The 72,089-nt window shown below is 42.3% G+C and overlaps 1 protein-coding gene across 3 annotated transcripts; it reads right to left on the bottom strand.

Moving 5' to 3' along the window:
• Window positions 1-14,697: 14,697 nt before the first annotated feature.
• MAPK6 (mitogen-activated protein kinase 6) lies at window positions 14,698-66,396 on the bottom strand. 3 transcript variants are annotated; one of them, XM_030577685.1, is made up of 6 exons: window positions 66,262-66,396; window positions 27,083-28,277; window positions 25,510-25,654; window positions 19,426-19,590; window positions 17,824-18,025; window positions 14,698-17,077 (listed from the first exon to the last, which is right to left on the bottom strand). In XM_030577685.1, exons 2-6 carry the CDS (start codon window positions 27,635-27,637, stop codon window positions 15,979-15,981), a joined length of 2,166 nt encoding a protein of 721 aa, XP_030433545.1. In that variant the 5' UTR covers window positions 27,638-28,277; window positions 66,262-66,396; the 3' UTR covers window positions 14,698-15,978. The 3 variants fall into 3 exon arrangements, with proteins under 3 accessions (XP_030433545.1, XP_030433544.1, XP_030433543.1); XM_030577684.1 differs by lacking the exon at window positions 66,262-66,396 and adding an exon at window positions 65,481-65,656; XM_030577683.1 differs by lacking the exon at window positions 66,262-66,396 and adding an exon at window positions 39,054-39,208.
• Between the last annotated feature and the right edge of the window lie 5,693 nt (window positions 66,397-72,089).

Genomic DNA, 72,089 nt, shown 5'->3' with positions numbered 1-72,089 from the left:
CCCATTCGTATGATATAATCAGGGAATATTCTGTATATGGACACTGAATATTCCTTTTTAATCTGTAATTAGAGAGGACAAGGAGATCATGAGTGAATTTGCACTATGCTGTAGTTAATGAAGCAAAACTATGCATTATATTAGCATATTGCACTATATTACAGTTATTAAAGAAAAATGCACAGCATATCACCACCAAAATATGAAGCCCTGTCCTGAGACATGTGCTAACCTTGGAATAGCCAAGAGTGCATTGCAACATACAGCAAGGCAACATGCTCAATCATACTGGTCTGATCTGTGTGAGACGATACAAATGTCCTTTGAGAATGGAGAACTAAGAGGGATGTAGGATGGAATCAAGAAAGCAATAGGCCTTCAGCCAAGAAGACTGCCCCACTCAAATCTCTTAATGGAGATACCCTCACTGACTGAATCAAACAGATGGAACACTGGGTGGAACACAATCATGAACTCTATTAGTGTGACACCACTGTTTCTGACAGCTGATGCAGAGCCCCAAACTATCAAAGAGCTTGATACAGAACCATGTATATGTGAGCTTGAAAAGGCAATCACCTGCCTAGCACAGGAAAAGGCTACAGGAAAAGACAGAATTTCAGCTGAAGTACTGAAACAAGGAGAACAGGTGGTCCCTTAAACATATTCACAGTGTCTTCCTTGCCTGCTGGAGGGAAAGCAGGATACCACAAGACATGAAGGATGCCAACGTCATAATGTTGTATAAAAACAAAGGAGATTGGAGTAATTGCAATAACTACAGAGGAACCTCTCTCCTTGTGTTGCTGGCAAGGCATTCACATGGGTCATTCTCCAAAGACTGCAAGTTCTTGATGAACATGTAGATCCAGAGAGTCAATGCAACTTCCTTGCTGATAGATCAAATATTGACACACTTTGGTCTTCGCACTAAGGCAACTACAGGAAAAGTATCAGGCTTCATCCTTTGGCCCTGTCCTTGTGCCTACACTATCTGTGGCAAGGACTGTTGCTCACGAATTGGATTTTTTAGCCACAGATGCCAACTTTCCAAAGTGCCGGGGTGTGCTTGACACCTGGCTCTGCCCCAGATGCCGCCCCCACTCCACCCCTTCTCCCAAGGCCCCACGCCGCCTCTTCCCACCCAGTTCCACCTCCTTCCCTGAGTGCCCCAGATCCTTTCACCCCCCGTTCCTCCAGAGGCTCCAGCATGCCGCAAAACAGCTGATTGTGGCAGGCAGGAGGCGTGGCTCTGCGGGGCCCACTGCGGGCGGAAGGCACTGGAGGTGGAGCTCATCGGGGGCTGCTGGTGGGTGCTAAGCACCCACCATTTTTTCCCCATGGATGCTCCAGGGTTGGTGCCCATGTTTTTAGCTACTTGAGATACTGCAGCAAGACTTACAGTAACTGAGCTGCTTTAGTGCTTCCTGTCACACTGTCTGGAGTGACTCAAGTCCATGCATGCCAACCTCAGGGCAGCCTGTCAAAAGGCAGGGCAGAAACCCTAAACTGGGTGTATGTTCTACAGTTAGGTTTCACCAACCCAGTAACAAAGTGTGAACTCCTAAAGCATTATAACAGCCTTATCATGGAGTCACAGACAGTCCCCTTGCAAGGCAAGCTGGACTATGTGATAGAGGGTCACTTTACACCAAAAATCCTAACAATATTCAGGTTACTTCCAGTTCCAGAGGACCAGTCACTTACCCCAAGTTAATTGCACTCATAATCTCACACCAAATACAATGCCTGTTGCCAATCCTGTAATAAACTAACTAAAGATTTAACAACTAAGGAAAAAATGGGAGTTCTTTATAAGATCAAAACAGGACACATACATACACAAATGAGTTACAGTCTTGGATTTAAAAAGGTAATATAGCTTCTAAAATAAGCAGCTGTATATGTCCTTTAGGGCTGGCAGCATAGAATCATGGAATATCAGGGTTGGAAGGGACCTCAGAAGATCATCTAGTCCAACCCCCTGCTCAAAGCAGGACCAATCCCCAGACAGACTTTTACCCCAGATCCCTACATGGCCACCCCTCAAGGACTGACCTCACAACCCTGGGTTTAGCAAGCCAATGCTCAAACCACTGAGCTATCCCTCCCCCCTCATGGGGATCTCTTGCTTATGTATAGGAATCTTTGCCCTTCAGAGTCCAGAGCGCAGTAAAGATCCAGTTTCTCCTTGTCAGGGATTTTTATCCCCTCTCCCACAGAATCCAAGCTGATGGGACAAGGGCTCAACACCTCTTCATGGGTGAGGGGAGCAATTGACAAAGTCTTTATTCCGCAATGGCCCATTTGGATTCAAGCCTCCTTCCTGATGAGCAGGAAATAACACCTATTGGGGTAAACTAATGTTTCTCACTTGGTAATGCTTCTCCCTGACTCTGGGCAATTTACAGTCTTAAATATTTTTATAGTTACGTAGCAAACATTTAAACCTTACCTTATAACATGGGGCTATAGATATTGTAAGCAGGATTAATACATGCAGCATCCTACAAGTGTTCCATAAAGTTTAAACACTAAACACATTGTTATAACTGTAATGTCTATTCTGATAATGCTAACACACAGGTGAGCAAGACCAGTTTCCAGCTATGCATTTGTAAGTGTTCAGCGAGGCATAGGGACCTTGGCATGAGCTGGCACCTTGTCTACCATTGTCTTTTAAGACACAGTTGCCATTCCTGTAGTTAAAGAGCGGAGTAAAAAGAAATATTTATTCCCCACTCATGGAATATTTTGCTTCTATCTTTTTCTGAATTTTATTGTGAAACTTTCTGCTAACAGACCGTAGATTGCAAGTGAAATTTGACTGTACTGCTTATACAATTAAATTTAGTGGTTACAATTTGCATTGCTGGAAAGCTAGCTGTTATTACACAAGATAAAATAATATCCATTTGTTTTTGGACATCAGAGCTTTCAGAATTATAGGAACATGAGTCTGATTCTTAGCCGAAGAAAAGTTTATTTTCCTGTTGCACACAACGGAACATATTATGCTGCTTTTGTATCTTGCACTTTGATGAGAATAAAAAGCTTTATTATTTATGGATTTGGTTTGTCTCTGGTATGTTGAGATGGCTACAGTAGTTGGAATGCAGATTTAGAATCCAAAATGTTTTAAGATTCTGAGAATAATGATTCACCAGTCAATGATGATTCAGCTAATGTAACATCTCAGAATAGCATCACACCCAGGAGTCAGGAGACGTATATTGAATTTATCTCTGCTTGAAGCCTTTTCAATCTGGTTTCCATGGGTGAAAATAAAGATTTTGCTAAATGTGTATTGTAAAAGTCTTACCTTATCCTTATTCATCTGCTATACAGCCCCCAAACCAGAAATCTGCCTCCAGCACCAGAACTGACTCTCACTTCTCACGAAGAGGCCTAGATATCACAATAACTGGTGGAGAAAAGATTAGGTTAGACTGGCAATTGTGAAGTCAAAAAACATCTGAGAGTGAGTACTCTGACAGTTCTCAAATAGGCCTTTCATGATGAAAAGGAGCTTTTCCACTGGCTCAGGGGACTCAACTCCTCTGGAGTAAATGCAAGATGGTTACAGAATACCATGTGCTGGCATCAGACATTTAAAGAGAGCCAGTTATTGGGGGAAATGTTGCTTGCGTTTTATTTTGTTTTACACTTGAAATCAGCTATAGATCACAGCTCTGGCAGCAGGTTTAGATCAGCTCCCCAGGGCACCAGAGCTGTGATAAAGATCCTAGTTTTGCTAGTTGACAGTGGGTTTTAGATCATATAAGTTAAATAAACATAATGCCAGACTGAGATATAATGGTTTATGACCTTCATCATATCAAAAGGGAAGGGAACAGGCAAGTGCTAATATAGGGAGAGAGAGCACATGTGTGTAAATAGGAATAATAAACTATAAAACTTTGAAAAAGACAACACTCCAAAGTGCATTTCTGGGGGAGGCAGTGGTGCTGCCTAAGGGCTTTTTTGGTGGCCCAATAAATATTCAAGGCTGCTTCCCGCATCTTACCATCACAAAAGGCTGTATTTCCAGGTCCTCCTGTTCCCAAGCCACCTGCTTTCACACACTATTCAATTGCCTCTTTGTAATGAGGTTTCCAAGAGCCCCTTTTCAGGGCAGTTGTTCTAATCTCTCTGTTTCTCATCTTTTATTAATTATTCCACCACATGCAATGCACTGTCTCACTTCTGACTGGTAGGATGGATATAGCATCTGCTGGCTGCACCAACAAAATTTTGAACAACTAATTGGAATCCCTAAAGCTAATCCACTTTACTACAAGTCCACACGCATACCACTAACCTGATCACTATTCTTGCTGACCCTCTTCCAGCAAAGTATCTAACCATACGCTTAACATCAAGGATATGAGCAGTACCGGTGAAGCCATTCAGACTTCATTTGGTCAATGGGATTACTTGTGTGTTTAAGTATTTTGCTGGATCGGGGCTTGAGCACCAATAAAAATCCACTTTGTTGCTTAATCAAGCCAAGGGGAATTATGTTGGCAGCAGATTTACTGCCAAAATTAAAGACATGTAGCATTAGGGTTGCCAGCCCTCCCGGATTGGCCAGGAGTCTCTCAGAATTGATCTCATGGTAGCTACTGAAACCAATCCAGGAGATTTTAATATGCAAAAAGTCCAATTGTTGGCACATCAGCTCTAAGACAGGATCCCTACCTGCCCTGGTTCCACGTGGCTCCCGGAAGCGGCTGGCATGGCCCTGTGGCCCCGCCTGGCCACCCCTGAGCTAGGAGCTGGACATGTCAGTTGCTTCTGGGAGCTGCCTGAGGTAAGTGCCACCCAGATGGAGCCCACACCTCTCACCTGCTCCCACACCCACCCACCCTGTCCCAGCCCTGAGCTCCCTCCCACACCCAAACTCCCTTCCAGAGCACACACCTTGTCCTGCACCCCAACCCCGAGCCCCCTCCTTCACCCTAAACCCCTCATCCCCAGCCCCATCTTAGACCCCACACCCCCAGCCAGAGCCCACACCCCGTCCTGCACTCCAACCCCCTAGCACAGCCCTGAGTCCCCTCCCATCCCCAAACTCCCTCTCAGAGCCTGCACTCCCCTGCATCCCAACCCCTTGCCCCAGGATTAGCTCAGAGCCCCCTCCCACACTCCAAACCCCTCAGCCATTCCCCCCAGCCAAGAGCCCGCACTCTCTCCTGCACCCCAACCTCCTGCCCCAGCCCAGTGAGGGTGGGGGAGAGCAAGCAACGGAGGGAGGGGGGATGGAGTGAGTGAGGGCAGGGCCTTGGAGAAGGAGTGGGGCAGGGGCGTGGCCTCACGGCAGGGGTGTTTGGGTTTGAGCTATTAGATAAGAGACAACCCTATATAGAGTATACAGACACATTATGTAGTGGCCATGTTTTCAATAATGAAGCTGCAAAGTATGAGCCTACTAGGTCACCAGTAAGTTTACAGCACCTAAACTTAGTCTTCTGGTTTGTTTTTAATATTGTTGGTTTCTGTCAGTACAGGATGACACCTTTAATCTTTTCTCCTATAGGGCCCTAAGCCACATGTTCTGAGATTTCGTATCTTGTCTTTGTAGAAAAATATTTTACACGTTAGGTTATCCAATTAACAAGGTCATTACAAATAAATGAAAAACTCTGCCAATGATACTCAAAGATCATTCTCTTGAACCCACGCCCAGCCAAGAGCTGTGGAAGATGATGCAACATTACATTTGGAACTTTGTACCTTTAAAGGAGGATTTGTACATTGTATCTGGGCTTGCAGGCATATGAGAAATGCAAACAAAGACACAGCAGCAGGAGCGTCTCTGAACAGTGGATCCATAACTAATGCAATAGCATATGGCTAGAGATGCACTCTTGCATATTTGCATACAGCAAATTAAAGTTGACTGCACTATAAGTTTAAGGATTTCAGGGGACTGTAAGTTTCAGTGACCACAGGTAGGTGCTTCCGGTTGGGATGAACTGGTACAATAGCGTGAAGCATGGAGACGGAGGAACATATGTTTGATGCACATGGACCAGAGTCATCACAAATTCAAGTTCGGTGACAACACTGTCCCAAGACTGCCGCTGCTTCCTGCTACTTTCTAGGCAGCTTGCTGTTGACTCAGGCAACTGCCCCTTTGTTTGCTTGTGTAACTGGACTCTTATTCTGATATGTCTGCTTTGTGTACAGCCTGTTTCTAATCTCTCATGATTGAATCATAGCAATGAGGCAGCTGACTGCTTAGTTGCTACGCTATGGGATAGCTGATGCGCAGGGGGCTACTCATGTTAGCGTACCTAGTGTGGTATTGCTTGCTATGTTAGGGCATAGTATGTATAATGGATGACCAAATGGGATCCAGACCCTTGACTTTAGCAATGCATGAAACATCTACAAAAATCAAAACCAAGTGCTGAAGTAATGCTCCATTCAGATGTGAGGGGAGGAGTTCAAAATTCTGTTGGGGCTATTTTGCTTCAGTCTGTTTAGCTACAAAGCAAACAGAACACCAGTGCATTGACTTACTGCAGAAAAGCTATTTTTACAACAAGAAGAGAGAGGTGTATTTGTTAAAAGACAGCAAAACAAGAAAGTCTGTGGAAAGAAGCTAGACTCCAGCATTTGCCTGCACCTATGACTCTGCATCACTTCAGGCAATCACACACTAAACACTTTCTCAGTTCAGTTTTGCTCTTCCATCACTATTGTCTCATAGAGCAGCTTGGACACATTCCATGATGGAAGAACAGTTTTTGTTTTTCTTGGTCTCACTAGTTCAAACTCAGACCGGCTGCTACAACAGGGTTAGCTAATTCACTGCAGAATGTCATCTGGAGATTGTGGGCAGGGAGGGCATCCAATGATGAGAACTCCTTCAGTGATTCCTCTGGGGACTCCTCTTCCTCTCCACTCATTTTAGACGTCCCTATAGAATTCATCCTTGGTTCCTCTGCTCCACCTCCTGTTTCTTGGGTGACCTGATCCAGGTACACAATTCAGTTACGCCCATGCCAACATCCAGATTTACTTCTCGCCTCCTCACCTGCCCCCTAGGTTCAGGAGTGCATTTCTGCCATCTTTCCAACTTCTCACCCTGGATGGCTGCTGCCAACAGACTAAAACTACTCTCCCTCTCTTTCTTCCTAAAGCCTCCTCCTGCCCCTTAGATCACCAGTGGTAATGCCACCATATACCTCATTCCTCAGACTCAAAACCAGCATATCATTTTTGACTCTCCTCACACTGGAAATGTTGCTAAATCGTGCAAACTCCATACTGAGCATAAGCGGAAGGGAAGGGGAGTCTCTCCTGTTTACAGGCAATCTGGCTGACCCACCCCCTCGCATCCACAATTGTGACCAATAAAGACAACCAGCCCAGCTCTAAAGGGGAGAGAACAGCAAGCGAAAGGAAGGCAGAAAAACCTGGAATAGTAGAGGGGTCACAACCCTACGCCAGGCTGCCTCTGGAAAACTGACAGGGAGACAAAAGGAGACTGCAAACCCTGGAGTTTAAGGGCTGATAGACTCAGTTTAAGTTAGGAGGTTGTAGACTGGTCTAATTGTAGATGAATTGAAGGGAACCAGTTAGGAGAAAGCTGGGGCCCCAAGAGAAACTGCACCAAGAGCAGCTGACAGTGCTATTTCACTTACACACTTCTAACTCTGCCCATCGGCTCTATCCCCACTCCCAAACCTTTGAGCAAACCCTGATCCTCTCATGCCTTGACTACTGCAACTTCCTTCTTTTTGGACACAGATACTCACCTCATTGCCTTCAATCCAACCAAAATGTTGCTTTAAATATTATCTACCTAGTCCACTACTTTCTCTCCAGTAGCTTCCCACTACCAATCGGATACAATGTGAATTCCTTCTCCTTTCCTTCAGTGCCCTGCTTAACCTGGCTGCTCCCTGCCTCTGGGCTCATCTCTTTCCATTCACCCCTCACCCCCTTTACTCCACCAAGCTGTGTGACTGTAGCCTCTGTGTTGTCTTCCCACTGTGCTGCCTTTCACACTGCCTCAGGAATAGGGATCTCCCCTGGACAGCAAACTCCACCCTCCCTTCCTCACACTCTTTATCAAAGGAATCTATGAACACTAGCCTGTCCCCACGGCGCACACACCCTGCAAATTGTAGAAGTGAGCCCACACATGCAGCCTAACTCCTTCAGTCATATGGCTTGCATTGATCCCTTTCTCCAGTTCCCTGGCTCCATGTGGTCCGCAGAGATTATTAGCTTCTCATGGCAGGAACTGTAACTTTACAGCTCATGTCTACGATCCAGTACACTGTCGGTGCGATGCAAATAAATCATACCAGCAGCATGGTGGGGTGACCAAGCTTTGGGAGGCACATTGGCAATTTGCCAAGAGTCACACCTAAGTTGTATGTACATTTTATCAAAAACTAAATGCAGGCGATTTTACAATTTGCTTGTGCCTGTGTTTTCCTCTATAGGTGACTAGGAATTACTGGTTGACACAGTTCAGTAACAATAAATGTCTGCAGTTAATAAGCTTTCTTCCCGCACTGGAGTTACCAACAGTGGGTAGGTGTGGGCAGCACATATCCCTCAGGTTATGTGATGGGCATCCCTGCACTGAAGTCAATAGGAGTTAAGGATGCTCAGCACCTCACAGAACTGAGGTCTTACAGTGTTAGTGATCTGAGTCAGAATCTGATTCTGCAAAGTGCTGCACCCCACTGAATGCTGGGAGCATTCTGCACTTCATGAGGAGGTGCCTAGCACCATGCAGGCCTCGACTCTTGAAAGCTACTAGAGTTTTCTACCTCAAAGTTGACTGATTGCCTGCCCTAGAAGGTATGAACTTCTGGACCCTGGCTCAAACATGAGCCTTTACACACTACCCTTTACAAACATTTTAAATCCTTGAGTTAATTGGGAACCAATTAATTCAAGATACAAACATCTAGTATAGACAAGTTTCCAGAGAGTGGGAATGGGGGGCTAACATTGACCTCAACATAAACTTTAAAGAAAGATACCCATACTGGTTTCCTGAAAAGAAATTGTGGATGAAGTTGGTTGTAACTGTGGGTCTTTTAATGCAAAAGTGTATCAATTAAGAGAAAAAAAAAAGAATCAGGTTATAACTATAAGTATATCCATAAGTGTCCAACAGGATCTTTTAGGATATAAAACTACCACGATCATTCAGTATGCAGATACTACTGAATTTGCTAAGAAACACATGTAATACCAAAACAATTGCCCCCAAATAGGGTGAGAGAGGGACAAAATTTAGAATAAAAACCAAACCCATGTGCTGTCTTAATCATAGTTTTTGGAAATGTGCCTGTGCCAGTTATCCAGTCTTTTCAAGAAATGTACTACATACATCTTTGTCCAAACAGAAACACGAGTCACATTAAATCTGTTATCCAATTGTTTGGTCTTTTTTTAGAGCTTTGAACATATTAAAAATCTTCTACCCATAGCTTTGGAATACAGCTGAAGGGACATACCAAAATTCAAATACAAAAGAAGGCTTGTAATTTGATTAAATTTATTATCTGTTTTATTATCTGTTCTGCTGTAGTCCAATTATATTAAACAAATCAAGGAAGAGACCATCTACACATTCTGGGTTGTATCCAACCATAACAAATTACTGGAAAAAATGTACTAAATAAAACAGGAGTTTTAATGAAATTTGAAACAAAGTGTAGCTGAAAGCATCACTAACCTGAACAGAATAGGTAGCAAAGGGACAGAATGGATAATCACTAGCCTCTTATTATGAAAAGCACTGGAACATAAGGCCAACAATCCAAGAATGAATCACAACAACAAAAGCAGCCATATGTGAAAGACTAGTGTTCAGAACATAGGATAGAGAGAAACTTGAGAGCAGAAGCCATTTCTGGACCACAGAGAATCAACAGATTCAACAAAATCACAACATTCACCCTTCAGTTTCCCCTTCTCCATCTATCTACCCATGCAGCCCATCCCTCTCGATCTTTCCTTCACTCGAATTTGACATACAGATGAAATGAGGGGAAGGATAACTCAGTGGTTTGAGCATTTGCCTGCTAAACCCAGGGTTGTGAGTTCAATCCTGGAGGGGGCCATTTAGGGAACTGGGATAAAAATCTGTCTAGGGATTAGTCCTGCTTTAAGCAGGGGGTTGGACTAGATGACCTCCCGCAGTTCCTTCCAACTCTGCTATTCTATGAAAAAAATGTTTTAATTAAAAAACTTCATTTCTCCTTGCAATCTATGGTTGGGAAGGAAATGTGAGAGTAGGTAAATATCTGATGTTTAAATCACCTTGCTTTATTAAAAAAAATCCATTTTTGCATGTGTTTTAGGGATGTCTAGATACATGTGACTGGACAACAAATCTGAACGTAAGTCACTTTGAGATTAGGAACAAAGCTGTGATATTATGTAGCTAATTCAAATAAGTGAAAAAAATCATTTATATGTGGCATAGTTTTACAAGAAGTTATTTTGTTACATCAGGAATACTAGGAAACTGTTAGGAGTCACTCTAGAAAGAATGCTCATAAAGAGAATTATAATCCTAGTCAATGTTTTATTTTGCGCATCACTTATTCCTGTTGGCACAGCAGTGAAATAAAGCGCTGGCTTACAACTTGAAGAGTTAAATTCTAGATGGTATGGGTGGGGAACATTAACTCAGGGGTCAATACAACTCCCATTAGTCAATAAAAAGACTCCCACTGACTTCAAGGATGGGGTTCTAAGTGGCCAATTGTACCCACTGGACAGCAAGAGCAACACTCCCATTAAGGATTAGGAATGAATTTGCTCCTGATACATGCCTATAATATGGGGGAAATACAAAAAAAGCACACCAACATTGTATGGAAATCATCATGCATAGTGCTTATATGTTCCTCACCAAAGCACTTAGAAATACCAGCTATGGGATCCTCATAACATCAGCATCACAGGGATGTTCTCTCTATTATATTAATAGGGAAACAAACATAGGAAGGTTCAGTGCCTTGCCAAACAGCACAGTGGAATGCTACATTAGGATCAGCAATAGACTCCAGTAAGTTTCTGGCTTCCATTTCTGCATCCAGACCACAAAAGCTCACCTCTCTTATACCAAAACCTACACTTTCATAAACGCCATCTTACAGCCTGGGTGACACACAGATTAACTGTAATTTTGGCTGGCACTGGAATAACATTTTAGTTACAATAGGAATGTTTGCGTCTGAATTCATTATAAGAGGTCTGCCTTGACTGCACCCAGCCAAATGACAGAGAACTACATTTGTACCTCGTAGGAGCCTTAGGCAATCATTAACAAAACTATTTCTAGAGGATGGTGGTACCTAATTATCAATGCGTTTTGAGCGCGCTATCATAGCAGGACTTTCACCGTATACTGATTCTTGTATGTAAATTACAGTCATTAGCTCTGATTCTTTGGAAAAAAAAATTGAGGTCACTGAACTTTTTGACTGTTTTGAGCAGCCGTTAAATACCACTCAAGAATAAACAGACACGCATTTCAAATGTAGCGCCATGTGTTTGAAAGAGTGAGCCTTGCAGGTACCAATGGTTTTGCTGATTCCCTGGTTTGGTACTACACACGGGGAATTATTATTCCACAGATTGTTAGACCTAAACCTTATGTAAACAGATGTAGAACAACAAGCCAGAAACTGCAGGACTAAATAAGCACAGAAATAATTCAAGGACTAAAATGCAAAGGGAGTTAGGACTCCTGACATCACCCCACGATAAAGATGAACATTGAACATACTGGGAGTTACATGGTGGTTCTGCCCTTTCTTTATCCCAAACTGATGGATTTAAAACAATCTCTTTGCAGAGGAAGAGCAACTCAGACACAGCTTGGGGGAAAAATAGATTCAGGACAGCAAATGTCGTTAAGGCCTCTCTCTCTCCCTCCCCCCACCGCATTTCTTGCTTCCAGGAATGATCAATTCAGCAGTTCTATCACTTGACTCTTCAGGGAGTCCCAACTATTTCTTCCTGCATTTTGTGGTCCCAGTTGCACAGCAAAGAACCTGCTCTTTCACTTTTTCTCTCTCTCGCACTCTTGACTTTCCCCTCATGGCCATTTCTTGTGTCTGTAAAAAGTCCACCTAATATGTAAACTGGAAAACAAAACAAAAAAACAACCCTCTCTCTTGCTGACTACCGTGAAGTTCAGAAGTGGCAGAGAAAAGAACTCACTGATGACACTGAATGTTCTTAACATGCTGGGAAGAAAATTCTATGAGCCAAGAAACCAGTTAACTAGAAACTGTGTGTAGACGCAATATACTGGTTTTAGGCAATGAACTAAACCCTGGGGAAAAGGGAGAATCCACCATGGTAATTAGGTGCCAGGCAAGGTTCAAGTTGCTTTCCACAGTAGAGAAGGATAAGATTTTTTTTTTTTTTAAACAGGAATATGGAACAGGAAAGAAAAGGAGTATGTATATGAGGACACATCATACTGTTGTGAACAATTAACTACGTTACCATTAAGACATGGGTCAGTATTGTTAAGTGTAAACCAGAACAAATAGTGCTCAACTCAGTGCCAGCTGTGATTAAATCTCTGGTGCACAACAGAATGCTCAACACACTTTGTCCTGGTCGATGTTATTAAGCTGTGGTCAGCATTATCTCATCTAGTTCACCTATCGTTAATCATGTTCAAATTTTTTAACAGAGAAACCCAGAAAACCCTTCAGAAGTTGGAAAAACAAACAAAAAATGATTAGCATTTCTCTTCATTGATCTGTTTTCTCTTAAACGAAACAATAGAATTTATTTGAGTTGGCAAGCACCTTGGCATTTACCAGAGGAGCCTTCATCTGGCTTATTTCTAACTCTACTCTATAGCTTGTTTTTTAAAAGACACACAGTTGCCAGGTCACAGCTGAAGAACTACTAATTTACCTGTCATTTTTATTTTTGCTTTGGTGATGAGCCTTAGTGAAACCCAGGGCAAAAAGCAATCTTTCATCCAGAATGAATCAGTCTCAGACCTATATAAGTACCCTCTGTTCTCCCAAAGCAGGATTTTTGCAGGCTGGCAAAGAAGGACCAAAGACCTGACCAGCCTGTTGTCAGTTATTAGCAATAACCTTAAGTTTGCCTCTTACATCTGATGCATTTCCACCTCTTTTAATTATCTGCTTTAAGAGGATTTGTTCTGCTTACCAAGCCACTGCGTTGGCCTCTCTGCAAGAGCGTAGACCAGCTGGACGCGCCAGGTGATCACAGACCCAGGCCTCTCTCAGAATACTACTTCCCACCAAAATAAACCAGTAATGTCCATAAAGCACTCCTTTCTACACAGAACTCCTGGAGGTCTACAGCTGTGAAATACCATACTCGATTTAGACTTGGCTTCAGATTCTTCACAAAGTATCTTATTTATGGGTGTAAATGCTCACATTCTGAGGTGGTAGTATTTTTGCACTCATGTTACATATGATGTGAGGCAGTGGAGAATCAGCCCACACTGACTATAGTGGGCTTCTGGGCTGAATTTGGTTTGCAATTTCTAACAATTTCAGACCCACTCTTCTCATCCAGTTTCAGATGACTACTTACCATAGTTCATTTCAAAACAGTCTCCTCCTCCCACTCTCCATCCTCAGCAGAGAGGTCACAGAGGAATCCAGCACACCAAGATGACAGTTTGAACTCAGGACCCAATGTGTCTTTGCTGAAAGAACACTTTACACTAGCTAGCCCCAAATGGCCATTTGTCTGCCATGTTCCGCTTGTCGTGCCATCATTTGAGGAGCTCTGCAGATGGGACTGGACAACGCCTTAAAGGAGAAGAGTGGAGAGATTTGGGAGAAGGGCTAAGGCTACAGCATCAACATCATCTTAGTTTTCTCCACATGCACATTATGAAGTGCTGCCTATTTGATATGCAGTTATGAAAGGGCTAGATGCCTAGTTCCTAACAATTTGTAAAACAATGCTCACTTGTGCCATGTTGAGGGTACATCATGCCAGAACTGCAGGTAGGACTAGCTTTCAGGCCGCACACACTAGTCAATCTAGCCAATTTTGCTGTCCCATGCATTTCTTCCCTTTGCCTATGCGCCTCAGTGAGCATAGGCTATGGTGATAGGGCAGGACATGGGGAGCCCCTTCCTTCCCCACCATGTGACCTATTTATGCATGTGGAACAGGAGGGCATAATCTGACCCTGTATAAGCAGGGCTCCGAGCAGTGGCCAAAACAGAAAGGGTACCTTGATAATTTGCTGGTACTCTTGGAACATTATGCTCATAACCATGCTGTTTCGTCGCTGTGTGCTGCCAATGAAAGCAGTAATACTTATTTATAAATTAAAGATCTTCACCCACAATAACTGAATTTTCATTGATCGGATGGATAGAAGCTACTACTCATCTGCCTCCAAACATTATAGTCTCAATACAGCACATTTGTGACCTTCATAAATGTAATATTACAGGATACTGCTACAATAGGAGTTCCAGTAATACATCACCTAGGGTTTGTTTCCACTACAAAGTGATTTTTGTTTTGTATCTGGGCAACACTCAAGTTATCATAGGCTGAAGGTGCAACAGAAACCATTTAAAACTGGGGGCAGGCACACAGGCCACAATATAAATGGTGACAGCTACCTAAGTTACAATGCAGCAGGTAATTCTCATTGTACAAGTAGTGAAACGAGAGTCATTTTTTGCTGGCCATGTTTTATTTGTCGTCTTTCTTTAAACAGGGGAGCCAATAATACATACAGTGTCCCAAACAAACAAAAAACAACAAAAAAAACCAGAAGGTAAAGCAAATTTCCAGAAGACCGAGATGCTACATGCTACATTTAACCTAATTTTATTCATGCTTGTTTTGGGGCTGGGAATTATTCAGTAAAAACATACAGTAAAAGCAAAATGTCTCACCATAAAGAACTTTTAATCTACAATAATAATGTACCTTAATTATTTCCATGCACACAACTAATGTTACAATTTTTTTTAAAAAATGAACACAATTAAGATTTCTAGGAGCATTTTATAATAAAGCAATTCCTAATTTTTGTAGAGAGATCAAGCACCCCCAAATTACAAATTCCTATACACAGTGAGTGCTTTACTTGAAATGAAAACTTAAAAAAAACATATAGATGTATGGGACAGCCTCAGAATAAGCCAATGTTATTATATATTCAGCTATGTAGGCAATAAACCATAGTGCTAAACAAAAACCTTATCTGCCAAGAAATTTCAAAAATTAAGCTGACTTTCTGTAATTACAGAAAACATTTGTTAAAATAAATAAAAGTGCCACATATTAACACTTCACTATAAAGAATGCATACCAGAACATTTATAAATATTGAATGATTTTTCAGGAAAAATCGCTACTATAATAATGCTGGCTAAAGAGAAGTGCATAATGAGAAGCACTATGGGTGGTTAATGTTTTGCCACATACTGCTGTTACCTTGAGGTAGATAACACATGCGTACCAAATTCTGCATTCATTTTCAGTTGGTGCTGGTATCATGTGTCTAAGAAATGTTTACAGCATGAAAAACTAATATATGAATGAAAAAATGTTTCAGGGAAAAAATAGATATTTTCATGCAATTATGTACAGTCTCACTGTGTAAATTTCAAGGCAAATTTTTTTCTGCAAAACATGGACAAATGTTTTACTGACAATGTTTTTACTTGGTTTAGTGCATTTTTTTTCTGTTTCCTCCTACATTTTGCATTATTCCGCTCTATTCTTTTATTTCGTGTGCAAACGACATGCCAGTTTAAAAACAAAAAACTAAAGTCATGTATAGAAATTAATTCTGGATTGTAAAAATGATGGTAAACAGAAACCTAATGAAATCCATACCAAAATTACACCATCTGATTCAAGTAAAAATAATTACTTACACTAGTAATAAAAAAGACAAACATCTCATGAAGAATACAAAAAAATATATGTCTGCTGAGTGTTTCAGTTTAGATGTTTCAGAATGCTGCTGTATGTTTTATGGGGAATTTGGGGAGATGATTTCATAGCAGAAGGTGTTAATGTGGCCTGAATTGATTTAAGTGGTGAACCAACAGGACTGTGAAACTGAGGGATACCTATAGCCTCTAACTGCTTGTTAAAGAGAAACTCCCCACTGTTACTAAGAAAGCTCTCTTCTCTTCCCTTCTCTGCAAGCTTCCCATCTTCTACTGGCTCAGTTTCTAGCATTTCTGTATCTTCTTTCTTACTAAAGAACTTGTCCAAATAACTGGTGTAAGTGTTTTCTTTTTCAATTTGTTCATCTTTCCTGACTTCGCAACAAAACTGATCTATGAGGAAGCACTCCTCTCCACCACTTACAAACTGGCTATCCCAAGAAGTGTGGTACAGAGCTTCCAACTGTGCCAAATTGGCCATTCCTTTTTCCTGTTTCTCTCTGCTTACTGACTTTGATATTAAGGCTTTCAATTCCAGTTGGGACACTGAGCTATTCAAGTCATTTAATTTATCAACATCAGTAGACTCATGTTGTAAACTAAGTTGAATGGTTCCTGCTATAAATGAATCAAAGTCAAATCCTTGATTCTTCTCCCTTTCTTTTTCAACAAGCTGCTGTGATGCTTCCTCAAGAGCTATCTGAGCTTTCACCAATCCATTCCTTTCACATTTTGACTTGCCTTTCTTATCAGACTTCTCTTTGCTCTGCTCCTTCCAGTTAGAAAGATCTATAATAAGCTTGGGCTCATAGTAATGGTTAACTTCACTATCTCGCCAAACTAAGTTATCTAGGTATGAAGATGACCTCATTTTGTAATTACAAGTGTGGCTACATTCCAGATCACAGTACTTGTTTTCATGGTGATCGGGATATTGCCAGCAAGGCTCAGTAGAGAAGTGCGTGTCAAAAGCAGGATCCTCCAGATACTTTTCACGATCTCCATCCAAATATTTGCGAGGATCTACTTGCACTTCTTCCTCATCAGTGACATCAGAAAGAGCCCTTGGATCACGCTGAACTTCATCAGCTTCAAAGTTATTATGAATAGGCCAGTCATGATCTGAAAACTGACTGTCATGGTATCTGTAATAGTTAATTTCCTAGAGTTAGTGAACGAAAAAACAAACCTTCCTGATTACAAATTATCCGAGACCAAAAAAAAAACACAACACTGCTAGACCATTTACAATTCAACATATGCAAGTTATTTTCTTAACTGAACTGGGCTGTATCATTTTAAATCCCAGAATATAAATCACTAAAATATGATATTTAACCCAAATTAAAAATTCCCCCGCCCCCCAAATATTCTTCTATCAGAAATGCTATTTTAAGTAAAGATATTTTTAAATATTACTATTGCAATTCTATGCTTTTACTAGTATATTTACCGAATGTAGACTATGGAAAATTTGCATTCCTGACCAATTTGTCTTACTGAAGAAAGTTTAAAAAATTAATTTTAAAAGCCTAGCAGACTGAAAAATAGTCATACAACACCATATCCAAGTCAGTCTTTGTTGTGCTTTATATTGCAGTAGACTAATTACAGGGATAAGCTGTGGGAAAATTCTTATCCTCAAGTTAATTTAGAAAAATCAATTAAAATGCAATTGGGGTTTCTGGGGAGCTGGAGGGGGAAGGAGGAGGAAAAACTTCACCATGGGAATACTTATTCCTGCTTTCTGCAGAGTTCTACTGCTCTTAAAGTGATGTACTCATAGCATCTCAGATATAGCCTCTTACTTTAGAGTTAAGGAAGATGTCATGATTCAGCAGCACAAGACAATTCATTAATATCTAAACAACAGCATTTGGAATAAATTTACCTTTCCCAATTGTAAATATGGCTGTGACTTTCATCCATGAGCAGAATATCATCAACCTCATCTTCAATGTGAAAAGGATGACTTGAAATGGGCTCATCCGTTGGAAAGGAGTAAATGCTCATATAAGGATGGGACAAAGCTTCTTCTGCTGTCAATCGATCCATGGGACTAAATGTCAAAATTTGCTCCAGGAAGTCCAGTGCTGTAGAGAATACAACCATATCAGTGATCAAAAGATGAAAATCTTTATTCCTGAAACAATTACACTTGGGGATTATAAACACACTGCTTTATTTTACACATGTATGTCTATGTCAAAGACTGTTGAAAACACTGAGACCTAAAGGCTACAGAATGATTTTAAGACAAAGCAACCAGGTGATAAAATCAATGTGGACAAAAACCTATACTGTAACCTAAGTTCCCTCTAAACTGCGTGGCCATGCAGCAAGCTATCAAGGGTTGCATAGGCAGGGAGAGACACCTCTCCCCCGGCTCCAGCCCAGGCCCAGAGCTGCCATGGCTAGGGAGAGGCACCTCTTGCCCAGCCCTGGCCCCAGCCCTGGAGCTGCCACAGCCAGGGAGAGGCACCTCTCCTCAGCCCTAGGCTGCTGTGTCAAGAGAAGGCTGGGGGAGAGTTGGGAGGGGAGAAGTCCTCTCTCCCCACTGCAGCCCGCACCCCAATCCCCTCATCCCCAGGTCAACCATAGAGCTCACACCCCCCAGCACCCCAACCTTCTGCCCCAGCCCAGAGCCCCCTCCCGCAGCCCAACCCCCTCATCCCCAGCCCGAGTCCTCATCTCCCCTGCACCCCAACCCTCTGTTCCAGCCCTGAGACCCCTCCCACAAGCCGAACCCCTTGGCCCCACTCCCACCACACATCACCTCCATACTGGTGCGCATACAATTCATTCCGCACATGGATGTAAAAAATTAGAGGGAACATTGACTTTAACTATAAATCTGGAAAGGCAGAATACAGCAATAAGTGGTGATTTTTAAAAGAGAATTTCTTATTAGTTTTAAGTTAGTCGAGTTAGCATGGTCTAAATCAAGTTAGCAAGCGCCACTGACTTCTACCCAGGAATGGTCAAAAAAAAAAAGATTCAAAATGGTTTGTTCAAGCAGGAATACTTGAACCAAAACTTTTCTATTTTGACAAAATTGTCCCTAAAATGTTTTCAGAACAATTACTGTATACTCCTGAAGCAATTACATCATTCACAGGCTCACATTCACATCCTTAGAGGATTAGCGTCTCAACAACCCTCTCCCCACCTCTGCATTATTTGAATTGACACAAAGATACCCATTATCCTCTCTTTCTACAGCTCCCTGCAAAGCCATGTAACACTCCTCTAGGACTGATGAAGTAGCTATATAAAGTGATACAAGACGCTCCATTTCTCACAAGGGCTGGAAACAACTGCCTCCACAAAACTCCTATTCTGGAGAATGACCAGGAGTCAAACATGGGATTGACCCTGCCACTCATGAAAACGTGCTTAATACATAACCAAGTTGGTGTCAAAAATGTTCACTGTAAAGTTGTCTGCTATGATTTTTAAGGTTTTTAATTAGATTTTTTTCAGAACCACTTACCTTCAGGACTGATGCCTGGAAGCAGCTGTGTTAAAGGTTTGTGCGGCTCTGTCATATCATTTTTAATGTAAACTGGGATTACACTGAGAAGCTCCTGACGGTCCTCCTCATGCACAACAGGAATTGACTCTAAAATCAGCTGCATCTGTTCAAGTTCATGTGCACCTAAAAGTTAAGCAGACAAGACACAAGAAGTTGGTTACGTTCCAAACAACTTTCTTTAATTCCTGATTTCAGAGTAGCAGCCGTGTTAGTCTGTATCCGCAAAAAGAACAGGAGTACTTATCATTACCAACATTTTTCTCCTGCTGACAATAGCTCATCTTAATTAATGAGCCTTTTAGAGCTGGCAGGGGAACTCCCACCTTTCCATGTTCTCTGTATGCGTGTGTATATATCCTCACTATATGTGCCATTCTATGCATCCGATGAAGTGGGCTGTAGCCCATGAAAGTCATGCTCAAATAAATTTGTTAGTCTCTAAGGTGCCACAAGTACTCCTGTTCTTTTTAATTTTTGACAAATGAGCTCAAAAGTAATTTAGTACACTTGGAAGGAATTAGTGTAGTATGGCTAGCTAGATATTAGCCTATTATGCCTTACAGTGTCTTAAATTTCTGTACATCAAACTCCAAGAATAGGTCCCACCACTTTTCTTGCTAATATCCTGCCCCCTCAGCTGTTCCATTTTGCTTACTCAATAGTACATTCACTATCTGGAGCACTTTAGATTCTGTGCTCCTCTACCATCATAACAGTGACGATTCATCTCAGCTTTTAATTGCTTTAACGTAATTCACGGACCCACCAATTGATCCACTTGGAGTACAATTCGGATCTGAAATCTTGCAGTAATGTCAGGAATACTATTACAATACATCAGTATCAGTTGATTAAAAAGAAAAGTGTTCCACATACAATTTGTACAAATATTGCTTTTTATTTTTGAAGTGCAGTACTAAAATAGTTAAAATACTTAATGAAGTGTATTTATGCATATTAAAAAGGCAGCCATGCAACACTGCCTTTAAGACTATTCAAAAACTGAGACTATAAATATGGGACCACAGGCAAACACAAAAAGCTTACTAAATTAGAAGGGAGCTTTTCCACTGATCAGCTGGCCAGGACTGCGAGAACGATAAGCCCCTAGCAAGAGCCATTCAGTAGTAGGGTGGCCCCCCTGCGGCCAGGCCCAGGGACGACTGCTCGCGGTCCTGGTCAGAATCTCTGCTCTGCCCTGCCAGGACTGCAGCCTCCCTCCTGCACCTTGCACCTTCACAGTTTGGGTCGGGTAGTAGCAACACCCTGGCTGTGCAGGGAACCTTTTGCAGCCCTGCTACCATGGAAGTGAGCAAGTGGGTCTTGGCGGGACAGATCAGACACTCCTAGCCAGGACTGCAGGACCCATGCAGCAGGGGAGGCTGCCCCACTGCTGAATGGCTTCTACACAGGACAGCCCCTATACACTCCCAGCTGATGAGGGAGTGGGCAGATCTGCAGAGGATACTTTGCACTGATGCAGTGCTGCTGACACGTGATTCCTTTAGGCACAAGGTGCAAGAAGGAGAGAGAGCACTGACTGCTAGCCAGGACTGCAAAGAGGAGGAGAACCCCAACAGGAACCATTCATCAGCAGGGTGGCCTCCCCTGCTGCAAGGGACTCATCCTAATAGTCCTGGCCGGAGGGCCTCTGCTCTCCCATGAAAGGAGCACAGCTTTCCCTGCACCTTGCCCCTTCAGGAATTAGGTGTCACTGGCTCTGCAGCAGTGCAGGGTTCCCCTGCAGCTTTGCTGTGATGGCCCCACTCCCTCACTTGTCAAGCAGGAGTGTGGCACTGGGAGCTGTTCCCAGCCAGGAACTGTTCAGCAGTGGGGTGGTTTGCCCTGTGGTCGCAGGCTTGTCGTCGTCCTTGCAATCTTAGCTAGGGATCTTGCTGCACTGAGCTGGGATGACTAAAGCAGTCACCCTGCATGTTGTGCCACGGTGTCAAGGGTCCGTCCCTTGGCCTGCAGGGATCTAGTCCCACTATCAGTGCTGGGAGGGAGCCCATTGCAGCCCCACTGTCAGAACTGGTCGCAGCTGCTGCAGTCCTGCTGCAGCCTCACGGAGCTGTGGTTACCACAGCAACATCTTCACAAAATGACTCCTGGGCATGGTAAGTTCCCATGGTAACAAGGCAGCTTCCTGAAACAGTTACCTAAATCACAATTTGAGCCCCACCCATATTTTCATTTTCTGGCATTACATTTCACTATGGAGATTGGGGGGAAGGGGGAGATAGGAGTGACAGATTTATTTAAATCAAATCACAAGCACTTCTTGTGGAGTTATATGAGCTTATTTAAATGTATACATGTTTAACTGTCCTTAGCATATTTGTATATATACAAAAAACTTAGCTTTTGGGAATTAGTTTCTGAATTCTTTGGTTAGATTGTACCTCACTTGCCTGGACTGATGAGCAGCAGATGCTTTTGTTTCTCTCTCAATCTATTTAAGAATTTGCTTAAGAAAATGAAATCTCTTCTCTTTTCCCCATTCAAGATTAACTACTTATTGTTTAAATATTTGCTTGGAAATGTGAATGTATAACTGCTGTTAAAAATCTATTACTTCTGTATTTTACACTACTCTTAAAAAGCCTTCTAAAAATTCCTTTATAGTTATGATCAACTTTCTTCCCAAGTATTCTGGGGTGTCTACTATTTCCTCTTTCATTGAAGTTGCTTTCTAGTAAGCAGGATTTTGAGGGATAACTTGGAAGCACAGACAGGCAATGAACATTAAAAACCTCAGAAGAACAGTGTTCCAATCAGAAAAATCAATTAATATGTCTTGATATTAACTGTTAGATACCCGGCTGGATTTTCCCCTCCTCCCACCTATCTAAAGACTCTAAAAGTTTACTTCTTTTTTTCAGGAAGCTAAGATGATACTAAATTAGCTTCCTGAGCTAGGACTTAGCATGAGTCTTTTCTAGTTGCTTCTTTATCTGATATCACATGTAAACAGACATGCTGAACTTGGGATTTTCCCTATAAGGGCTGAATCAAAACTTAAAAGTCTGGATGATGGATATATGTTTCCAGATATACAGGCTTACAACTTCATCTTATGATTTACTCTTAACTTTTTTAAAGTGACGCCACACATGAAAAAAGGATGTACAAGTATCCTACTTGGTAGCAAAACAAGAGAGACTCTAATATGCATTTGTATAGCCTGTGACCACAGGATGCATTAGATACAAGAATCCCACACCTGCTGACAAAACTGCATAGGAGCTAGAAAGAAAAGTCTTTACCAAGAAATTAGGGTCAGATTTTCAAGCAAGCTCAGCTACTTCCCCTTCAGACACCTAAATGAAATGGCCAAATTGTTAAAAGTGCTCAGCTGCCAACAATTTTCCATTGAGAACAATTAGCTCTCAAAAATTTGGCCCTAATTGCGGACACTAAGCACTTTTGGAAGTATGGCTTGTAGTGGTTTTAATTTGGACATTACTGTATCAGAGAGAGAAAAAACCTGCATAAGCCTTTTTCAGTTACCCTCATAGTTCAAGCAATTTCACAAGATGTACTTTACAATTTTGTACAACATACACTCATCTTTCCAGCTACAGTGACATTTTCCATTAGAAGTCATTGGCTTTTCAAGGAAACTACCTCTTAGCAGACCGCAAACAGACAACAGCGTTAAGCTCTCATTAATGCACCAAACTCTGTGCATCCCCAACATAAGTGCATCCTATATTTTTTGTTATACCTGGTAAATATGAAAGAGGTTTGCAAGTACTTCTGTCAAACTCCTATTAAATATGAGTTTCAAAGCATCCCCATGAAGCAAGTCTCCTTATACAACTATCCACACATATCCTTGTCAACAGCCCAGCCTAACTCCCTTTCCCTGTAAGATACATTGTTGAAGCTACCATGAGTTCGGCACTCAAAATTAAGCTGTACTGCAGCATTTTGAGAGATACACAGCAGCCAAGCTTTAATCTAAATACTTTTTTTAGCCCATTCTTTTCATGTAATAAAACAAAATGTCTGGATTAATACTCAATCTTGATATTTAAATCAAATCAGTCCAAGATAAAGAACAAGTCTCAGTCTATGGGCATAGCAGACAGTGTAATGGTGAATCTGTTTATAATGGGACGGCGTGATTGCCTAGAGGGCAAAACAGAGGTGAACATCTGAAAAAACCCCTCCATGGAGGGTAGAGTAGATTGAGCTTGCCAGTCCATAGACAGGGGAGGAGGAAAGCATGATACAAAAGACAAAATGCAAGACAGTGTCATCTAGCCAAGAGGAGCGGGGAAGGGGTAGGGTGTTCTGAAGCAAAGTAGAGTCGTTTGGCCCATATGCAATGGGGTTTGGTTCATTGGTCAGTAAGCAGAATGTGGATGGAGATAAGAAGTGGTTTGCAGCCCATAAGGAAGATGTAAATAAGGTAGGGTGGATAGATAAAGTAAAGTGGATGCAGTCTATAATCCATAGGTGGTAAGTGTTCGGAGGCCAGGTTAAAAAATGCAAATATACACAGTTTGTCCTTTGATTTTTCAAGCAAAATTGAACAGATAATGGAATGAAGATGTAAAATTAAGCTACCGTTATGGAAGACATCAAGACAAAAGAATGGAAGCATATGAGTACATGGTTTTATGCTTTTATTTATGTAATAGTTTGACATAAAAAAGGGCCAGAGCATAATCCTAGGATCAATGTATATTAAAAATGTAATCTAAATGCTAGTGATGCAATATTTACTAAAATATTTTTAGATTAAATTTTTACTATACAGAGATTCTATGTTTGTGCTATACTAGAATTGCATCAATGCACCCATAGCACCAAATTTCAGGACTTTGTGTTACTGACTTGTAGCATTTTTTCCATCAGAGCTGTCTATTTCTTTCACTCATTCTCAATAAGCTAGAGGCACATTATATTTCCATTTTTTGAGTATTAAATATTTTGCTGCCAAGAGACACTTCAGTACCCACTTCTCAGTGTTCACTGGAAGATTTAATACATCTACTAATTCCAGGACAACCTTCTGGAGAGAAGCAGATCTTTATGTAACTTCAAGTTCCTAGCGATTTCCAAAGATATGACATTCAATTAATGGCATTTTAAAGCACAAAATGCTCTCAACTTAACTTTTATATTGATGCCTGAAGTTGGGAATTTCCTTACAGCTTTTTTTTTGGTTGAACTCAAACAGCTGAATGGATTTTGCTTGTACTTTTGTCAAACCTGTATTTCATTAATTGTACACGTATTAGTTATACTGACAGAAGTTCTCTCCCTGAGAACTACACTAATTCAGGAGTTAAGTAGTTTACATCCCATGTGATCGGAAACATTAACGGAGGTTACAAGTTTTGCTAGCGCAACCACAAACGCATAAGGGCTGTGAGCCCCATTATAGTCAAAGGGACATATCCTACCCTAAACAATGTCCTTTCTGCACCAATGGAGCACTAGAAGTGGGTTATAAATAAGGCTACATTTTAGTCACGGGTATTTTTAGTAAAAGTCATGGACAGGTCAAGGGCAGTAAAATTTACGGCCCGTGACCAGTCCATGACTTTTACTACATACCTCTGATTAAAGCTTGGGGTGGGGGCAGCTTGGAGGGAAAGACTAGGGGACGCCAAAGGTGCTAGGGGGGGAAAGCGCATGGTTGAGGGAGGTGCCATGTGTACTGGGAAGGCAGACAGGGGCACTGCGGGTGCTTCGGGGAGGGGTGGCAGGCTCCCTCCACTGCTCCTGAGTGCCACATGCTCTCTCTGCTCCACCCCAGTTCTGCAGCTCCCATTGGCTGGGAACCGTGGCCAATGGGAGCTGTGGGGGTGGTGTCTGCCAGCAGAGGTAGCCCATGGAACTAGGAATTGCTGAGGGAGGGAGTTCCTCTTGCCCTTTCTGGGGAGCGCCCCCTAGGTAAGCACCTCCCTGTGCCCCAGGCCTGAGCTTCCCCCTCAAACTCCTGCTGCTGCAGCGTGGGGTGGGGCAGGGCAAGACTGCCCCAGCAGCCGGCGTGCCTGGGTGAATGACAATCAGTACACTACCAACCTGCAAAGAGGGTTTTGCCAGTCAGCATTTCAGCAAAGATGCAACCTGCAGCCCACATGTCAATGGCTTTAGTGTAGTTGTTAGGAGAAAGTAAAAGACGGGGTGATCTGTACCATTTAGTAACCAATCCCTCAGAAAGATGGCCCTAAGGAAGGAAGAAAAAAAAAACCACAAATAAGATTTCCTTAAGACAAATATATATATTTTAATCCAAGCCTCTAGAGATAAGGACAATATTAGACTATTTAATCAGATCTATCATCCTGCTACATTTAGTGCACCATGCATACCAATACTGTATATTTTATAAGCACACTAAACAAGTTTAAATACTGTTTGCAATGAGCTCCAAGTTTGATCCTGAAAGGGCTATTTTATACAACCACCTTTAAAACAGAGTTAAGTACAGTGGTGATTGTATTTAATCTATCACTTGCAACTTGATTAGTCAAATGAAGTATAGCTCCTAAAAGTTCCTTATTGCCAAACATCAAGTTAATGGAGATAATAAACAAACCCCTTCTGAGACATGAAACAAGAAACAGGAAGATCCCACTACTACTAATAAATCCCAGTGAGTAGTTTCATTTGTACACTGGGGATGCACAGATATTTTAAAGTAATCTAAAGTTCCTGTAATTCTACATCTATGCATTGCTCTTAAAACCTAAGTTGTGTATTTGTTCATCTAAATACTGCTTTTATAAATACTCAGAGTTAAACTCCCTTCCTGGTTATGTGCATGCAATCTCCCCTTGGAAGTAAACAAATTGTTTGGAGGTCTGAACCTGCCCCCAAATTATTAAATTTATGATTAAAAAAAAAGCGCAGCGCTCTCACCCACTGCATTTGCCAAAATTTTAAACACTGCAACTCTAGATTATCTCCCATGGCAAGGTTACAAATAAGTTAATTAAAGTAGCATGCGCAGAACTTTCAAAAGGCCAGATGAGACACAAAGCCATCAGAGGTGAAAAATCTCAATGTTTTGGGGCTGAAGGCAAGACATTCATGGTACGCTAGCAGTCACTAATGCCTACCCATGGAGATAATGACATTTTAACTTCAGCTATATGTCGATAGTAGCATTTTCATCACTCAGAGGTGTGAAAGAACACCCCATTCTCCCCCAACGACAAATGTTTTAACAATACCGCCAGTGTAGACAGCACTTCATCAATGGAAGCTGCACGCCTGGCGACAAAGCTATATTATGCTGTATTATATTATTGCGATATTATGTCGCTGGGAGAGAGCTATACAGTGCACCTTACAATGGCACAACTGCAGCGACACAGCCGGGCCATTGAAAATCACGAAGTGCAGACACAGCCTTACTCTGCCAGCATTCTTAGCTGAGCAGCAAATGGTGCAACTCTGTAAAATACTGGGAGGGAAAGTTAGTTACCAATCCAGGACAGGCTTCAGAAACTTTCCACTTACACCCTGCCATCAAGCACTTATAATAGAATGATGAATACTATTAAAGTACCTAGACAAAGAGAGACCATTCTAAGATGGATAGGCTATTGGGATATCACTTTTTAAAAAGTGAATCCATCTCTCCACAAACCTTATGGGAATAATGAGGATCCATGATCCGTGCAAGACCAAAGTCGCCAATCTTCAGCACCAAGTCTTCAGTATTAATGAAAAGATTAGCTGGTTTGAGATCTCTATGTAGAACATTTGCAGAGTGAATATACTTGAGCCCACGTAGCAGCTGGTACATGAAAAGCCTGGCATGTTCTTCCAGTAAAGGGCCCTGCTCTAACAGGTTTGCCAGATCCGTCTCCATGTACTCTTGAACAATGTAAACACAGTTCAGTTCCGTAAGGGAGCCCACATCATCCGTTAACTGGCTTCCATTGGGACCAAGAATTTCAAATACTTTCACAATGTTATCATGGTCAAGTCTTCTAATAATTTTAATCTCACGTAGAGCATGTTTAACACTCTGAGGATCTGTGAGGACAATTTTCTTGACAGCCACTCTTTTATCACAGTCATTATCGACAGCAGAAAAAACTAAGCCATTTCCACCACAGCCCAGTGGTTTCAAGTCCATATATCGAGAGCCCAGATCAAAACCATGAATGTTCATGAGACTTTCAAACTTCTCTGCCATTTTGAAATTCTTCACGTTTCTTTTTCCTCTTAAGCTACCACGCTTCTGTAAATATGTAGACACTCTTCCACTGGTATCTGAAGGAAAGATCTTACAGAAAGGGAGAAGAAAAACTCGGCTTTGACTCCAATATGTTTTTCTGACACTCTCATTGCATTAGCAGCCAACCAGGCCTGTTGTGTCCCCTTAAATTTAGAGCTGACAAATGCTATAACTCAGACTGAGCATAAGATAGAAAGATTGCAGCATTCATAGTTCAAGAAAGGTGCAGAATCTCTGCAGACGTTAAAGAAAATACTCACAAGAAACAAACGAAATGAAATGACATACTATGCACTCAGCTCTACCATGCAACTGGGTAACATTTAACAAAAATGTGAATAAATATGCACATAATAGACTTCTATTAACATCCTCCTCCTCACAGTGCAGATACATTCAGTGTTGGACTGGTCCTGAGCAGCGTCATTCTATGGTGCTGGTAAGCACTATGTTTTTTTCTTCCTCCTTTGTTTACAGTCTAGTTAAACAGGAAACTGGCAGATCTTGATTTACAAAAGATGCCTTCTGTTAATGATCAGGTGGCTCCAGCTCACCACAATCACAATCAAAGCTACCATCCATTTTATTCCGTGACAACCTGGAGGGGAAATTAAAAAAAAGAGAGAGAAAGAAAGAAAGAAAATAGGTCAGTGTTTCTATACAAAAAAGACTTTTAGATTGCTTCAGACAAGTTATACGTCATTATTTGAGCACATCACCTGTAACCACAAAAAGAAACACCACCATAATTGTAGAACTAGAAATGCATACTTTTTATGCTCTTTGAAGATGAAGTGACATTAGCCTCCCCCCACACCCAGAACCCCTCCACTGAGTCCCAAGCACCCAAACCTCCATTCCACTGAGGCCCTGCCCCCCCAGCATCCAGACTCCCTGCGAAGCCCCTACACCCTGCATCCGGACTCCCACCCTGCACCAAGACCATTCTCCAAGCCCCAACCAACTGTACCCAGATCTACACCCTGACAAGACCCAACCAATTGCACCCCAGACCCTCACCCCACCAAGCTCCATTTCCCCCACACCCAGACCCCTACCCCACTAAGCCCTACTTCCCCTCACCCCATCGCAGAGCCCCCCACACCCAGACCTGCCGAGCCCCATTCCCACACCTAGCCCCTTCCTGCTGACCTCCAATCACCTTCACCCAGACCCTCCTGCACCCAGAACCCTGCCACAAGCCCGTGCACAGATCCCCCTGCACCAGACTCCCCCACACAGAACCCTCTCACTCCATAACTGGATCTCCCCACACTAAGATCTTCCACACTTGGATCCCACTAGGCTGAGCCTGCTTGCCTCACACCTGGATCGGGGGCCAGAGCTGGGCTTGCATGTGATACACTGTCCCTCCTCCTTACTATCTTGGTGCACCTAGGGTGGAGAGGCAGGGCCCTCAGGGTGTTTCTGAGACATGCTCGGCTCTTCTGCTTTGTCAGGTCAGGTGCAGCCTCACTGCTGAATCTGTGTGTTGGGGATGGGGCAGGCTGCAGGGTGATCTCCCACCTCACTGCAGCCAGTGGCCTGTGCGCCCCACTGATATATGGAGCATCCATATTTACTGACAAATAAAATATGCAGAATTTTAAATTCTGCACAGAATTTTTATTTTTTGGTGCAGAATTCCCTCGGAAGTATCCCTTACTCGTTTGTATCATTTGCCTTTTTGGAATGTGTGATCATTGGATGACACGTTCATGTTTCTTGGGCTCTTACAATGTATTGGATCTTTTACAGCACTTGAAATTTCTATCTGACATGTTTCAGAGTAGCAGTCGGGTTAGTCTGTATCCGCAAAAAGAATAGGAGTAGTTGTGGCACCTTAGAGACTAACAAATTTATTTCAGCATGAGCTTTCGTGAGCTACAGCTCACTTCTTCGGATGCATAGAATGGAACACACAGACAGGTGATATTTATACATATAGAGAACATGAAAAATCTGACATCAGGAATCATAACATTCAAAAACCAGTGGGAGAACACTTCAAACTCTCTAACCACTCAGTGACAGACTTGAAGGTGGCAATTTTGCAACAAAAAAACTTCAAAAACAGACTCCAAAGAGAGAGAGTTGAACTCAAATTAATATGCAAATTAGATACAATTAAGTTAGGCTTCAACAGAGACTGGGAATGGTTGGATCATTACACTAACTGAATCTATTTCCCTATGATAAGTTCTCCTCACACCTTCTATGGGTCATCTCAATTATCACTTCTAAAGTTTTTTTTCCTCCTGCTGATAGCTCATCTCAATTGATTAGACTCTTCCTGATGGTATGCATGTTGTACCAATTATACTAGACCAGTAAAAACCAGCAGGATCTTATTAAAGGGGACAAGGCAAAGATGCCACATTTATTATGATAATAATTTATGACTAATAACTAATATCTTAATTCTTATACACACACACATTATACCTAATACCTATACAAACACACATACACACACATTCACATTATACCTAATACCTATACACACACATCCACATTCATCAGGTGTTCTGCAGCTGCTGTATAGTTACCAGTCCCGAAGATAGCTTAAGTTCATGGCTTGATTTTGCAGCTTGGGTTCGTAGCTTGTGGCAGCTAACTGGCCAGGAAAGCTGGGCACAAGGCTGAGCTAGATCTCTGTTGGGCAGGCACCGATGTTCTTCCATGTTGGCAGCAGAATGTTACCCAGAGTCTCTCATCTCACCCTTCTTTTTTATAGGCTTTTAGTTTGGATTCAAAGTCTATAGGTCTTGCTGTGTCACACTGCCTCTGGGTTTAGATTGATCACCCATCAATTGCAGGCGTGACTTTCAGCCTTGGACCTGGCTTTGATCTTCCTTCTGTTGTTCTGTTGTCCTTTTCTTTTTAGGGTGGATGCTTCTTACTTTGTTTAGGGCTGTTGTCTAGGTCTTCAGCCGTTGGTATTTGAACTTTATCTCATCAGGACAGGCTGGGGCTGGAGGTTGATTCCATCATTCATACATACCTCATTCACACATCTAAACTAAACTAATAAGATTACAGCAGGGTTTGCAAAAATGAAGGTTGGAGGAAGCTTTTACAAAATGGAGTGAGTGTTTTAAAATGGGGTTTGAATTACAATATGGAACAGAAGTTACAGTATAGGCAAGTGTAGTGAATGGTGAACAGAAGTTACATTAATAAAGTGAACAATTGAAAACAATTTCATTTATCAGTTCTACATGAAAAGGTGGAAGTATGCATGTTCTCTGTATGTATAAATATCTCCTGTCTGTGTGTTCCATTCTGTGCATCCGAAGAAGTGAGCTGTAGCTCACGAAAGCTCATGCTGAAATAAATTTGTTAGTCTCTAAGGTGCCACAAGTACTCCTGTTCTATCTGACATGGTATTCATATATAGAGAAATGGGGAACTGGAACAGGTGAACCAGGGGACCATGGCCCCATCACTTTTTCCTGCCTTAAGGGTGAGTTAAGGTGGGGAGGGAGTAGAGAGGACTGAGTGATGGGCAGTAGAGGCCTCGGGGTGAAGAGGCCACCTTCCGGGAACAGAAGCTCCCCGACTCCTAGGGAGCTTCTGGCGCTCGCGTAACCTCCCCAAACGAAAGACTCCCACGACGCCTATACCTGCCAAATATAACGAGTCCCTTCTGAGTACGGGCCCGGTGTGGACAGCATCACTGGCAACCTGGTACCAAGCATTAAAGGCACTACAACTGCTAAACTGAATGCGTTAGAAGTAGGGCTGTCGATTAACTGCAGTCAACTCAAGCAATTAACTAAAAAAAATTATTTGAGATTAATCGCATGTTAAAACAGAATACCAGTTGAAATGTATTAAATATTTCTGGATGTTTTTCTATATTTTCAAATATACTGATTTCAATTACAATTACAACACAAAGTACAAAGTGAACAGCGCTCACTTTATATTATTTTTTATTACAATATCTGCCTGTAAAAATGATAAAAGAAATAGTATTTTTCAATGCACTAGAGCACTTGCATGAGGTAAAATCTCTATCATGGAAGAGCAACTTAGAAATCTAGATTGCGTGTTACATAACTGCACTCAACAAACTAAAACAATGTAAAACTTTAGCACCTACAAGTCCTACTTCGTGTTCAGCCAATTGCTAAGACAAACAAGTTTGTTTACATTTACGGGACATAATGCTGCCTGCTTATTTACAGTGTTACCTGAAAGTGAAAACAGGCATTTCCATAGCACTTTTATAGCTAGCATTGCAAGGCATTTACCTGCCAGATTTAATGTTTATTAGTGAATATTTGAAACTACACTTGATCTTAGCTCCGAGGAGCTTGTATGCTTCTTCATGCTTCAACCACCATTCCAGAAGACATGCTTCCATGCTGATGACGCACATTAAAAAAAAAAAAAGTGTCAATTAAATTTGTGACTGAACTCCTTGGGGGAGAATTGTATGTCTCCTGCTCAGTTTTACCTGCATTCATATTTCACATTATAGCAGTCTTGGATGATGACCCAGCATATGTTGTTCGTTTTAAGAACACTTTTACTGCAGATCTGACAAAATGCAAAGAAGGTACCAATGTGAGATTTCTAAAGATTGCTCAACCCAAGGTTTAAGAATCTGAAGTGCCTTCCAAAATCTGAAAGGGATGAGATGTGGCACATGCTTTCATAAGTCTTAAAAGAGCAACACTCTGAAGCAGAAACTACAGAACCCAAATCACCAAAATAGAAAATCAACCTTCTGCTGCGGTCATCTGACTCAGATGATGAAAATGAACATGCATCAGTCCATACTGCTTTGGATTGTTATCGAGCAGAACCCATCATCTGCATGGACACAATTCCTCTGGAATGGTATTTTTTCTTTTTAATCACGCGATTAAAAAAAGTAATCGCGTGACAGCACTAGTCAGAAGGTATTTATATATGGATGCAGTTGAATTCTGTGAGGGTGGTGGGCTAGATTTTGATGACATATTGTATGGTGTGTGAGTGTAGCCTTAATTATTTTAGTGAATTCTGAGGAAGTTCATTTGAGCAACCTCAACCGTAAACAGATTAAGTGTTTTTTAGGGGCTCACTATAAATTGAATGGAATATTAAGAAATCATTTAAGCAATATGTATGTTAATCCTCTAAAATAGACCTGCTGTATGTAACATTTCTGAACTCTTGTTCCTGTGCCCCAAAGGCCATTTTTAGTTTATAACAGAAGTTATTACCTGAACATATGAGGACCTATCCTATGGAGATGACACCCTTTACATGTAGGAAATATGTTCTATTCTAGTATAAATTGGCCTAAGATGTAGTCAGCTACCATCAAGCTCTTCCTAACGCCTTGACTGTTAATTCAATTTGCTTTTATCTTAAGAGGAATCTGTGATGTACATCAGTAATAAAATGACAGTCAGTTGCAAAGACAGCTTCATTTTGTCAACAGGCAGTTCATCTACACAATCTAACAGGAAATCTCAGTCAGATTACTCCCTGGAAATCAATTCAACTCACTGTTACCTTTCCTTTAAATATTTTGAAAAAATTGTTATGGAAGGATCATTTTTCAACTTGAATTCATTCAAATCTTTCATTAACTCAATATCCAAGGTCATCTACATATGTATTTCTAAAATTTTAATATTATTTCCATTCTTTAGGGTCTTTTTTTCCCCCATAAGTAACACTGTTGTCATGTCACTGCTCCGATTGTTTGATACTGCATCCAGAGTCTATACTTTAGTATGTTTCACTGAACAGGAACAGGAAAGAAGATACTTGGTTAGTCCTTTAGCTAGGAAATAGAGGTAGCAAGAAAAATCTGCTAATCCTCCCATCATCATTTCAGAGTTTGCATGGACGTGACAACACTAAAAAAAGTCAAAAAGCAGCAAAGGCAGCTGTATGAACTTTATGTGAAAAGGAAGTTGCAGTCCCCATTTCTCCTCTCCTTAAGTCTCGTTCCTAATCTCATTAAAAATATCATATCAGGTCATGCAATATCCTTTCTTTGCATGACATATTAAGACAATTTTCATAAGAACTCTGTTAAAATGAAAACAAAGGAAATATAAGTCGGGCTACCTGAAAAGGAAGTATTGGAAAAACACTGGAGAGTTAGGTTTCAGAGTGGTAGCCACGTTAGTCTGTATCAGCAAAAACAATAAGGAGGAGTCCTTGTGGCACCTTAGAGACTAAAATTTATTTGGGCATAAGTTTTTGTGGGCTAGAACCCACTTCATCAGATGCATGAAGTGAAAAATACAGGAGCAGGTATAAATAAATGAAAGGATGGCAGCTGTTTTACCAAGTGTGAGGTCAGTCTAACGAGATAAATTAACTAACAGCAGGATATCAAGGGAGGAAAAATAACTTTTGAAGTTGTGAGAGAATGGACCATTACAGACAGTTGACAAGAAGGTGTGAGTAACAGTAGTGAGAAATTAATATTGGGGAAATTAAGTTTAGGTTTTGTAATGACCCAACCATTCCCAGTCTTTATTCAGCCTAATCTGATGGTATCCAGTTTGGCACATGACAGCACATACCACATTGGAGAGTTAAACATTACACTAATAATGTAATACACAGACTTCCTCTGTGACCATAGTCAAGTCACTAGACTCTCTAGGCCTCAGTTCCCCATCTGTAAAATGGGAACAGAAATATTTCCCTGCATCAGGAAGTGTTGGGAGGAGAACTATATTAAAGATTGCCAGGCACTCGGACACAACAGCAATGGGAGCCACGGAAGCACTTCAGATAAGAAGATATACAAGCATTCAACCATTTGAAAGGTGTCTTGCAGTTAGTCTGCCTTAATACAGTTCTTTTGTAGGAACTAACTCACTGGACTACCATGTTATAACCCTCCTTGTCCTATAACTGCAGTGGTGTTAACTGCCTATGTCACCTTGAATGATCTCTTACAACATGTTAACTCCTTATGCTAAACAATCTGTTCAACCTTGTATTGAGCTGTGACACTCTGGGTACCTTTTCCCAGATGTGAAGAAGAGATCATGTAAACTTAAAAGCATATCTGTTTCACCAACAGCAGCTGGTACAATAAAAGACATTACCTCACCCCCTTTGCCTCTCTAATACTGCAGGACCAATATGGCTACAATAGTGTAAAATATACTATAAAAGTCAGTTTATTCATCCTTGTCCACAATGTAAAAAAAATAAATACGGTGGCTTCTAATAATGTGGTGGAGATACTCAAGGTCTTTATCACCACCTAAACATAGTTCACACCAATGAGTAAGAGGAAGATGAGCTACAATTCCTACTATAATAAAGTTTTTAGAAAACAAAAATTAAAAATTTTTGCCCTTAATTCCCTATTATCTTCCACCTAGAAGGTAAATACACTAAGGACTAGCGTGATGGCTATTTCAATAGTGCATCACTGTGCTCAAATTCTGTAATGCGCTCACTGCAATCACCTCTTGGATTGGCTCTGGGTAAAAACTGGCAGTTGCAAGCTATTCTCTTCCAGGAATTCAGCTTTCATCATACTTTTTGCCTCCTCTAGTGGCTGGTTAAGCAGCAACACCGCATAACTGTTTTCCCAGACAAGTTAATAAGTACAATGTTTAGGTTTATTGGACCATAAGAAGCGAAGGGGAGGAAAAAAGATTAAGGAAAGTTGGGTTTAAAGTCATTATTGTATGCTCTTGTTAGAGTGAAGGGACAAGTTATCTGGAACTTCTTATTTGGCCCTTCCCACTCTAACCTCAAATAACCTCAAATAACCTTAAATGGTGACGCAAGTTTGTTTTTCTCCGAATGGTAACACATTTACAGTTTCAATCGTGCGTTTTATGTTTTTACACATAAAATTGAAGTTCTTATAAGAGTTCAAACTTGCCAAGAATGACATTTATTAAACTTAAGTCAGTCAAATCTGGATTTCATATACAATACAAGGCCTACATTTTGAAGAGGCAGTCCAATTCCCTGTCTTGGGACTCAGTATAAAAGGATAAATATAAAAGAAGATTGCTTTTCAAGTAGCTATCTGTAGCTACTAATTCTTTTCCAAGTTGTGACACAGATACACTGAACAGCTATAAATATTTGAGAATGCAGCATGTATAACATATCTTCATGCTAAATATAGTGCAGTATAGAACACAGTACAGTGCACTCTATTTGTAAGTATTACTGATATAAGAATCAACCCCACAGAATGATCAAAACCACTGGGAAAAAAATCATTGCTTGCAAGAATCAACAGCTCATAATAACGAAATCATCCAGGACAGATGTGATTCTTATACAAGGAGTGCATTGCATAAGAGACTAAGGGTCAGATTCTGCCACCTTACACATATTGAACAGAACTACTTAAGTACGGTATTGTAGTTTTTAGTTAGACTATCTGTGATACCAATAGGACCACGCGCACTCTAAGTAGGACTCTTCCAACTCCAGCCCCTCGCGCCTCAAAATAAATTTCAAATAAATGAACGAAGGTGTTACCATCTTTGTACAGCCACGTTTTACAGGAAAGTCAGTTTTGGCCAAATAAAAAACTTGCTTTTTTCAGAAGTCACCTGCCAGGCATCTTCCTTGAAATTGTCAGCCCAGCAGAACATTAACACAAGCAACGTCATGAAGCTTAGTTCAGTTTGCAAAAGATTTTTTAAATATCTCCAATTTCTCCCCAACTGCACACTACATAGATCTTTACATTTAAATATAATAAATGCTACAGACAATAAAACACTGCTGTAAACTATTACACTAGATATTTGTTTTTTTCAGGGATCCCAGTTACTGAAAAACACAGCTAATTTTAATTACGTAATCATTTGGTTACAGCTAGAGTAATTACTCAAAAGGAAAATACAAGACTAATAAAGAGTCACTAAAGAAAGCTATTACACAACCCGATATGCCCTGCTCCTTAAACTATAAAAGATTTGGTGCACATATATATATTTTTTTTAGATCAGCCACGTTGCAGTCAGTAGGCAGAATGAGTCATCATTGAACTGCTGCTTTTCTAAACCCTTCTACTTACTCCCTACACAGTTTAGGGAACTGTATGCTGAGAGTCAGCAGATATTACTATTCGTTTACTCTCAACACTAATGGACAGAAAACACACGCATTTTTCTTTTTTGCACAAACACCAATATTTAGAGGTCTCATTATTGTAATTTCATGCAATAGTCAACATTTCACACACAGAAGCTTCATTTGGTAAACTCTTATAATAGTAACTTTGCAAGGTGGTTGTAAATTCGCTGCTTCACTGGGACGTGATTTTCAACCAGTCTTGAAAATAAATATAAGACAACTGATCACAAGAGCTTATATTCAGTTAGGCTTCTGGCTGCTCATCTAAATTCTAACGGTAGTTTTCACTATCCTTTTTCAAAAAGTATCAGGTTGTATTACTGCTCCCACCTAAAGTCTATTTTCATTATCAACCACCACCTTCTGGAATTTATAGCTAGATTAAAAAACTTGTTTCATGTAATAAAAATATAATACATTATTTGCTGGTGGTAGCGCCTAGCATAATGTTTGTACTGGCTCGATCACAACGTTTTTTCACAACAGTTACTTTAACCATTACAAAGTTGATCAAAAATAATACTGTATTAACGTAACAAAAAGTATTTTCACCATTCACAGTTGCTTTAAGCATTACTGTATTTTGCTAGTTTGATCAACTGTGCCCATTTCTTTTAATAATTCACAATCAAGTAAATTGTGCTCTTTTGTTCTGTAATTTAACTACTTATAAACAAAAAAAAAATCAAACAACTTCTTTCCCCTCACAGGGTCATCTAAGGTCCCCTGGGAAAATCCATGAATGCTTCCCACCTCAAGACTGTACCTGCCATCATCCTTCTGAATATTGATAACTGGAGAGGACTCCTTTTAACTGAGTGATGGTCAGTGGTACTAGAAGGATTTGCTCAGCTAACAAAATGCACTGTTAACTTTGGAAGCAACAGACCCTAGGCAAAATCCCAGCCCCATTGCTGAAACCAATTTACTTCAGTGAAGCCAGGATTTCACCCCTAATGTCCCAACTGGTAGAACAAAGCACTATGATACTAATTTGGCCCCTCAATGTTACCAACTGCAGGCCAAAGCCTATGTAGTGCATTTTAATTTTAGAAGAAAAGATAAGCCACCAAGAAACTATACCTTTTAGTTAAACTTTTATTTTTGGGGGGAGGGAGGGTTGGTTTTTATTTGCTCAACTGATCCTTTCAAAGAACATTAACAAGGAAAACTTGTTTCCCTAACGGATTACATTTTTGTACCTGTTGAACAACCCACCCATCCCATTTCCATGAGCGAAAGATAAGATTTGTATTAAAAACCAGGCACTATACATAGACGCACAGCCTTCCAATTTGGTAAGTCCCCAAAAAGGGAGAGGATTCTAATTACCAGTAGCATTACTTCTGCCCCATTCTACTGGCTCTGCCATGACTGAAAAGTGTTAAGATCGGTGACAAGAGTAATGTTCAAAAGACAATTCAGCAGTGACCTTGTGCCTGGCACCTATTACACTTGATTTGATATTTGACAAGCTATCCTGCCAGCGAGCTGCTCCAGCACAAAAGAGGTCTACCTTCAAGTGTCCTTCGATTCATTTGCAGGCAGAGACAAAGCCCTACAATTACACAGCTTCCTCCATCTCCAGGGCCCCCAAAGCGCACCACACACTCAGTAGCGACACCCGGCTCCTTCCCTCAGGCAGCCACCTCTGGGCAGGAGCCCAGCCGCTGTCTAACAGCGCACCCTGGGCTCAGGCCAGGCGGCGGGTGCGCAGCGCCCTGGGGGCTAGGAGCAGCGGGGACAGCCCCGATTGCTGCTCACCAACCCTTCCCGTAACTGAGTCACCGGCTGCCCACACGGAAGGCGCAGCCCCAGGCAGGCTGCGGGTGCCCCGTGGCCGGGGTCGCCCCCGCAGGGAAGCACGACCCCGGGCGGCAGCCGAACCAGGCTCCCCCGCGCCGCTTGGCCAGACCCTTCCCCAGCGCTCAGCCGCAGAGCAGAAGCCCCCTGCCGGGGAGCGGCCGCCCGGCCGGCCAAGCTGCCTCAGCCCGGCTGGGACCACGTCTCCCCGCCCCAGGGGCCCCGCACAGCGCCGCTGCCCCGGGGGCCGGAGTCCCCGCCGCGGGCGAGGGGAGCTGGGCGGTCCGACCTACCCCAGGGCCGGCGGCAGCTGCCCGGTAGGGGCACGTGCCCGCCGCACTGCGGAGGCTCCCGGCCCGGTACCGCGGCCCACGGGGAGGGGGGGACGACCCCGGGCAGCGAGGAGGGAACAAAGCGCCTTTGTGCGGCCAGGCCCCGCGCGGCGCGCACTGCGGCCTGGCCCCCGCCCGCCGGCCGCACTCACGGGGCTTCCCAGGCTCATTGAGGGGCTGCGCTGCACAGGCTCCTGGACCGCCCGGCCCTGGCGGCGGGCTCCGCTCCGGCTCCGCTTCCCGGCTGCCTCGCTACCGCTCCAGCCGCCGCCATGTAACCCGGCTCCAAGGGTAGAGAGGTGCGGGCGCCGGGCGGCTCCGCCTTCCTGGGGCGGGGCCCCGGCGGCAACTCCGCCTCGCGGGGCGGGGCGGGAGCGAGAGAGGGTGATGGGGGGGCAGGGCCTAGTGAGGGGCTGCAGATGGGAAGGGCGCGGGAATAGGCTAGGTACGGGGGGAGGTCCCGTGGGGTAGGACCGCATGACGGGGGGGGGGGCCTTACCCTGGATTGTCGTGAAATGGCTGGGGCACAAATGGTTGGGATGTGGGGCATGGATTGTGGTAGCAACAAGGGGGCAGAAACAGGGCAGGAGGCAGGTTGTGTGGATTATGAGGGACTGGGGGCAGAAATTGAGTTGACAAGCAGGTCTCTATATGGATTATAATAAGAGCAGGGCAGGCTTGCTGGAGCCGACTGGGGCGCAAGGAGAGGGACTGCACTCCAACTACAGTACTGAAACAGAAGGATAGTGCTAGAATAAACTGAACAGCAGTAAATCACTTGACCCAGCTGGGATGAAGTGAAAAGCTCGGTAGAAATTTAAGAATAAAGTAAATCAACTGATAAAAACTCACAATCTTTTCATGAAAATTGGTTGTTCTAGGTGCTGTACAGAGCTCCAATGTCCCCTCCCACCTCCATAAACTTCTTCCTATAACAATCCTTATCAGCACCTGGCTGGGCCCATTTACTTTTCTTGAATTGCTTAGCAGTGTTTGTATTTGAACCTTCTCCCCCAAATCTATGTACTGTACAAGATTGGCTGACTACTCCCACATCTTATATATTCTCCCACTCCAGCCTTCAAACTTCATGTTTATTACTTGAAAAGAATAAGTGTCTCCTTATTACACATTGTGGTGAAGACCAATACAAGGAGATATCCTTGGGCCTTGTTTACAGTAGAAAAAAAGTTTGTTCGCCTACTGTAGAGGCTAGTATAATGGCCAAAGCCCTTTGGCGGGTATCAGGCTTCTTTACATCGCTATTACTGCATCCACACTACACTAGGGATTGTATCTATATTACAGGGATGGCCAAACTTACCGGCCCTCCAAGCCACATACGACAGTCTTCAGAAATTCAAGAGCCGGGGCACACCTGCCAGGGCTCAGGGCTTCAGCCCCGCAGGAGATGTCTGATGGGGCTTGGGGCTTCAGCCCCACTCCTGCTGAAGCCACAAACCCCGACAGGAGCACCCCACTGGGCTGACGCCCTGAGACACCCCTCCACTGGGCAGAAGCCACTACCCCACCACCACCACCCTGCTGCAAGGCACAGGTCCCAAATTCCCCCCCACATCCCTCAGTCTGGTAAATTGAGAATGGGGGGTGCAGGAGGGCTCCGCCATCTGCACTTTAACGGTAAAAGAGCCGCATAAGAATGGCCCTACTAGGTCAGACCAAGGGTCCATCTAGCCCAGCGTCCTGTCTTCCAACAGTGGCCAGTGCCAGGTGCCCCACAGGGAATGAATAGAACAGCTAATCATCAAGTGATCCATCTCCTGTTGCTCATTCCCAGCTTCTGGCAAACAGAGACTAGGGACACCATCCCTGCCCATCCTAGCTAATAGCCATTGATGGACCTGTCCTGTATGAATTCATCTAGTTCTTTTTTGAACCCTGTTATGGTCTTGGCCTTCACAACATCCTCTGGCAAGGAGTTCCACAGGTTGACTGTGCTTTGTGTGAAGAAATACTTCCTTTTGTTTATTTTAGACCTGCTGCCTGTTAATTTCATTTGGTGACCCCTAGTTCTTGTGTTATGAGAAGAAGTAAACACTTCCTTATCTACTTTCTCTATACCAGTCATGATTTTATAGACCTCAATCATCTCTCCCCTTAGCCGTCTCGTGAGCCACAGTTATATAGCAGGGCTGGCCAAACTATATCAGTTAAAAGAAAAAAGTCACAGTCCTACCCAGCATAGTTATATAAAAACGATGCTACTGTACCAGAGCTTAAAAGTTATGCCTCCTAGTCTCCTTCTTCCATAGTACTTGTCATAGTTTATGCTCCTTTGTAGGGCCCAGATTGGACCACCCCTTACCGATTCAGATTACTGCCTCCATGAAGGTGCTCTCTTGCTTGCTAGAAACTGTTTTCCTTTTTTGAAATGAATGTTGAACTTAGACCAGTTTTAGATTTTAAACTTTTTTTGGTATAGTAATGGCAATTGGCGGAGGACTTGCAGAATTTCAGTATTGGTAAACCCTTTTAGTGTAGACGAAGCTCTACCTGCATAAAAATGCTTTTGTGGGTACAGTTTATTTTGCTTGTGGCAGTGGTTAGCTAATACGCATGTTATACATATTGCACACCATATTAATATGTATTATACATTCTATATAAATGTTTAGGCTAACGTTTTATACTTGGAGCCAGGTTACATATTTGAATCATAATTACTCTGGCTACATATCCCATAACACTCTGCAACACTGAAGTCAGCTTTCAAAAATTCAAACTCTTTCAAAATCAAAATACGTTTGTTCTGTGTCCTAGTATAGTTACCATCACGGGCAGCTGGTTTGGAATGTAGTATCCAGACCAGAGACAAGAAAAGTACAAAACCGAGCAACAAGTTAAGGAACTGTTATGGACTGGTGGATTGGATTTTAGTGTAGTGTAAGGACTTTTGTAACTTCTAAACCGGTAAGCTAAAATGCATATCTTTGAAACATATCTTCTGTATAATGCGAGCATGCTGAGAGATAAGAATTGCTTCCTGGGAGATATATATGTCTCCTTTTCATACTGTACTGCTTTGTCTTTAGACAATAGATTTGGTTAAGTGCTTGTGTACACTTGAAATGCTTCAGCATAGACGAGGGGTAGGCAACTGATGGCACGCATGCTGAAGGCAGCACATGAGCTGATTTTCAGTGGCACTCACATTGCCTGGGTCTGGCCACTGGTGCGGGGGGCTCTGCATTTTAATTTAATTTTAAATGAAGCTTCTTAAACAGTTTGAAACCTTACTTACTTCACATATAACAATAGTTTAGTTATATATTATAGACATATAGAAAGAGGTCTTCTAAAAAGGTTAAAATATATTATTGGCATGCAAAACCTTAAATTAGAGTGAATAAATGAAGACTCAGCACCACTTCTGAAAGGTTGTTGATCCCTGGTGTAGACACTGCCTATGATGACAGGAGAACGCCTTCTGTCAGCATAGGTAACCCACCTCCCTGAGAGGCGGTAGCTAGATCTCCAAAAGCACTGTCTACGTGGGGACTTAGGTCAGCTTAACTACTTCGCTCATAGATGTGGATTCCTGGGCAACATAGATGGGTTGCTCTACTTTTCTAGTGTAGACCAACTGTAAGTTTGGTTATGTGGTCTCTTGACCATTCTTAAGAATAAACTGTGAGTCTACTCAAACAGTTGGCCACAGCTTTTAGACAATACAGTGATGTAAACTACACCAGCAAAAGCATTCTGGTACCAGTACAAGCTGTGTCTACACTGGGAAGCAATTGCAAGGCAAACTTTTTCTAGTGTAGACTTGAGTGTATGGTTAAGAAAGCCTCAAAAATATGCACTGATTAGAGAGAAGGCTGCAGAGAACCTGGAACAGTAGCTTTGAGAGGCATGAACTACCCCACTGATCTCTGGGCTTGGCGTCACTAATTTTTGCATACGGATTAACTTGAGGTACAGGAGGCCCCCTGTATACATTGGAGTTGCATTCTTGGAAAGGGTGTGGATATCAAAATGATGTTTACCGGGGAACTTTTCCATTAAGACACAATGGAATAAGCGGAGTGTAAACTTAGGTAGGGGTGGCAGCAGGGTTTTCTTGGGCTGGCTTTTCCGTGGCTGGTTTTTTGGTTGCAGAAGTCTTAAAAAAGGATTTTATCGACGTCTGCGCTCTTGCATGAATCTTTGAACGAGAGATCTCTCTGCCGCAAGGCACTGAATCAAGAGCCCCGGAGACTTTGGCAGACCATTCATGAAAAGGATTACTGCTCTGTATGATTTGCGTCATCTTATTCAGCAATCCAAAGAAATGGGAGAGATTCTTTATTGTCAGACTCCTGGCTTCTTGCCCTATGTCATCGTCATCATCCTTGCTTTCTTTGTATATCCGTTGTTGGTCCAGTTCAATCAGTTCCTCATTTGTCAGTTGCTCAGTGTGAGACTTCAACAACTCCTGTACAGCACATCCTCCTCCACCACCTCCTCGAAGCTGACGTCCTTCACCAGCTTGACAATTTCTTGCTTAAGAGCAGGAACGGTATCAAATCCCACAAAGCTGTGGACAGCATCTGGCCATGCACGACACAAATGCCATTCTTACATTGCAAAGTGACCTCTTGCCAGGACACATCAATGTTTTCCACACAGTTCGAGATGTTGTAGAACTTCCAAAACTTGTTTACACTGGGCTTTCCTTCACCTGCCATCTCTGTAATCAGCATGGAGAACATCCTCTGTAGGTAATAACCCTTGAACGTGGCCAGTGGACACAAGTACAGTGCAATATGGGAACATGTTCCAATTCATGTTGGTCCCAATCCATGTAAATGATGGATATACAGATCAGAACCAATGTAAATCAGAACATGTACCCTTATTGATGAGTGACAGATATCCGAAACTACGAATAAAGGGGAAATGTATACTGGGAACCCCCTGTACCTAACATTGTTGTAGAGTCTAGTGTGAACTCCCCACACTTTTTGTGCAAAAAGTGTCCTGAATTATGTGTCAGTTTGGTGCCACCAGTGGGGGTGGGGTTTGAGACACACCATATAATCACTACCCCTCCCCTAATTAAGAAAGAGACAACAAGCCCATAGGCAAATTTATTCCCAAGAGAGGCTAAACTAGGCTCAAGGAGCCCAGTGAAACTCTGTACAATATCCTACTCTGAACATCCACAGATCCTGTGAATAGCATCTCATTTTGATTATTCATCTGAGCAAAGTTGTTTGTGATTAGAACTAGGAATAGTAATACCCCCTTTCCTCCATTTCAATCCCTGTTGAAAATCTATTTGGCTCATTTAACCTCTTGAATTTTGTCATTGTGCCACAGTGGTTTACCTCTTATGTTTCAACTTCTTTGTTTTGTTGAGGGGTATGCCTGCTTTCTGGGACAGGGAGGATGAAATGGGAAAATTAGTCATTATGTCTGTGGGGCTGAGTTTCAGGCACCAAAAAGACAGGAGCTGAGGAAAAAAGGAATCAGCTGCTGGAAGTGTTGCCAACTCGACATAGCAGGAAGTCACCAGACAAACCCTGAAAAGTCACTAAATATAGCTGTCTAAGCACTCAAAAGGAGTAAAAAAGGTCACTAAACAAAACTTCCAGAGAATTCAACAAAGAATTTTTTATATATGTGTGCGTCCGTGCATGCGCATGTCCAGGCAAGTATAGTCACAAAATCATTCACAAGTAGCTCAATAGTGATAATAAAATCCAATGTTAAAATCCATGTTGTTCTTACTACATTCTGTTGGACACCAAGACAATGTCATTACCTCTCAATTGAGCATGTCCTTGGAAGGAATTGCATTCAAGGCTCCTGAGACTGAGATCACTATAATCTGCTGGAGAGGAAAAGAAGTTTGTGGAGGCCAATTAAATATTTTGCTAAAGCCAGGTGCACCTTGGAGAAAGCAGCACATTAGCCAGGGCTTGTTTTTAACCAAATGTGTTCTTTCTTGCTGCTCCATGGTAGGTAGCATGTCCTGTGATGCAGGGAAAGATGGCTAGTGAAGTGCTCGGAGTGGGGAAGGCAGGTTGTTGGTGAATGCCCTCCCTCGCCCCCCCGGCTCTGGGCCCTCCCTTTCACTAACCTGTCGTTTCAGATCTAGGCTGGCAAGAAAGAAGTTAACCAAACTCAGTTGTCCTTTGGACACATTTGGCAGCTCATAGTCCCAGCACCTCTGGGCAGTGTTTAATTTGTGCCAGGGCATACCAGGACTGAGGGCAGCTGAGCGCTGGCCCCTCTTTCATGACAAATTAAGCACTGGGCATACCTAGACCTGCAAAAGTATCTTTGTCCCACTGCAGCCCAGGTTGGCTGGGGCTGGTTAATATCAGCCTCACCTTTCTTGCCAGGCTGGATTTGAGTCGACAGGTTAGTGAAAGGGAGGACCCAGAGCCAGGGGAAGGGGGGGCATTCACCTGACCTGAGTTCAGTGCCAGAGGGAGCCAAGAAAGTAGATTTAAAAACAAATCCACTAGCTGGGCCCCTTCCGCCCTCTTCCAGGGTTTGATTTCTAAAAACAGATAGGCAGCTAATCCTAGGCCAAGACACGGCAATAAGTAAACGGGATCCAAAATCAAGCAAGTGCCACCTTTCATCCTGTAGTAAGGGCTTTCTCCCTGGAGCCATGGTGCCTCCTACCCCATCAGGGCACATGGCTTTGTCTCATCCCACCTCATCTTCCATCTGTGCGGCTCTCCTCACTGACTAACCTGCCTCCCCCACCCTGCCCACTTCATTAGCCATCTTTCCCTGCATCACAGGGTATGCTACCCATGCAGGGAGAAATTAAAAACATTTGGCCAAAAACAATCACTGGCTAACGTACTTCTCTCTCCATAATGTGCCTAGCTTAAGCAATTAGCCTCCACAAACCTCTTTTCCTTGCTTGCAGATTATAGTGATCTCAGCCCAAGAAACCCTGGAATGCGATTCCTACTGATAACATAATCCCAGTTGAGATGTAACGACATTAAGTTGGTGTGCAAAAGAAAGTAGTAAGAAGAGCATGGAATGGATTTTATTAACACAGCTGAGCTGCTGGTGAATGATTTTGTGACTATATATATTGGTGACTTCTTTCTCTGAATGTCACTGTAATTGGCAGTGAAAGTCACTAGATTTGTCACTGGTCACTTTGACACTTCTTTTTATGCTAGGAAAACCAGAAAGTCATAAAATCCAGTGACAAAATAGCTAAGCTGGCAACAGCCTTTGCTCCCAGGCTTTTACCACAGGAATCACTCCCCTTACTTTCCTCAGCAAGAAGAACAGTCTACAGGACCAGAGTGACACCAGTGGGGCCTACAAAGAAGAAAATGAAAACAAAAACAAAACAAAACCCACCAACTTATAACTTTGAAACTATCAGGAGGAAAAATGAGAGTGGTTTTGCATACAAAACCCAGGTATGTTGACTTTTCGTGCAGCATTTTATACAGTCTTAAGGGTGAGGTTTCTAGCAATGTCAAAAGTTACTGTTTTTTTTTCCCTAACACTTAAAAAAAATTAGAAACTAACTATAGCATAGCCGTGGAAGTGTGTTGATGATCATGAGATTATTGTGGGAATTAATGTACAACCTTCAAGATTAGCCTCTATATTCATTTTTATTAATGAAAAAAGTCTCAGTAACAACATTTAGGTTCTGCATACAATATTGCAGACAATGTCAAGCAAGCCAGACACAATAATAGCCCACCCATGGGGATTGCTGGGTCTAGCCCAGAGAGAGTCTGGTTTCTTTGCAGTTCAGCTCAGCAACATGTAGGGAGAGCAATGGTCAGTCTTCTGCAATCATTTTTGACCTGTTTGCTTTCAAGACAGTCAAGCAGCTAACTTTCAAAACTTGCCAGGCCTGGCCCGAGATCTTCATAATGGAAAGTGGCCAAAGAGTCATCTGGGATTCTTAGGCAAATCCCACAGTCTTGAATAGCAGTATGGGGACATCTTGGAAAACCCCCATCCAAAATCCTCTGCACCAGTGGAAGCACTACACCAGGGGTTCTCAAACTTCATGGCACCGTGACGCCTTTCTGACAACAAAAGTTACTACACAACCCCAGGAGAAGGGACCAAAGTCCAAGCCTGCCTGAGTCCTGCTGCCCTGCATGGAAGGGCCAAAGCCCAAGCCCCACCAACCTGGGTGGGGCAGGGGGGTCAAAGCTGAAGCCCAAGGGCTTCAGCCCCAGGCAGGGAGCCTGTAACCTGAACCCTGTCACCCAGGCTGAAGCCCTCAGGCTTCGACTTCAGCCCTGGGCTGTGGGGCTCAGGCTTTGGCTTTGGCCACAGACCCCAGCAAGTCTAAGCCAGCCCTGGTGACCCCATTAAAACAGGGTCACTTTGGGGTCCCAACCCACAGTTTGAGAACCGCTGCACTCCACAGTAGCTGCTCAGATTTTCCCACCATGCACCAATGCATATATATTGTTAGGCAGCATCCTAGATTTGGATGGGACTGCATGGTTAGCACACAGTTTTGGCAGACAGAGAAACTGCTATGTGGACTAAGTTCAATAATGCTTGATTTGGTTCAGATCTCTGTCACTATGTGGTTAAAAAAAGCCATGATTGGAAACTAGTGTGGACAGGCTGGGAGACAGACCTTTCTTGTTTAAATAAAAGCAAAAAAAAAAACCAAAAACCCCCAAACCATCTTCAAATATAGCTACATTGACTCAGATTTCACATCTGCATCATGGTCTGCAGTTTTGGTATCACTATTGGTCCCGAGTCCGTTTATCACCGCCTTCCCTCTCTGCAGACATGGTTTTCATTTCTCTCGCCATGACATTGTCTCCCTCCTCACAGAAGAAGCTGAGGAACAAAGATTCCTCAAAAAAAAAAAAAAATAGAGCAACAACTAATGTTTTTCAAAGATTTCTTCATGAGGCTTTAGTGGCTCAGAACAATTTAAACACAATAAATCATGGGAGAGAGAGAACGAACACTCTGATTTTCACTTGTTCCAGATAGTCAGAGACATCTGTAAGTACTGGGTCTACCTGTTACAGGAAGAAATCTGTTTGCTGCTCAGTTTCAGTATAACTCTTCAGGGCAGTGTGGAGTTCCCCCTTTTTTGTTCCGTGTGTGAACTCTTTAGTATAACATGACTAACAAAGTGGAGGCTGTGGGATCCCCCCGTGTTAAAAAAAAAATAAAAAAAGTACTTCAACCAGATAAATCAGCTACTGGAACAGAAACCAATATAAGCAAATGTTACACTAGTACTAGCTAAGGGCGTTGAGCCTATATCTGCTCTCATGTGGGGAGTGGAGCCAAATTTAGTTTAACTGGGTCATGGCAGCTAAACTAAAATTTTGACTGGTAATTCAGAACAGTCAGTCATATACCAGCTTCCACAGAATATTTATTTCTTCCCTAACAACTTCTGGAAACTCATTTGGGCAGAATCAAAATCTCCATTCATAAAGCCAAGCATTAGTGCTCTAACTTAGCCAGATGTATTATTAACTCTTCTACAGGCAGAAGCTACAAAATAAAAAGCAACATCTTGCATGTAATTCTACTGATGTAATTCTGCTACTCGGTGCCAGCATTTCAAGTATGTAGAACAATGAGCCATATGCTCCCATGGCTTACGTGCTGAACACCGTAGCAACTTATTACAAATTCTACACGCAAGCTAAAACCTACTACTTGGTATGCTGCCACTTTGTACTGACCTGCAGCACAAAAATTGTCCCACGCAAAAGGGAGGGGGAAGCATTTGGGGGATGGGAAGTAGAGGAGGTGTGGCAGGAATCAGAGTATTACCCTGAAATATGAGGAGAGATTAATAAGACTGGGACTTTTCAGCTTGGAAAAGAGACAACTAAGGGGGGATATGATTGAGGTCTATAAAATCATGACTGGTGTGGAGAAAGTAAATAAGGAAGTGTTATTTACTCTTTCTCGTAACACAAGAACTAGGGGTCACCAAATGAAATTAATAGGCAGCAGGTTTAAAACAAACAAAAGGAAATATTTTTTCCACACAACGCACAGTCAGTCTGTGGAACTCCTCGCCAGAGGCTGTTGTGAAGGCCAAGACTATAACAGGGTTAAAAAAAGAATTAGATAAGCTTGTGAAGGATAGATCTATCAATGGCTATCAGCCAGGATGGGCAGGGATGGGGTCCCTAGCCTCTGTTTGCCAGAAGCTGGGAATAGACAACAGGGGATGGATCACTTGATGATTACCTGTTCCATTCATTCCCTCTGGGGCACTTGGCATTGGCCACTGTCGGAAGTTAGATCTGGGTTAGATGGACCTTTGGTCTGACCCAGTAGGCCATTCTTATGAAATAGCAAAAGTAAGTGGCAGCAGGAAAAAAGAGGAAAAAATCCATTCCTCAGCACTGGAAATCATAAATGCTTCTGTGACTAAGAGCACAATAGGCACCATCTGCACATGGAGAGGGATTGTGGACTTTGTATATCAGACTGCCAGAGGCTTGGAAATTTGCTGCATGTATTCATGTGTGGCTCTGGCCTCTTATTACAGATTTAAAAAAAAACAAAAACAAAACCCGATCTGCATCCCCACAATCATATCATCAACTGGTATTTTATCGCTTTAATAGGTGTTTCTAGCCATGCTCTACATCAGTTACTAAAGACTTCTCCTCCCACCCACTCATGACTAGATGGTAGGACATGCATTGACACACACAGATCAGTTTTGTGGGAAGTGTCGGGCTAGCCCAGTGCATCTTTTCTGCACGTCTGCAGAAGGGAACCTCTGCAGTGCCGCTCTTCTCTTCCAGAGCTCTGTCCCTTTCTTGCCCCAGCACCCCAACAATATCTCTGCATGGATGCTCAATGCAAAAAGGGCTCTGCTGATTTATTATTTTTGGAGAATTGCTGCTCTGCCTCCCAGCTGAAGTTATTCTAGATGTACTGTACAGCACTATTGCCTGCAAACCAGGTGGGTTTCTGTGTAGAAAGCCAATTAGGAGTCGTGTTCCATGTTCTGCTAACTCTCTCCCTGAGTCCCCTGAATGTGCCTGTTGCTCAGCAACCCCAGTGACCCAACCAACAACCACATCAAGAGCCATGCTACCAAGGTAGGAGAGGGGCTGTTATCCCTCCAGAAGGCACCTGCCTGTACAAAGCTGGGGTACCTTCCTTGTGAATCACCATGATCCATAGCATTGGGAGGCCTGCTTCTGTCCCTGCTCTACAGCCCCAGAAACCTTTCCTCTTGAGGGGATACTGTACAGGAAACACAGAGAGGACTTTGTGGATACTTTTCTCCCCAGCTACACCTTCCTGTGGGCCTTGTGGGGATGGAAGAACAGGCGATCTTAGAAATTCCTAGACCTTTTTACTACAGCATGGAGCCTATGACCCAAAATGCGTATGGAATCCATCAGTTTACCAGACATATTTTATATTAAATGTTCCATTAATAATTAATAAAAATGTTGTAAGCACATTCCAGACATGAGCAGTATGGGTTATAGGTATGAACACAACAGTAGGGGTTATAAATGGTTATAACCAATCTATTGTCCTGTGGCACTAACAACAGATTAAAACCATTTAACCCTTTATCAAATGGAATCTTAACATAAACCATGACCAGTGAACTCTCTCAGCCCCCAAGTTATTAGAAGGAGAAAAATTCCTGTCCCCATTCACATGCATAAACAAACAGATTATTCTTGTATGGGTGCATGCACTTGGAAGGGCTTAGGAGATAAGGAGCAGAATAATTGCAGTTCTTATGCCTAACTGAGCACAAGGACTTTGCCATCCCAAGGGGGCAGAGGCCTATATTTAAGTACAACCCAAAAAAATGCAGAATTGAGATATTTTAAAGACAGCAACACTGCAAAACCTATGGGGTGGTTGTGGCTACTTGCATTAGAGAGAGATTTGGGACGCAAAGGTAGGAGAAGAAACGTTATTTCTAAAAGCCAGAGACTTCCATTATATTATAATTATCCTCCCACCTACACAGTCATTATGTTATTGCAGCCGTGGACTGAAAGGAACTAAGGACAAGAGCAAAATGTTCCTCATCGATAGCAACAGAAAGGAGAGCAAGATCTTGCAGCCTTAGTACATACAGTCCCTATACAGCCTTCCGCTGCACTGTGTGGAGAGTGGCTCCATATCCATGTTTGCCATTTGAAGCAGGTGGAAAGGTCAAATGACTGACACTTGCTCCGTGCTAGTACCAGAGCAGGTTATAAATGCAGTTTGGTGAACATGGCTGTCCATAAAGGGATGGTGGTAGGGATTATTTACCCTGTGCAGCATGGTCTCAGTCAAATTACATGGCAATTTGCCATGTAAATTAGTGCTCCTTGTTGCACCATCAATTCCCTCTCAGTTCCTTTAACTAACCTCAGACGGGGAGGTAGCTTGTGCTTGGAGGGGATCAATGGCAGCACTGCACCTGAGCCAAACACATTTCTAGTTTTGTTGTGTGGGTTTGGGAGGGTCAGAGAGGATCTCCACAGGGCTGAACAGAGGCTTTCCCATGGATCCTTAGACACCAGAGATAAACATGGTATAAATGCATACATAGATGGGGCTGTGTATGGCTAGATGGCAACATCTTATTTATTCTGTGCAAATGCCAGTTTCCCCCATCTTCCAAAGCATAATGGATCAGGTTTTCCTCATGTCCTCTTAACATACATGTTTGTATGGATCAGGTTTACTGGCCCAGCTCCAGAGAGTTGTCTGGCAGTTTGGCTGGGTATCGTCTAACTGCTGCTTTCTCCTTTTGGCCCAGTTATACACACATTCCTAATGCTGCCCCATTAAAAGCCAACTGCTGTTTCAGTTTGCAGCTTCTCAGGGCCAACGCTCAACATCCAGGGCAGGTATAGTGGGGTTTAACTGAGAATTCTGCAGTTTGGTTGATCTCATCTGCAAGGCAGGGCTGCTGGAACTGGCGGTGTGGCAGCACCCCCAGCTTGAATTGGGTTCCATGATATACAGGATTTGCAGTTTTGTTCAGTGGCTTTCAGCACACCCACCATACAAATTGTTCCAACGTCACTGCTGCAAGGTACCATTTTGCAATGTATTTCTGCTTGGTGGAACAGGTCATTCTAAAGACACATGTAGTAGCCGCACAGATAGGGCTTTGAATCCAAATGTGCACTTCCCAAATTACAGCTCTCTGAATTCTTTCAAAACTTTCTAGGGGAAAACTATTTAAGTGTGAAGAACATTCTACATGAGTATTAGTAGTAGTGATAGAAAAGCTCCATTTATCAAAGCAAGTGAGTTTTATTTGGTTTTAAATCATATACAGGGGACAATTCAGTCAAAATCCTTTTTAGTTTTGTGTAGTCTGAAGGCTGTCTTTTCTGTACTGAGCTCCTACTGAAACAAGTGGGGATGATGCAAAACTTGATGGTCAAGCAAACAATTATGAAGAAGCACTGTATTATCTCCTCATTTCATGGAATTAAGCATAAAGAAAGATACCAGTATCCATCTTCAGTATCCATCTGCATTCTGATCAGGAAAAAGGATTTGGGAGATTACTGAAACCATCATCCCTATGCAAAATAGTAGAAGAATGGGAGAGCTCAAACTGTATTAACAAAGTGATGAATGCAGAGAAGAAACACAATTCATAAGTGCAATTTAAAGTGAAATAGTAAAAACTGTGGAATAGCTAAAAACATTAACAGAAAATGTTTAGCCCTCAAGTTACATTGCATTTTAGAAGTAAATGCACTGTTCTCTGCGAGATCTGAGAGATCAGGGGTTTGTGTTTCTACAGCAAAAATGTAATGTCATTGAACACCTAAAGCAGAACAGCTCACTCCTCTCCCACAATAGTATTCAACCTTTATATAAAGTTATTGGGACAGCCAGCGTGACAACAGGTGCTGAAATGCCACCTAGGTGCAGACCACATCCAGCTCAACATCTCCTTTATGTCACAGATATGGGACACCATCTCCCAGCTTTCTCACTGCCTGATCAAAATGAGCACCTGGAGGAAGAGCAGCTGGCTAAAGCAGAACCCAGGCAAGATCAGTAAAAGATTGAAACACTTAGAAGAATGTACCTCCCTGTAATACTCTGGTATATATATTAGCTCCCAATTACTTCAGGAGGCATCCACCAAGGAACTTAGATGCCTGTGTCCTATTTTCAGGCACCGTTGCGATCCGCAACACTGCTGCTTGGCTGCCCCTTAACCCGTTAGGTGCCTAAACTCACTTCAGCACCTACATTTTTTCCTTTAGGCGTGCACATTGCAGCCCCCCTCTAGATTACCAGGCACCTATCTCCTGCCTGAGCATGCACACTATTGCCTGATGATATGCAGGAGAGAGGCAGGCAGGCATCTGGATGCCTAAGCCCCAGCATGATTCACAAACTGGGAAAAATAGGCATTGGCCAGCTCAAGTTACATGTCGAATAGTGGTCCTGATCCAGTAGGCAGCCTCTGAGCACACCTATGTGATCAGGCCCTCAGACTAGTTCACACAAAACAGGGAGGAGACCCTCCCTCGTGGTCTTTAGCTTAGTGGATAAGGTACTCACCCAGCACTTGGGAGACTCCTGGTTCAAGTCCTCCGGGGCAGGGTGAGGGAGAAGGGATTTGAACAAGGGATCAGCCACCTCTCAAGGAGGTGGATTTGCCACAGTGATGGGAAAAAAACCCTTCCATTGCTGTAGTAAATGTCTACAGTACAGTGACATAGCTGCAGCTGTGAGGCTATAGCAGTTGTAATGTAGACATACCGAGGCCTGATCTAGACTAGGAAATTACGTCGGCTTAACTACACCGCTGAGCAATGTAGTTAAGCAGACTTCATTGTCTAGCATAGACCAGGCCTAGAACCATTTTAGGTAAAGGGTAGTAAACACATAGAATAATTTACCAAGGAAAGACACTTAACGAAACAAAAAGATGGAGAGAAACACCAGTAAGTGAGTTTTAAAAGGTGACTAGTATCAAAATTATCAAGATGAGTGCCTTAAATTGTATGGGTCCCTCTGCACTCCTCTTGAAGTTCATAAGAGGAGTAAGTACTCAGTTCTTTTTTGGGATGGGGGGGCAAACATACCTTTTAAGGTTCCTCAGTGAAGGCATCTACACTGAAAAATGGTGCTTGGGTTTATTTCTGGAGAAGGAGGGGAAGAGGATTAAGAGTTTTGTGAAAAAGCAGGAAGGTGGGATTAAACAAAAAAACAAGCAATGGGACCTTTGGCCTAATAGGTTTTCCTGTACCTAAAACATTATGTTCTCTCCCACTGATGCACATTTCGGGTTACGCTGCACTAGGTGAAGCTCGTTCTCTCTGCTTTCAAAAATCTTTAAAGTGACGTTAAGAGAACATGACACTTTGCTTGCTGAGGTGATATTGTTGTAGTTGCTTAAGATACCTTCCTTGAGTTATAGCTGTGACAGCATTTACACTACAGTTGCAAAGTCAGTATAATACTGTGTAGACATTATTTATGTTGGCACACCCTAGGTAAATATTTGAATGCAGATAGGTGCTGGGATGGCAAAGTGTTGTTAGTGATAAATGTAGTTGATTGTAGCTAATTACTGAAATGTTTCAGTTTGAGAATAATTGTAGGGTCTGATGTTAAGGTTTATATATTTATGGTATAAATACTTTTATTTTTCTAGAGGAATGAATAACCTTCCTTCTATTGAACAGATGCAGCACTGCTCAGCACAGCTGCATTTTTATTACATTACACAGATGAAACCTTTGCTGCTCATCTGTAAATAAAGCTCATGTTGCAGTGGTTATCATATACGGAGAAAAGCCTCATTTTTGGCCAAAGGACAATTTCATCAACATTAGAAATAAGGTTTCCCCCTGGAAATAAGTTTATAGTGGTAAAGCTCAATATAAATATCCAAGAGCAGAAAATACACATCTTCTGCAGTCTGAGGCTGCAGAATTGTTACATAATTTTAACTGCTATTTGTTATCTAAAGTGTTAAACAATTGGGGATAGGATGTGCAGGGAGGAACAGAATGGGATGGGTATTGCACTATCAAAAAGCCACTGCAGTAACTGTTTATGTAAATCAGCATATACCCCAGAATAAATCTTGCTTTTTGCCTCAGATTGAGCTGAGATCTGCTACTGCCAGAACAAATTAGGAGAGCAGAAAGCCTGTGCTAGTTTGCTATAATGTAATGGTCTCAAATATAGTATTACTTAGGAGATTTGTAACAGATTGCAGAAACCTCCTTGATTAGAACTCTGGTTCAAATACAGCCCTGGCCAGCTATGGCTGAAGTCATTACTGTCTACGTAAAGGATCTGTTTGAGGATCTGTGCTTTGTGGGTTGGTAATTTTGCTCTTTATCACATGAAACCATCATCATCATAATTAGATTATAAGCTCTTTGAGGCAGAGACCATATCTGTACAGCACCTAGCACAATAGGGCCCTGGACCATGACTGGGGCCCTTAGGCACTATCTCATTACTTTTTATTATTTGTATCCTGGTTGGCCAAGTTGTTTTCCCCTTTGTTTCACTTTGTCACCAATTAATTGGTATAAGGAAGGCAGAAGCATCTCAATTTGTTTTAGCCAGGCCACATTCAGCTCTTTGTGCTGCATGGCTTTTAAAATCCTCAGAAGCTAAAAGTTTCAAAACAACTCTAATTTTAGCAATTGAGCAGCCATGACACAATCTAGTCTCTTTATTATGTTTCTCAGTAAATACTACACAACCTATTTCTCAAGACTTTCACTTCATATAGGAAAGCATCTTCCTTCCTCCTCCCATTACATCTCACCAATATTCATTAATATTTTCTGAGTTATTTTGTGATTTCTCAACAATATCATTAAGTGCATTTCCCAACTACTACTTCCCCTCCCTGACATGGTCCCTTGCAATTGGTCTATATGCCACAATCAGTAGTCACTATGGGTTGGCCATTTGATGGCCTATGACAGTGTTTCTCAAACTGTCCACTTGTGCACTGGCCAACGGGAGCTGCTGGAAGCAGTGGCCAGTATGTCCCTTGGCCCAGGCTGCTTCCAGCAGCCCCCATTGGCCTGGAGTGGCGAACCGCGGGCAGAGGGAGCCACAATCGGCCGGACCTGCGGACACGGTAGGTAAACAAACCGGCCCAGCTCACCAGGGGCTTTCCCTACATAAGCAGCAGCCCCAATTTGAGAAACACTGGCCTATGAGAAATGAGTTTGAGGTCTCAATCCATTTCATAGATGGCACTTGTCTATTTTGCCCAAGAAAAAGGAATACTCATGCCACTTGGCTCAGATAGTATTACATGTATTTCCCTTAAGTCCTAAACATAGCATGCATTTTTACTCCATATTGCATCAGGGCTCCAAAATAGACCAGGTTTCTCCCTCCGCCCCCAGTTACATGTCAGCCAAGAGTCAAATTTACTGGCAACTAAGCTGCCACTAAAATGAAGGGGAATGAATTATCTACATACAGCAAAACTGATGGGACCGGTTAGACCAATGTTTGTTCCTCCATTCTCCAGGAGTAGTAACTGGCCTTCTTACTGCCTACAAATGGTGATGGATTAATTGGGCTGTGGAGGTTCCCATGGTGCTGATGAAGATTAGGCACTGTGATCATCTTCTCACTTATACTAGAGTAACCTCTTCAATTTCAGGGGAGTTACTCTTGTTATCAGAATCAGACAATGGCTTTTTAGGAGTTCATCTCTGCCTGTTCATTTTCTTCTGCTGTTATAACATAGGATTGGGAATCTCTTGGCATAAACTCATGTTTCTTTATGAATAAAAGTTTGATGATTTGTCTCTAAATAATAGCAATATCTGGATTACAGGCAAACTCCTGGCTCCATTGAAGCCCATGGCAAGACTTCCATGGACTTCAGTAGGACCAGGATTTCACCGTATGTGCGGAAGACACTTCCCCACAATAACTCCAACCTCATTGCAAGTGGTTTCTCTTCACAGTAGCAATAAACACCTCCCTTCCCTGCCTATTCTGCAGCTTCTATTGGGTACTGTGGGGGCTTATATATTATTGACACTGAGGGGGCTTCACAAAGAGACTTCAATGTTGCAATGCAGAGCATCACACTGTCTAACTTTTAGGTGCCTAGAAAATCCAGAAATCACAAAGCCAAGTGAGGTGCCTAGATTCCAATGCAATGAATGGGGGCAGACAGCACCTTAGAATGTGATACACAAAGCACCACATGGTAGGCGGGGAGTCACCTAAACTAGACAATGGAGGATGCCAACACTATGGGTGTGTCCTAAATCCCTCCCCTTTCTCACACATAGGCATGTAAATCCAGGCTGTAGGAAGGCACCTACATCAAATTAGCTATGCTTGAACAGACACCTGTGGCCTGGAGTCAGAAGCCTTAGGCACCTCCTGCAGAAATAAGATAGGAGCCTGTCTCTCCCTACACAAAATGATAGAGGAGTCACTGCTGCCTGTGGTGCCTACCTTATAACATTTAGCCTAGTGGTTAGAATCCTCACCTGGAATATGGGAGACCCAGGTTCAATTGCCCCTTCCCTGCCAAAGGAGGATAAATGATTTGAACAGGGTCTCTGCACCTCTCAGAAGAGTTCTCTATCCTCTGAGCCATGGAATAGTCCCATGTGGGGCTCCCTTAGTCTCTCCTGTTGAAAAAAATAATTAAAAAAATATATTTTCTTTTAACAAAGGATTCTACATTGGGTCTCCTTTATTACTGTACCTTGGAATCCCTCCACTTCTTTCAGAAGTTTACTAATTTCTTCCAATCACTTATAAATGATCTATTCTTCTGACAGCCAGAACAGTGCAGGAGAAGTACTTCCTTCTTGTGGAGTGAGTATGTTATATAGGGTATAAGGGCACCTTCTTTAGAGTCTTTGTACTAAGTAAATATGTGGGTTTAAAGATGGTCTAAAAATGAACACAATTCAACAATACTCTACCAAGTAAATGTTTAAAATTAGACACAAAATAACAAGTTCCAGCAATCTTCTGCAACTATAGGATTTACCATATCCTGTGCCGAGACCAGTGCGATGGCCAATGTTGGAAGCTGGGTAATTCATGAAACTTCTCAGAAAAGGCAATACAGATAAATGAGACATCATACACCTATCTACTCCCACAATTTTAATGAGACAGGATTAGGCTCACAGTTTAGGGGCCATGTTTTGCATTGTGTGTGTGTGTAGGAAGGGGGAGAGGGGCTTGAAGGCAGTAGAAAGCTAGGGACTTCTTGCTTACCCCCTGTGGAGTTTAGAATAAGCCCTTAATTTGCATACATATTTTAAAAAATGGTGATTAATGACCATGTATTTTTAAAACCGGACAAGTTTTTCCCAAACACAGGAAGTAAATTCAAATAATATCCTTCTTGCCATCTTAAGAAAACCATCTTAAGTGCCTACTCATAGAATCACAGACATACTCAAGAGATTTACAAATAAATTGCTTAACGGGCATTCTCTTCTAATAAAGGTACAACAGAATTGTTCTGCTTGGACTGAATTCCTCTCTGGTTTAACTCCATCATCAGATGTAATTATTCTCTATCATACTGGGGATATGATGTATTTTGGGTGACTTATCAGGACAGAAAGTTGTCTAATAAGGATAGTTATTAATACAATGTTCCACTGTCTGTTCATAGCTGGAGGTTCTTATCTAAGATCTAGATCAGGGGTCAGCAACCTGTCAGAAGTGGTGTGCCGAGTCTTCATTTATTCACTCTAATTCATGCTAGTTTTGTGTGCCAGTAATACATTTTATCATTTTTAGAATGTCCCTTTCTAGAAGTCTATAATATATAACTAAACTATTGTTGTATGTAAAAGTAAATAAGGTTTTAAAAATGTTTAAGAAGCTTCACTTAAAACTAAATTAAAATGCAGAGCCCCCCAGACCAGTGGCCAGGACCTGGGCAGTGTGAGTGCCACTGAAAATCAGCTCGCGTGCCGTCTTTGGCACGCGTACCATAGGTTGCCTACCCTTGACCTAAATCTTAAAGTCCATACTTCATTTGCTCAGGAGCAGGGATTTTAAGTTCAATGTGGTTAAAAATTTTCAGTTACAAGTAAGAGATTCATGTTTTTGTACAACTCTGTAGTATGAATATTTCACTACACTGAAAAATTTGCTAGTTTTAAACTCCAACAAATCCTTAAAAGCTTGCAACAACAACTGGTTTTCTAGGTTTTGAAGAGAATGTTTTTCAAAAAAATGAAATATATTAAACTACATTTTCCAAAGCAGCCTCATTGACATTTTTGGTTTTTCTTGTGAAACACTTTAGTGCCTTTTTGGTTTTTAAAAGTATATTTTTTCTTGATAAAAAGTTATTGAAAATCCAGATTTTAGTAAACAAAAAAATCAATAACCATTTTGATAAAAAGAGATAAAGCATGACATTACTCAAGAAAAAAGCAAGTCCATTCCAAACAGTCCCATAATAAAAACAACTTTGAGATTATTCACAAAGGTAGGTTTTCACTTTTTGAAATAAGTCTACCTGAAATTTTAATTCCAGGCTTCCTGCCATTTGCCAGCTGGCCTCATGGTCACTGTAGATTTAATATACTGTCCTCAACCTACTTGTAGATTGGTCGTTGATGGAATGAGAGCTGCACTATGTACTGAGCACAATACAATACATGGGCCTACAATTAGTTACCTTGACTGCATGCACGAAACCAGTTGATTGTGCATGCAAGTGAAGATAATTAGCCATATGCATGCATAATCATGGAAGTTAGGTGTGTAATTCTGTTCGTTTAAAAAAAACAACCAAAAAAGTGTTCCTGTTAAGCCAATAGCAAGAGAAAACTTAATTTGCTGAGAATACCAGTGTGGCAGGATAGTGTGTTTTTCCACTCATTCAAATTCTCTCATCATAGAAAAGTTAATCATCAGTAAAAAGGGAGAACAAGAAAGGATCTAAGAGGCTCAAGAGTTTACCAGTGGGATTAGGAACCTTTCACCTGTAGATAGTTGGTTCAAATCTAGGCCAGGTCAGTAGAAACCAAAAGTGGTCAACAATTGATACATATGGTGGACCTCATCCAGTTATCAGTACATACTTGTTCATTATTTCAACTGTACCAGTACAACTGGTTCTAAGTAGCTCAGAGGCCAAGGACGGAATGGGTATAGATACTGAATTAAGTCTCACCCCCTCTACCAGAGCTATATTACAATGCCAAAGAGCCTTCTATTACCTCTACCTGCTCTAAGGATAAAATAAAGAGTTTAATTGTACAATGTGCTGAATTGACACCATTAGCAATTACTGCCCCTGGAATTCAAGAGAAGAGAAGAGAACAGTCCAACAGAAGATGCAGCTAGCTATCCAGTAAATCATTCATTCCTAACCCTACCAAGATTGTGTGAGATGCTACCTGTTTTTTTAACCTGAGACCAGTTAAGCTGGCACTTCCAGAACTGCAATGACTGTTTAAATTCTTTCTAGCAGTACAGAGGAGATAAGATTATGATGGTTGGAGATAACAGGTCTGTTTAAATAATGAAGGCAATTCATTTGCTTGTGGTAAAACAACTCAAGGACTGAGAATGTACAATTTCAGATCAAAGTACCACACTATGCTTTGTGTTTATAATCCTAGGCCGAACAGTATTTGTTGGTAAACAATACAAATGTAATCATTACAAGCCAAATGTAAATCAGTGGCAGGGTTTAAATGTTGTGGCATGACAAGGAATATTCAAACTAAGAACCTAGTTCGTGTAATTAAATAAGACAGCAAGAGGGACATGGAATTTTTTTAAGAAGTCTTTTTACAGACACAAGCAACCTGTTGACTGCTCTACTGTTTCACATAGCAGGAGTGCAAAGAAATAAGTGAACTAGTATATTTGCCAATCTCTTTTCTAAAGAACTATTAAGACACTGAATTTGCAATATTCAGCACATCTCCCATCATATGTCAAACAAAATGGATTAAAACCCATAATTAAGAAATATAGATCTCAATCTCCCTCTCTAACCCTCCCCCCACCACACACACACACACACACACACACACACACACAAATAATATCAAGGTTGCAAAGCCAAGCACTCAAAAGTTAGGAAATGCCAGAATTAATCTGCCTGTGCACCTTAATTTGGTCCTTTTGTGAATATGCATTATGATACAGTCTTTAGTCACATTGTTCCCACACACAGGACCCCTGCGTCGTTCCGTGCACCAGATGGACAGCACTCACTTAATGAGCAGCTACTCAATGTTTTGTTTGCTCCTCGTCGTTCAAAGTGTGGCCCTGTTCTTTGTTTACTGCATGCTATTTAAACCCAGTTATTAATTTCCAGATGAGTTTTTCTAAGGTGCTCATCACTAACTGATAGCAGCAGTAAGTTGTCATCCTCTCTCGACCAGCACTAGACACAGGGTTTCACAGATATATGCTGACAGCAGAGGAGTGTTGAGACTCAGAGATGTTGGATTCCATTCCAGGCTGTAGAGGGGAATTTGCTCTACTGGGCACAGACTCTTCTGCCCATTTCCACTCAAACAAGGCCCCTTTCTACCCTGTCTCAGTCCAGTCTCTTTCCCACCCCTGACACCTCACCCCACTCCCATTCTCCTCACTTAGACGATTGCAATCTTCATTCCTCAGGCTTCTTATCCCAGGTCCAGCCTCTTTGTCCTGCAAGTCCTAATGTCAATCCTCTGGAATCCCCATCCCAGTCTTCTTGCCTAGCCAGTCCTGTTCCTCCCGCTTCCCCCCCGCCATTGCATGGCTCATCATCCAAGCCATCCCTCCCCACATCCTGGCTTCCAGTCACCTCAGCCTATGTTTCATCCCCACAAGGATGTGGGGGGAGGAAGGGCAGGGTGCATACTCTGACCCAGCAGAAGTTAATACGGGCCTGGGTCTGTATTACCTTTTCTAGGTTGTTCACTTCCTGCCCTCCTGGGGTTCTTAAAAACCATCTAAATCTACTCAAAGATTCAGAGAGTTCTCTTTTTGCCATAAGAGATTACGCTTTCAAACAGGAAGACACTGTTCACTTTAACACTGCAACAATTTAAGAACCCCTGCAGGCTGTTCCTGTGCCTTAGTGGTCATTCCGGATCGCATGCAGCGCATGAATGAGATGTGATAACATTCCTAGTTTTTTTTGTGATCCTCAGATGTGGATCCAAGTACAGATTCGATGATGGCGCTCTCCCTCTGCAACCGCACATTTGTTCAAATAGCTCTCTTGCAAGACAAGAGTGGAAAAAGTGGGTCATGCACTTTGCCACAGTGAGCTGGCATCTGTAAATGCCTCTTAAAAGGATCAGGGAGAGGTGGAGGTCTTGCGGGCCCATCTAATGCTGTCAAGCAGCCTGTGACAGGGTGCAGGGGTGCTCTCAGCTCAGCCCCTTGTGTACTGGGTCCTAACTCTAGCTTCCCCTTTCCTCAGTACAGGGGATGAGATGTGACACAGGGTTCTGAACAGACATGATGCGGATGACTGGAAGAAGGTAGGCCCATTCGCCAGGCTCCAGTTCTTTGTTAGTTACTTCTGTTATCTTGTTTTGATTTGCATGTAAAACAGACACTCTCCTGCTGTACAGACCTGTTGTGGTTTGACCTCTGCTCAGACATCCCACTTCCACGGCCCTTTAATAGTAGTTTTTTACTTTGGAGATTCAGAAGACCTCATCACCTCAGCTGTTGACTGTTACTATTGGCTTGCAGAACTGGCATGAACGGTCAGGGCCCAGGAGTACTTCATCATCACATGCAATGTGTTGTTTTTAAATTGATCATTTTGTTTACATTGCCAGGTGCTGCTGGCTGAGGTAGGGGTGTATGTGAAACACATCAACCCCACATTACAATGATTAGAGATAGTGTCATTTCTTTTTATTTGCTTGCATTTCCTTACTAGCCTGGGTGGAAAACTGCCTGGACTGCAAAACCTCAGAGCAGGTCAAGGACAGGTTCTTCTCTCCTCCAGCATCCCGGAAGCATCCTTTTATGGAGCTTGGCTATTCATAATGCTGGTCCCCAGAGATTATATTTGACATTTTATGGGTGAATTTGGCTGATTTAAGAGATCACTTTAACACTTAAGCACAATAAAATAAGTTACTGATCAACAGAAGGGGAAAGCTCAATGATCTGATCATCTTCCTTGGATTATGCAGGCTTCCTGGAACCAAAGGTTCCAATCCTAGTCAGAGGCCACTCTAGTTATAGGCAAATGAGCTGGCTGCCTAGGTTGGCAGGTTTCTGGGCAACTGCCTCTGGTGGCAGATTTGGCCCAGAGACCCTTCCCTGACAAAGAGGTGGCTGGGCCAAACCTGAGAGGCACTGCAGCCCCATCCACCAGGCTGCAACACCATTCCCTCATATCTGCCTCAGCAGCCCCTCCATCATGACAGAAATGCAGCTGGGCCAAATCTGCAGCCCTAGGCCTAGGAGGAGGGGTGTGGCCCGCTAAAGTTTTGTCTAGAGTAGCAGATTGTTTTGAGTTGGCCTCTGGTCCTAGCAGGGTGGATTCAGGACTTTGTCATTCTGAGGTGGATAGATTGGGTGCCACAAAGTTCACCGTGTAAAGATCTTTCGGAAGAAATCTCTACTCACACTACTACCTTATTGCATAAGTAGGTCCATTCATTTCATTAGGACTACTCAACATGAGTCATAGATGTCCAGAATGAGGTGCAAGGATATTAACGATCCCATGACACAGTGCCCTTAGCCAGAATTCCTCCCGCCCCTTTCCCACGTACATTGGTGTGTGAGCTGTGCACCAGTTGGCTGCATTTTAGTTATGCTGCTTGCGTAGAGTATGTGAAGTGCTTTGGGAGCAAAAAAAATATATATATATCTCACACCAACAAAACACAAACTACCGTTACTAATGGCTTGCAAAACTGGCATGTACTCTCACAGCCCAGGAATACTTCATCATCATGCACAATGTGTTGTTTTTAAATTGATCGTTTGTTTACATTGCCAGTGGTGGCAAAAAGCTAATTTTTTTTCTTTCCTAGGAATCTAATCTATCTTTTGAGTGTTTCTGAACTTCAGAAAGTATTTTCATCCCACATGTTAATTACAGTATAACAATCCTCTTAGCACTGGAACATTTTGTTAGAGCTTTAAATTGGGTTATGTAAATTATTTTTAATTCTGGCAGTAGGTTTTTTCTTCTGCCCAGAAGGACAGTTGTTGCAAGATGGTAACAATCAGTGAAGATAATCAACTGAAGGGATTGTTTGAAATGCGATTTTACCTCAGAGTTACACTACAAGTTTAGCAAGATATTAAGGCATTTTGAAAAACACCATTGTTCTCAACTGCTCTGGGATACCAAAACTTTCATTTTACTTTTATAAGAAAAAAAAAACTCTTGAGACAAACAGTGAATTTAAAAGATGTGACTCAATCCAACACCCATGGACGTCAACAAGACCTTGACTCAGGGGGACCATCCTTTGCTATCTGAAGGTTAGACCCTGAGAGCTATTGAGCATCTATGACTCCTATTGCCTGCTGTGGGAGCAGCAGGTTCTCCCCATTTCATTCTGTAATCCCAGTTATGTTTGTCTCAGGAAAAGCACTAAAGGGAAAGAGATACACAAGACAGTGTCATGAAAACACTAGTGCTGCCTTTAATATTATAATAAAGAGTTCAGTAACTCTCCAACTACAAACATCCTTTTAGACACAAGAAAAGCAATATTTTCACATCTAAACAAAAACATGGACTGAACTCTCTTTTAAGAAGCCAAAATTGATTCTTTTAAAGTCATAATTCCATGCCAATTTCACAGGGGAAATCTGCTTAAACAAACCAAACCAAAACCCTGTAGTACAACACGATCCTTAGAATTTAAAAGGCAGGTGTGCAAACAAGACTGCCTCCAAAATATTATCACTGATATTAAGTTCTGTGTCATAACTGCATTGGAGCCCAGCCCAAAGTCATTTGTTCTGTAATATGCAATACATAAGACACGTTTTAAAGAGGCATGCAAATAAGTTATATTTCAAAAAATCTTGCAGTTACGGGTTCACACAGCAGAGAACTCTGAGACTTCTCTATGCTTCATATTTTTCAAGTCTTCATGTGACTTTCAAAACTTTCTAGTAAGAACAAAGATTTTACATTTGTAGTTCTCTCCATATTTGGGCAATTTATCATCTTGAAATAATATCGGTGCTGCTTGGATTTGTCATCCCTACCTTTTCTCACAATGGAAAGTCTAACTAGTCATCCTCCTATTTTTGTCCATGCATCATTACAGAAAATACACTAGATACAATCTACCTAAAAAGATTACACCGTGCATTCGCTCTTCTTGGTGCCATGTGAAAACACACACCACTCCAAATCAAACCCAAAACAAAATAACCCCATACCTAGCTTATGTAAAAGTATTAAAGCATTCTGTATAACCAGGACCCCAGTCAGAATATTCCTGTTTAATTTTTAAGTTAAACACACACACACTTTGTTTCTGTGTTTTAATGTTAGACTAGTAGGGTAGTTAGAACCTAAATTCTAGTTCATCATACTAACCCCTTTAAACTAATGAACAATTCATTGGAGAGCGCGCACACACACACACACACACACTTACTTAACTTACCATTTTTTAAGCTGTCTAGTCTCTTCAGCATCATTGTATCTGGTGTCTTGTTTTAAGCAGAGGGAATAAATATAAAATGACACTGAAGACAATATCCCTAAGGATCTACCAACCAACAGAATAAAAAAAAAAAAAATCAACAGCCAGTGAAAACGTCGACCAGAAGATTTCTAGTCAGAAATAGAAGTGATCTGATGAGAAGGGGAAGGTTACGTTGCTGAGATATGAGTACTGTGTACAGCTGTTACTCTAGTAATAATTCATCATATAAATATGTAAATGAGATGAGGAGGAGGGTATGAGATTGCTGCTTAAATCACAAACAGTCACTCCCTGCCCTTAGGTAGAAAAATAGACCATCCCTACAGAAAGTGTTTCAGAAAATACAGAGTAAAAGTTATTGCAATTTATAAAGAATGAAGTCATTTAAATATTTCTTCAACAAAGAGTGGGCAAATTCATCCCTGGGGTAACTCTATAGACCTAAATGGAATTACACCAGGGATGAAAAGGATCTAGGTTTCTTTCGGTGCTAATAAATGAGGATAAAGAGAGACCAGACACAGCTGATCGATGTTACCAGGATACTAGTGTTGAAACATATATGCATTGACTTTGCACTTCCAAGTACATTCCCACAAGATTTATACAAAAAGATGGTTTAGTGAACTCTGGCTGCCCCTGTTAAATCCTGGTATTGCAACTATACCTTGCCAGGAATACTAAATAAATGTCTAATGAGACATCAGCACTTGCAATAGACGTATCCTTGCTTCCATACCTAGTTCATCATCCTTAGCTTGCTGAAGGTCAGAGTGGTTTGGTGGAGCTTCAGAAGGTCCACAAAATTAGGAGAGGCAGAAAGGAGAGAGTCTGTAGGGGAAAGCGTTGATAGAGTAGTGCTGAGGGGAGCTCCACAGATTAGTACAGCAACACCCAAGGACAGGAGGATCAGCATGAGACTAATGCTGAAGTACAGCTGACAAATTTGGGTGGCATCCCAGATGAAGCAAGGAAACCTGGCTATGTTTGGTTGCTTTCATGATTGCATAATTGCGTCCAGTGATTCTGTATAAATACCACCTATCACATGTTCATTTTCAACATAACTCCTCTATTTGTTAGGGGAGAGACTGTTACCAAGACAGCCCTGGCTGACCCACTTGTGCTTGGTTTTACAAACAGTTGTTTATTGCCTTTTATATTTAAACGTGAAAAGTAAGACACACACCTCAGAAGTAGCCACAAAATGCAGAATAGTTATGATAGGAAACAATTCCATTGAAAATATTCAGATCAACATACAGCTTGAGAAGCCAACAGTGTATACTAAGTACAAATCCTAAAAGCTAGTTAATATGCTAACGTTGCAACATCAGCTCCCACTGCATGAACACAAATTCCATATCAAGGGTATTCGCTCTCAAAACACATAGACAACTACCCCCTCCGTCTTGTTCATGAGAATTCTCAATTGATTTTATTTTTCGTGCCTCACATAGTGTGCATAAATTATAGCTGCTGTATCAGTTTGCATTATCAAAGGGCATCTCTCTTCAGAACCTCTCCTTTCCTACTGTTATACTCTCCCCCAGACAAGTGCCATTTCAATGGATCTTCATAATAAACAGCTGAAACAAGCAATTAAAATGTGTATGTTGAATGCCAGGCCTGAGTGCTGGGCACTATAAAAGCTGGGAGAGGCAGAGAATATTGAACCCAATCTCCCATGAGATGGGATGAAGGAAGTCTCCATGAGGATCCCTCACCACCAGTACCACATTAATCATTGTAAGGAGGGTGGGGTTTGTCCCCCTCATAACAGAAATGGTCACAGGGCCCACGCCCAAACCTAGGAGAACAGTCCTTGCTATCCAGCTTCCTACCCACAGCTGCAGAGGGTGTGTGCAATACAGAAGTGATAGATACAGGCCCAGAGTGTATCATCTTTTCTGTCAGACAAGCCCCACCCCAGCCCAACCTCATACTACCAGCCCAGCCTCTGGTGCACCTAATCCTCCAGCAGCATGGACAGTGGTCTGCATGGACAGATCTCTGCGGGATCCAGAAGCAAAGGCGAGGGGGGTAGAAGGAAAAAGGTCACGGAAACAGCAGAATCTCTTTCCACATACAGAACTAGGGGTCAGTGGCTGGTCCAGTTCGATTAGACAGCAGAGCAAGAGATTTGCTGCTTATGATACTATTAGGATCAAAAATGATTTAAGATAACAAGAATTAGGTGTAAGTTTGATTATAAATCTTCATCATCTACTATATGTTATATACATGCACATGCATTGTATTTCAGGGCCAAACCCTGTTTGCCTTATTGCAGCAAATAGCAAAACAGATTTCAAAGTATTTATTTACATAATTACTAGGGTAATCTGCAGAATATTTTCAAATTGCCTTACTGATCTCTTCCTGTACCCCACGAAAGTTAGGAAGCAAAAGTAGTGTTGGCTTCAGTTCTCTTCTGCCCGTTCTGCCTCCTGTCTTTTTAAAAGGCTATTAAGACATTAATAAGCATTGGCAAAGAGAAGCGAAGCCTAACAAAAAAAGTGGTGTGTAAGGGTTAAATAGCCTCTGCAATCACTGAATGGGTAGTTAAAAGGTGAATGCGTGACAAGAGATAAAGAACATTTGCAGGTACAGATTGAGTCAGGTGACAGTTATTATAACCCCAGTAAAGTGCCAGCCTTGCAAAAGCTTTTATATCATCGTTTGCAAGGGCAAGCATTGTTTCAAACTGGGCTAAGTGGCATGATGGATTAGTGTACTAGCTTGGATCATTTCTGGAGGCCTGGGCTCAGATTTTGTTTAGGCTACAAATGCAAAAGAAGTTGCTAATTTAGTCCAAATTTGAAGTCTCTGCTCAGGAGAGGCCTAGGACTAGATAATATCGCCTTTAAGGTCAAAGTGGTTTGGATATTGCTTTATAATTCCTTCCTGCATGATGCCTTTTTCTTGCCAATGCGGTTACTCTCACTGCAGTGAAAAGCAAATGCATTCAAAGAAGTGATCAGCACAGGTATTTGAGAGATGGGACAGAATTCAGGGGAATGTTCTCTAGTGGTGAGACCCAGGAATTGAACACAGGTATTCTGGTTCTATTCCTGGCTGCACTGACTTCCTGTGTGGCCACTTAACCTGTCTGCACCATGAGTACCTCCTCTGTGAAACCAGGCTAGTGCCCACTTGTGTGAAGTGCTGAGGCTCTGAATGGTGATGCTTGCCAATATAAAGAGGGGAAAGTACTACATCTTTAATTTCAGCATTCCCCCGTTTGCCAGTGCGAGTAGTGGCTGAATGGCTACACTGCACAGCATCAGTCCAGAAGAAGGAAGTGTGGAGGAGACAATGCCATACATTCATTTTCAACACCCCAAAACAATGCTTTTTTGGAATGATTACTGGGCAATTTAGTAACCCAGCATTAACTCAATTTAGTAACCCAGCTCTGGAATGAACAGCACTGCAGTTGCTGCAACATCCACCCTAACTCTGCAGAGGGATTAAGATTACATTTGAACTCTTTGTACAGAGTCCCACTTACAGCTGGCCCACAAAAACCCTTGACAAGTCTGAATCCTAAATTAACCAGTGGCACTAGGATTTAAACTCATGACAGTCAGATGCAGATTACTGGGCACCTTGCCCAGCTCCAGACAGAGCCAGATGAGATCTGTACACAGTGACTTTTCCCACACAAGCAGGTCCTGTTTGCTTGGCCATTTTAGATGAAATAGATGAAAACGAGCAGTCACTTCAGCTGAAGGTCATGCAAGTGGAGTTACTCCACTTTGGGCCCAGTTAACCTTTGAACATTATGAGTGACAGGGGCTGTTTGGCTAGTTAACGAATACTCAGAAGCACAGGGCCTTTTTGCTTGGGTCTCAGTGTGCACAGCTTAGGTTTTGAGTTACACAACATTGCAAGCCTTACTACCGCTTATCAGTCAGAAAAGACTAGTCGTTATTTATAGCACCAACTATATAAAGCGATAAAGCCTATGAGTTGTCTAACATATCATTTATCTAGAGGTATAAAAAGGGGCAGTTATTAAAACAGAACAGGCGGTTTTATCTCATATTTCTATTCAAAACCTAATTTAACATCCTCAGAGCCATCGTACTGTTCAGATGATTGAAAGGCTGCTCAAGATACTGGGGAGAAGGCTGGCATGGCGGGAAGGGGAGCGAATGCAACAACAACCACTAACATTATTTTTAAAAAAATTTAGGCCAGATTTTAGGAACTCTCAAATGGTTCTTTACCATAATGAGGATCCGAGCATTCAATCTATTTGTGCTTAGTATTTCTCAGGATTCATTCCATGACAATATAGGGCCAGTGCCTTCTCTGCTTGATTTCAGTGGCAGGCTTTTTTGGGCAGGATTCTCCCTCTCTCACACATTCCTCCTCCCGCTACCAGTTATAAAAGTTCTGTGCTTCGAAGAGCCTGTGATATAGTTCTTAGTTTAAAGCCCACTCTTGTCCTCTATATTTAGACAAAAATCCCACCGGCTTCCAAGAATTTTCCCTGAGCAAGGATTTCAAGATTATCTCCTTAAATTAGTGAATAGTTTGTATTAAATACAATATCAACAGCATGTGCAAGACAGAGTGCCCTATGGCAGATAATTATCTGCTGAAACATTAGCCTTTGTCCAGATTCCATATTTTGTTGCTTGTGATCCGTGAGTGATCTTTTTATGGACTTGTTCATTTTCATTGCACACTCTTGAAGTTTGGTATTAAGTTACTGTGACAGACACCCTTTGGCAAAAGGTCCCCTGTTCCTTGCAAACAACTTGTCTTAGATTTGACAAACTCGCTACACCAAACATAAGGGGTAACATGGGCAGTATCTACACAGCTCGTAACTTATCAAGACTCATAACCATTGCAAAATGTATGCATGGGTAATATTTAAGGAATAATGTAACTATATTTAAAGTCTGTTTTATGGTCTTAGAGTAAAGGTTAACCACCAAGGCCCATTCAAGGAGGAGGGAATTGTCCCCTCCCTGGTTAGCATAGCCTGAGGTTCAGTTGTCTAGCTTTGCTCTATCAAAGGAAGACTATCAATAAAAGATCATCCGACTTCTTCAAACAATCAAACCTACTACAGATAGGGGATCGCCCTGGCATGAATAAAGACAAAAGATTGTTTCAGTACTACAGAGGGTGAGGGAAGCCCCTTTCACTGGGGAGACATCTTGAGGAGGAAAGATGTTCTCATGAAAAACAAAAAATTGGCTTCTGGTTCCTGTGAAGCCAACCAGCTCTGCAACAGACTGAACTTTGGGGGGAAGCTTATTTCGCTAGGAAAGGTAACATTAGTAAATATATGCCCTAATTCACATTTCATGATTTTGTTTTGTATTGTAACCATTTGTTTCCATCACACTGGTTCTAGTTGAATCTCTGTTCTTTCCTAAATAACCCTTCTCTTGTTTGATTACCTTTGCTGTGTGTTATACAGGAGCAGGGGTGTAGGGGAAAATTAGTAAACTGGGGCACACTGCTCCTTTGGGGCAAAGGATCTGGGATTACTGTGAGTAGCCAGTGTCAGGGGCTGGTTCTCATAGGAGAACAGTTCAATGGGACTCTTGTTTACCAGCAAGGCACAGACAGGCTGGCATAGCCCAGAGAGGAGTTCTTGAAGGGCTGGTGGTGTTACAGAGCCAGTACCGTGGGCAAAGCTACCTCTTGCTAGAGGCAGGGATTACAAGTGACTAACAGCCCTGGGTACCTCAAGAACCATCAGTCATTCAGCAGCTCTATATAATGGACCAAATAGGAAAGTGACCTCTCTCTTCATTGTGAGTGCACTAAGAGAAAAAGAGGGGACAAGAGAAATGGGGCACTATTGATACCATCTCTCCTTCCTTCCAGGATGCTTTCGTCCCCTCTCCCCACCTCATTATCTCAGTTTTGGCCATGTTAGTCACTTACACTCATTTCATGTCTTGTAACAGGTTCAGCAAGAGAAGGAGGAGAAATTAGGGAGTGAGACACCCCCTGCAGTAGGTACACAGTGTTTTTTTTTTTTGTTACTAACAAAACAATACAACCGTGGAGGTAACAACATTTGCCACCATCACATTATTCACTCTGCTTGTGTGTTCAAATCCCCCCTCCTCCCAAAAAAACCCACAACCCGTCTGATCTATTTAGACTGTACACCACATATGGTCCCTCAGACGTTTTAATCTAGCCTCAAGCTCTCACCGGGGAGTGGGATCTGGGCAGGGCCAGCTCCAGGTTTTCTGCCACCCCAGGAGGCAAAAAAATAAAATAAAAAATAAAAAATAAAAGGAACATCAGCCAATGGGAGCTGCAGGGGCGGTACCTGCGGACAGGGCAGTATGCGGAGCCACCTGGCCGCGCCTCTGCGTAGGAGCCAGAGGGAGGACATGCCGCTGCTTCCAGGAGCTGCTTGAGTTAAGTACTGACCCGAGCCTGCACCTGCACCTCTAACCCCCTCCTGCACCCCAACCCCCGATCCCCCTTCTGCCCTCTGAGCCTCTTGATCCTGCAACCCCAATCCCTCATCCCCAGCCCCACCCCAGAGCCTGCACCCCCAACCAGAGCCCTTACTCC

The sequence above is a fragment of the Gopherus evgoodei genome, chromosome 10, assembly GCF_007399415.2.
Source record: "Gopherus evgoodei ecotype Sinaloan lineage chromosome 10, rGopEvg1_v1.p, whole genome shotgun sequence".
Lineage (NCBI taxonomy): Eukaryota > Metazoa > Chordata > Testudines > Testudinidae > Gopherus > Gopherus evgoodei.
The sequence above is the reverse complement of the archived record's forward strand: the minus strand, read 5'-3'. Positions and strand labels throughout refer to the sequence as shown.

Coding starts and splice junctions, on each gene's coding strand:
- MAPK6 (XM_030577685.1), bottom strand. CDS start 27,637: ATGGCAGAGAAGTTTGAAAGTCTCATGAACATTCATGGTTTTGATCTG. Junction 25,655..27,082: donor ATCCTCATTATTCCCATAAG/GTTTGTGGAGAG, acceptor TTCCTTCCTTAG/GGCCATCTTTCTGAGGGATT. Junction 17,078..17,823: donor CATATTTACAATTGGGAAAG/GTAAATTTATTC, acceptor TAACTATTACAG/ATACCATGACAGTCAGTTTT.